The sequence below is a fragment of the Symphodus melops genome (assembly GCF_947650265.1).
Source record: "Symphodus melops genome assembly, chromosome: 16".
Classification (NCBI taxonomy): domain Eukaryota; kingdom Metazoa; phylum Chordata; class Actinopteri; order Labriformes; family Labridae; genus Symphodus; species Symphodus melops.
Window position 1 is genome coordinate 11,883,398 of NC_136706.1, and position 72,089 is coordinate 11,955,486.

At 40.7% G+C, this 72,089-nt stretch overlaps 1 protein-coding gene across 1 annotated transcript; it reads left to right on the forward strand.

Moving 5' to 3' along the window:
- Positions 1–2,016: 2,016 nt before the first annotated feature.
- LOC306837055 (transmembrane protein 132D-like) lies at positions 2,017–37,500 on the forward strand. Its single transcript, XM_079364534.1, has 10 exons — positions 2,017–2,317; positions 6,539–7,466; positions 13,971–14,117; positions 18,381–18,552; positions 22,379–22,522; positions 24,892–25,100; positions 29,625–29,805; positions 30,007–30,120; positions 30,229–30,420; positions 35,099–37,500. Exons 1-10 carry the CDS (start codon positions 2,221–2,223, stop codon positions 36,608–36,610), a joined length of 3,696 nt encoding a protein of 1,231 aa, XP_079220660.1. The 5' UTR covers positions 2,017–2,220; the 3' UTR covers positions 36,611–37,500.
- Positions 37,501–72,089: the final 34,589 nt, after the last annotated feature.

Consider the following 72,089-nt stretch of genomic DNA (forward strand, 5'->3'; position numbering starts at 1 on the left):
ACATGTTTCACTCTACTGAATGTTGAGGACAAACTGACCAAGTGACCGACATCCAATGAGTCACAACATTTTGGCAAAAAAATAAAAAAGGCTCATGGTCTAGTTCCCTAATTACCCAAAGCTCTGACCAGAAGTCACTCCTGCTATTTCTCTGATTCAACCGGAATTAGGCTTGGCTTCCTGTTTCACAGAATCAACACGTCCACAGGGATTTAGGTCTTGACCGATGTTGCTCCACATCAAATAACCTCCATAAACCTTGAGCCACCTGGCAGAAGCTTAATATCCGGCGAGTCCCACATGGAGCATGGGACGACCTCTCTGTCATCTCCAATAGCACAAGCAGTAGGTTACATGTCTCGAACAACAACTGAAAACTGGAGACGTTCCCAGACTTGATAGTCTCTGGCCTCTGCCACTGTCTGCATTAATAATCACGTGAAGCCAGAACCGTTGAAACGCTCAAATAAAAGCTCAGCAGCTTCAACATGCCATGCAGAGCCTTATTTAACCCTGCACAGTAAACACTGCAGCATCATATACAGTAAGTTCAACTCCCGAGGTGAGCCAGGGACTCAATTAGTTCTTCAAAGTTTTATTGGCATTTGGAGATCCTTAAATGTCTCCCAAAGGCACATATTTATTTTAATCAGCCCCTTCTGTCACGAGAAAAAAAAATGTTTATTTGAAAATGATGCCTGCATGCTTAATGCTGTCACCTTGGCAGTGGTGCCAACCTGCAATAAAACCTCCACTGAGGCAGCAAGTTCAGTTGGCAGACTCTGCCCATTAGTTTGTCAGGAGGAAGGTCTAGGGAGAAGTTGAAGAATGGAGAAGAAAGAACTTGGATCAAATTCATTCAACCAACTAGTTTTTTTTACACATAAATCTGATCTCAGCACTTGGCTTTAGAGCGGAATAATAGAGGTTGAAGAGTGCTTGTCAGTAACTCAAAAGATCAATTAATGTTAAGCACCATTAAAAAAAAAAGATCATAAAAAAAACAACTTATCTCAGGTCAGATTCCATAAAAAGTAGGTCAAGACCTGAGCAGCCCAGCTTGCTTAAAATCCCAAAACTGCCCAAATTATCACCATCCTGTCTACGATAAGACACAAAGCTGTTTTAGATGAGGCTCAGAGCTCACACTGTTGCTCTATGTACCTCATTTAACTGAGTCTATGGAATTTTAGGTCAAGGCAGATAAAGTGGCACACATAAGTAAGAGAAAAAAAATGTAATTACCCTGGTGTTGAGAAGTTAAATGTTGCCTGGAGGCCTTCAGCAGCACAGACAAAAAAAATATTTCTAGTCTTCTTTATTTTACTCAGAGCACTTAACCTCATACAGTCAAAAGACATTTCTGAGAGTTTGCTTATTCTTTGTACAAAATGTAGTGTACTACATCACCACAAGGCTTTGGATAAAGTGCCTTCAACCATCTGCTCCATCCTACACAGTAGTATCCCATGTGATGCTGTGGACGCAGAATACGCAGCTGACAGCTGGCAAAAACTCGTCTAAACGTTCTCTCACCCTTGGAAAAATGAAAGAAAAAGAAAACTGGCTTAAGTAATTTTGAGATTAATATGAAGGCCCTCTGAATTTTAAATGAACATCTGCGGGTTTCTTGGAGGAACTTTTTCAGAAACTCTCATATGGAAAAGTAAAACAAATATAGGCCCTATAATATTAAGAAATAAAGCTTTTTTAAAAGGTTGTTTTTCTTATTTGCAACATGTTTAATCGAATCATCATAATTGTAAGGAGTTGTTCTTGCAGATGAATTCGCCTTTTGCCCAGAATCATATTCTTAATTTGTTAATTCAACATTAAAACGTCTCGTTGAGAAGCGGCTGATCCCCCTGACCTAGTGTGCATTTAATTTCCTCGCATCTCTCTTTCCCGACCGGCGATTACCCACGTGGGTCTCTCTAATCTGACAGACGGCACATGTTTACTGATTTCTATCATGGAAAGAGCTGAGCTATAGAGCCGTGCCACTGGAGGAAAACATCCCCTCTCATCATCACTGAGCTGAACCGCGCGTTTACAGCGGTGCCACACGCATTGAGACGCACATTTAAGGAAGGAACTTCTTTTAAAATTACACTTGATCGTGTAAAGTCAGAGGAAGTAACTTTTTCGGACATCAGAGAATGGAACGATAAGTTTCCATCGCCTTCTTGGCTCCTTTCAACTGGCTGCAGACACTTCTGAATGGCCAGAAGTTGCAACTTCGCTGAAATGATGCTCCACTTTCCTCACCGTTCATTGTTCCAAGTGGTCGCAGCGGCTGTCCTGACAGCTGTTAAAGGTGAGCCATGTGATTTTAATGAGCAGAAAACCCTTTCTTATTGCATCTATTTATTGTTTCATGCGTGTTGGAGCGGACTCAATAACTGACATGAAAGTAACTGGGTTGGAAGTAGCTTGAAGGCTTCAGCTGTGTTTACAAGATGAAATGTGCAGCTTTTAATACGCCCCTTAGATGCTTTAAAGATGTAAACACTGTCCTACAAGATGGGAAGCCTATATAAGATGTGCTCTTTTCAAAGTCTGACTATGGCTTCTCCTTGTGAACAAAATGGGAGTGTTTGCAGCTTTTTCCTTTAGTCCTTCAAAAGCTTAAACTTGAAAAAGGCCTATTAAAAATATATGCCGTTTTTTTTCCCTCACAGAGTCTTTGAGAAACCATGAAAATATAGAAACAACCCACATCTTTTTCATCTTTCTAAATTCTAGGATGTGCAATAATTATTTTGTTTATCCTTTTGAAGAATTTCGCAGTCCTTCAAAAAAAAGAAAAGAATCTTTTCGTGTTCAGGCAATAGGCTGGGTAAAACCAAGGTTTGTGTTTTCATATTTTTAAGGTTTTATGGTTTTCTACTCTTTGCCTATTTCATTGTCCCTCAGTTGGAATGAAAGTGACAGCATGCTCTCCTATGTGCATCAGTAAGCCTCATCTGTGGGATTAAAGAGGCCTGCAGCTCAGGCTGCACAGCTGTTTCTCTGCTTGTTTAAAGATAACCTGCACTGGGAGCGATGAAGTCACAGTAAGCTGTCTGTCCTTTCTATGATACCGATATCATGCCAGAGACTACTTCCTGAGATTGCTCTGGGTTAAATCTGCACAAGATAACTGCATGCATTTTACAGGGAACATATATGTGGGACTTCTATGTTTCTGGTTGTGCAGGGCCCAGCTGTGCAGCTGTTCTCTTAATGCTCATCTAACTAATAGAGTTCAGCCTCTGATATTTCCTCTGCTTACGCATGGCGGTCTTATCTTTCCATGCTGTCACAGATTGCCGCTTGATGTGTCAGTAAAACTAGACGGCGCCAGTCAGGATCAACTCATTTTATAGTTGTTAAATATTTCAGAGAGTTCATTTTGCTTTTAAAGTCTGGAGTCATGATACATCAGGGAATCCAGCCACGAACCAAATAGTATCAGATCAATAAATAATATGGTCAGTGATGTGCAACAGTATGCGTCATCAGTGGACCAGTTTCAACCTTACAGAGCAGAGGACAGAAGCTCGTTAGGTTTTTTCATAACAACACAGCCTCGACACAGTGACATAGAGCCTACTGTATGCAACAGGCTCTGTAAAACAGTCAACATGTGTGCCATCACAAGAGGAAAACTAAAGTCTTCAAAATGTCATCCTTGTAGAAGTAGAGCCTGTTTCAATATTTTTCTTCAATAAAAAAAATCAGTCAACACTTTCGCTAACTAGAAACTATTCTCCCTGTTAAATAGTTTTACATGTGGATTGTTCCCAAACTGAAATGATTTTTTTAGACTTTATTTTTCACACAGATAAGTGTGATACAGGGTCATTAACTGTTTATTGCAAATACAAACTTCTGTAACAGATGTCATTAAAACAACACATATCCTTGAATTTGTTCTATGAATTTTTGGTAGAGAAATGTGAATGTTAGAGAAATATCCCGATTCTGTCGTTTAACATATTCATCACTCTATACACAAGGTGTCCCCAGAGCAAAGTTTGGTCCCTGGAACTCTGTTTGACGATAAAATGCTACTCGAGAAGCTAAGGTAGAGGGCCCCAGCAACAGTGAAACCAAAACTTTCCTGCTTTTTAGCCCCTAACAGTGTTTCACTTCCCCATCTTTTAAATTTCTCTATCAAATTTACATACTGTAGTGCACCTTTAAGTAGCACTATACTAGTGCAAACATATTCAAACACCACTTCCCACAGCATGATTCCAACAATGTGAGTAAACAGTTAATTCCAGTGTAAAAGTTAACTCACTTATAGCTATTTTAATAAGGATTATAATTGATACTGATACTGTAGGTGCACTCAGCCAAGTTTTCAGAGCAAGATTCACTTATTTCTCAAGTTTTATTTTGACTTAGTAGCCATTTCAGTATTCCACCAATCTGCTTAAATTTAGTCTGAAGCATAGACTGTAAGAGCTTAAATCCAACTGTATTCAGGCCAGTGTTAACTATTAATTCATTGTATGTACATCATCTCCCTCCCTATTTGCCTAGCAGAGTCAGTTTGAAACAAAGAAACAAACAAACATAATATTTAATAACCTTCTGTAATGGAGTCCACAGGCACTCCTTTCAAGTGATTGTTGATGTAGCAGAGTTGGGGAATCAGTGATTAGGGCTATACTAAAGCTCTGTCCCTTGGGCTAAGGTAGAAAGACTGCTTAAAAAATAGTAAAATAGTCCCAGTTTATTTACACAGAGAACCGTGCCTTCACAGTCATGCGAACAGCTGACGTATCAGATCGACCCATGGGTATATGTGCCATGCATTCATGCATTCACACCCTTTAGCCAATCGGATGAAACCCCAGCTTGCTGTTAACTGTCCTAAGATCAATGGGTGTCAATGTAATGCCCAGTTGCAGGCTATCAAGGGATGGCTGAGCAAGAGAACAGAGACAGAAATATGGTTGGCTGTAAATACTCTTAATAGTAACATGACAAACAGCAGACAGACATTTCATTATATTGCTAATATACAAACTTAAATATTTGTTTTATGTTTAATCCCACTGTGATACTAATACTGAACAATTTGATGAAAAACACAGAATTTCCCATATCGTGCAAAAGTGATGGGTCACAGCTTATTCTATTGTTTTCTAAACGTGAAACTCCCTGGCATCAGTTTCATCTCTGAAGTATACAAGACAGTTTCCGGTGCTTTCTGAACACTACATTTTTTATATCGACTCTGACACCTGTATTTTTCACAGATTTCCCTTGCCTTGAGACAGAGAATAGATTTACATATAGATGTATTCAAGAAATATGGTTTGAAAATCGGGAGAGAATAATATATCACTTCTAAGACCTTCAGGGGGAAAGGAGATGCTCGAGGAGGATATTTCACCATGTTTGCCTTTAGATTAAATGTTTTCTTGAGGTAGGAAAAGTCACATTCACACATTATTCTATAGCACTTCAACAGTGAGGATGGCAAATTATCAAGTGTCTTTGGCAGGAAGGAGTGGGAACTGTCACATGGGGACAAACAGTCTTCTCTGAAGTTATGAGAGAGGCTTTTTTTTAAACCACTCAGGCATTTCCCATTCCCTTTGTTGCCTAGACACCCGTATAAATAGATATGTGAAAGCAGAAAAATGGAAAACGGAGCATTCCACGGTAGAGAAAAAATGTATCAGTGATTTTATGCTTAATATGAAAATTACTATACAGAATGTATTGTAATTTAATTCATTTACTTAATAGAGCCATTTGGCAATCGCTGAAACATGACTGGGTGATACCATTATTGCTCCGGTGTGCTTGCATTACATTGTATTTGTTGGGTGTTTTGTCTTTTTCCACAAGTCTAATTAAAAAAGGATACATGTGGAACTTATAATACCTAGAGGTCCATAACTTTGGTTGAGTATTAGATTTCTAGTTGTTCGTGTTTTTAAAGGGTCAAATGAAGTGACATACATACAACAGTTAATAAAACACATTGATCTACATGTTTGATTTACAAATTCTGCATATTTTTTCCACATACATTTGGTCTTATGACTTGAGTGGAGGAGCCTAATTATTCAAAGCACTCTACAATCAAAGGCCTTGAACTGTTCTGACCTATGTTGAAAAACTCTCCTACCGCTTTTCTGTCTTACATTCTATTCCTGAAACAATGTGTATCACTGTCCCCCTGACCGGTGCAGGAATAACGTGTGGAAAATGAGCCAATTTGTGTATCAATAAGCTATGACTTATACGCTGTGCACCACCCTGAGGTCCTAAAGATGACCAAACTGCCCTCAACCATTTCTAGATCCATCAAGAATCTACACAAGTCTTTTTTTTGTTTCTTCAACTGTGATCTCTTTGTCAACCCTTCATCTTATTATCCTCAAAATATTGTCGAAGAAAGTAACTGGGATTTTCTAAAGGTTCATCTTAATAGCATTTTTGTAACCTTAAATGGTGAATTTTAGAAGAAATTGAAAAGAATTGATCATTTTAAAATATTAATCTCTCTTTGCAAATTTTACCCTTCCAGTTGGTGAATGCCAGAAGATTGCTAAAGACTCTGGGCTGTCTTTCAGCCAATCTCCAGTTTTTCCCGCTGTGAACTTTCAGGTCCTCAATGTAGACCATGTGTTTCTAAGGCAGGATGGTCCAGAAACATCAGGGAACTCCAGCATGAAGGCTCAGACCCAGACCTTTCTCATTACTAGTCCAGGTGCTGGGCTCCTGCAGCCAACAGTCAACGCCTCATTTGGCCCTCTTACTGTAGACGCACCAATTCCTTCTGACCAGCTCCTAAATGGGCGTAGGATTCTGCCAGTTATATTGGGCCGCCAGGTTCGTTCTTCATCCCCTGTTGTCAAGATTCTCTTCCACATGCCCACAGATAGAAACACCACTACTGGGCTAGAAAAGATGGAATCTGGAGAAGACATGGGGAGTAAAAGCATTGGAGCCATGGGAAAGGATGGAGCTTACTGTGTCACAGCTTATGCCTTCTGGGACACAAGGGAAGTTCGTGGTGCATGCCTGGTCCCTCCAGGTGGATTCTGTGTGGCACAGCTTAAGCCAGAGCCTACCTGGTTCAGCTCAGCCAGCCGATCAAGCAGTTCGAGCAGGGAATCAGGACAAAATGAAGGAAATAAGGGACTCCAGGGGAACCTTGTGGAGGTTTACTTCCAGAGTCGGAGAGATCAGACAGGTCAATGTACCCCACAGGATAGTTTGCAACGTGTAGGAGTGGGAAGAGGACGAGATTCTGGGGGATCCGGAACACCTATGAGGCGGATAGGAAGTGTCAATCTGCTCAGAACTCCACCAGGGAACCCCACCTTTCTCAGATTGAGGCTTGGAGGTGCTGTGGTGATTCAGACCTCTTCCAAGCCCCTGAAAACGACAGACGTTGCAACCTTCTATGTCTTCCTGGCTAGCACATCTGCACTGGAAAGTTTCAGTCTCAGGTGAGGGATCTTAATTTTTCCTTTTAGGGCTTTTCTATAATTGATTGTTTCTGGAAATGTTCTCTTCTTGCTTGCAAACATAAGTTAAGTTGAAGTGGCAGTTTAACAAGAGATTACATGCTGGGCTATTTTTTTGGGCTTTGGCAGTGACTAAATAATATCCTTTTGAGCCTCCAGTGACAATAAAGTTGCTTTTACAAAGAGCCCAGTATTGACTTGACTTGGAACAGAAAAAGTACACCCCCAGTTTGTCGTGTTTGTAATACTTGTTATATTTTGATACAATTTAAATATGTAAGATGTGTAATTGTATTTTACATATTTCACTTCTTGCACAATTGCCATAAAATGACTGCTCAAATAAGCAGCCCAGTGGAAGGTGGTATTTTGCAATGTGTCTCTTGTCAAGCTGTTATGCAATTAATTCCCTAATGACAAAATCATTTTGGAGCATTAAAGGTTCTGATAGGCAGACGTGTTGCCTAATGACAGACAGGTTACATGTTTTGGTATTTTCATTTTTTGGTACGGTAAGCAAGCTGCTGGCTTTAGATTCAATTTGAGGAAAAAACCATGAAATGGTTTGGATGTTTTATCCATCTTGCATTAACAGAGGTACACATTTCCCCAAATGTTGATCTTTTCCCTCCCATTGGGAAATTTCAAATACAGATTCCTGTAAAGTAACACACAAGCATGGAAGACAAAGTCATTTGATTGTTTTGGCTTAAGCACTCATGGTTAATCAAGGCTTGTATGGTACTGTTCCATTTATTTTCCCAGTTCAAAACATAAACATGCCTAAAATGACTATTGATTTACGATCAATATATATTTTATCTTCAAATATCTAGATTTGGATAACTGTTAAACTAGATTATAATACATCAACTGAAAAATCAATGAAATGTTCCGGCGTGTCATTTAGCCAACATCACAACAGCACCATAACCTGAATCACCCCCAAAGGACATTCCAGGAGGTTAGATACAAAAATAGTGTACAAACAATGGTAATAAAATTCAATATGACTGCAAATATTTAATGAATTGTCCATAGGTAAATATACCAAGAGGGTTCTGCCAAAAATATCATGCACATAACTATTCAGTTAAATGGTGTGGCTATTACTCAGTCGCAGAGTGGGTCATCTGTCAATGGGAAAGTCAGGGTTTCCATCCCTAGCTATGAAGTCACATTCTGATGTATCCAATTGGGCAATACACTGAACCAAAAATTGCTGCCAGCAATGTCAGCGCCAACATGTAAATGCGTGTGAATGGAATATAACTGATGGGCATTTGGGCACTTTATGTTTAGCAGCCTCTGCAATGAGTGTGTGGATTTTAGGGAATGTGACATGTATTGTCAAAGAACTAAAAGAACAGAAAAATGCTTTACAAGTCCAAGATCTTTTTCCATTTACCATGCGGTTGAGTTTATAGATGATAGGAGTTAAGATGGTGTCACATAAAATGTAATTGTTTCTGAAACAAGTGAGGCAGGAATGAAGACTGAAACCAAGTAGCATCAGAATGATGTATCGTATATTTGAGCATCTTTATGAAGAATAAGCTCCATGCATTTAAATGGTTACTTAAGGCATTTAAATGCTGATGGGCCTTGCGATGAAGGCCATTTAGTAAATGCTTGAGCGCCGACATGACTTGTGTTGTCTGCCAGTTTCACTGGCCTCATAAATTTCTGACACGTTATATCCTGTCTACTTCAACTTCTCCGGTTGTGGGGGAGTTATGGAGAGCACTCTTCCATAAACAGGGCAATAATTGGCAAATGATTCACCGGTTTTCATATCTCAACATCCCACGAACATTTCAACGAGGTTCTCTGGGTATTTGACTTCATAAATAATGCATCTATTTAATGGAGCAGGAAAACAAATAACCAAAATCTTCCTGACTCTGTTGGGGAGAAGTGAACTCAATAAAAAAAAGCAGCTCTGCCACATCTAAACACGCATTTCAATCTGTTTCACAGTTTCCACTAGCTGCCTCACCGGGTGAAATAAAATTGTGTTCATCAGAATACTAGAGAATATCAAAGTGATAAGTTACCTCAGTAAGGTTGAAATCTCCAGTCCTTACACAGCTTAATGGTTTTGTTTCAAATGCAAGACAATTTTTTTCTCTAATCCTATGATTTAGTGATATCATGCTGCAAACATCATACGACCGCAGGCAGTAATCTTCTGCGGGATGCATGCGAAGGGAGAGAAAGTTGTGTCTGTAATCCTCAGGGCACATACAGTAGTTAAACCTGTGGCTGTGTGTCAGTGCCCTTTCCAATACCAGACACAGCATCCACAGACACAAGCATGCAGACAGACAAACAGACCCAGTGACCTGAATGCAGCTCTGCGAGCATTGTTGAAAGTCTGTGATTAAGTTTTGATAGAGAGATGCTGACCCTTTCACCTCCCTTGTTGTTTTAAAGATTTGGAAGGATTTGCAAGCTCTCCACCGTAAATTCCCCAAAGTCTGACACACTGACTTTACTTCCCATTTTCTTCCAGTCAGTGCAGTGATTTTTCTCCGTGTAACTCTGACCTACACTGCTGGAATGCCAGAATGCGATTGGACAAGAAGTGCGGACTGAGTCAAGTGGTTAAGTCCAAGTGAAGGCTAGCTCTGAGGAGCTTGGCAAAGTGATTGATTCCTCCTGGGAGAAATCCCTGCTCCACTTCATTCTTTGGCCCAAGATTGAGTCCACTCTAGCAGGGTTAGCCTAGATAATCTGAGACCCTGATTGAAAATGAATAAAGAGGTTAACCCTTTAGGGTAAGGATGATCTGGGCGGGACTGCCAGGATTAAGTACGTACATCTGTGTGTTGGTGGTTGTGGTTCAGAGAAACACCATACCCTCCTGTTAAACTCACAGGCACTATGCAAACCTCAAAATAGTTTATGAAATTAGGCAACAAAAAGGACAGGCAAAAGGAACAGAATTACAGTGTTGAATTGTCTAAGAAATATTCAAATTCACCACCCAAATAGCTATGCCCACAGACAACACATCCACAGAGTTTGACCCTCTGTTTGTTACGCATGAATAGCTTAACAAATCAACAGGCAAAAAAAAAGGGTCAGAGTTGGCAGCTCTCCAACTTTCCCATTTAAAAAAAAAAAAAAGAGAGATTGACTGACTTTTGTAAACTGGCAATTGAGACTTGTTCAGCTTACAGGTCGATATCCATTCCAGCCCCCACCTGTGGTCATAAACTGTTGGCAGTGAGTGACAAAGACAAAGAGCGAGGGTAGAAGTGGCTGAAACGAGGTTTTGTCTGTGGGGAGGCCAGTGTCTGCCTGTGAGCGAGAAACCCAGTGATCCAGGAAGATCCTTTGCATTGAGTTTCTGCTCCTCCTCTCTCAACAGGAGCCTGTGGAAGTGTTTTTTTTACCCCTGGGAAGGGATGGTCATTGGGTCCTGCTGTCACTGTGATGCTCTGGATAGGCAGCAAGAAGCTGGGTGAATGGATGTACTTTTATGAATGAAAAACTCTAAGAAAATCTAAATAAAAATTAACTGTGATCTTAAATTGAAAGATAATATTTTAGTTTACGCTCCACTGGGATCCGATCAAAAGAACTAATTTTCTTCTCTTAAAATCAAAGAAATTAAGATGTGGACAACTGTTTTCCAAAATTAGTTGTTTTATCTGCCTTCATTTATACAATCAAATCCCTGATTGTATGTATAATCCCTCATTTATTAATTCTAATGATAATTTAACATTTGTTTTTTTGCCTTTGTCCCCAAGGTTTTATCCTTAAAGTGATCTTTGCAAAAGTATGTCTTAACCAGACATTTATTGAACTGTGGGCTGTTTACTCAAATACCAACTATGCATGTGCTGTATCTGTTTGAATACTGTGTTTTGTCCTCTGAACAACTCTGACCTTGACCCTGTCTCAGTGGTTATTGATTAGTCTAGTGATTACAAGTCGGTATTTGTAATTGTGTGAATTAGACCATGTGTGCACATGCTACATGCTCGTCTGAACAGATTATGAGGTTATTTAGTGCGTATTAGTAGTCCTGGAATATTTGAAAGTATGAGGGTAAGTGGGAGATGGATTAACCCTAACACTATCAAACTGTAATGTGAATTGGCTAGAGTCCTGCTGGATAACAGGACAATGCTAATAAATCTGAGATGCCAACGGCAGGAACAGAATAAATGACCAACAAAATGAAAGTGTAAATCTGTCCTTCATAGTATCAACATTATGTGAAAGTTGATGGCAGAGGATCAGTGATAACATTCATCACTGATATTAACAGCAGGTATGATGTCAGTTCATTCGGACATCCAATGTAAACCCAATGCCAAACATTCACAGAGGTTGAGCTCTTTCAAATGAATTTCAGCAAAGCATATCTGATGTTAAAACTAAAGAAACTAACTAAGCTTCTTGAGTAAGCATGGCTTAAATTTCCACTTGGCCATTTTTTGTTTTGTTTAATCGTCTAATTAGTTGTTTAATTTCTGCCGTGATGAGATTAGCCTGCTTTGGAAAAAGCAATGTTCCCAAGTTATGTGTGTTTATGAGTTCATTATTTAGTAGTTTCTAGGATCATCCTTTTTGTCCTCTCGCTTCATGCAACTTCCCTTTGATCATCTATGTGGCAATTTTTGATGCAGTTGTTTAGCAAAGGGACATCTGCAAAGGATTGGAGATTGTCGGACCTTGGGGACTGTCTGGTTCATTCACGTAAGCCTTCTATCCCTCCTGGCAGAGCGATGCGTGTGTCTGAATCAGATTTCTGATTAACTGATCATTTCAACTGCCAGTCCTCCTGAGGGCTAATGGGAATAAATACTCCTGCCAATTCACAGCCTCCAGCAGCCTGCAACACATCAAGCTGCCAGTTAATCAACATGTTAGGTGCAATATGAACAACTAGCACATACATTACATGCTGTGTTTACACTGAAAAACATGTTTCTGCAAACAAATGCAGCCAATTCTTTCCACCCTCTCCCACACATGTAGCCATGACATAGCACACATAAACAAATGTGTCTAAAGACAAACATCTTACATGACCATGATGCAGATATATAAGAGAACATTTTTTATAGTGGAAGCCCTTATAGTGGACATGCAGCCATATATTTCATTTTATTTGGTTGTCCTGTGATAATGGGTACATTTTTTTATCTCTTGATAATACTGCTAGTTTTTCCATGATAACCAGTTAATTATTATTATTTTCATCAACATCTTGAAAAGTTAACTGGTTATCGTGGGAAAAAACTGCGTTATCCCAAGATAATGAGATAGACTGTATAGATGAGAGAGAACAACTGGAAAGCACTTGTTATGGGGGAAAGTGGAGTAAAATAAAATTTTCCGTTTCGGACTTCCATTATTAGAGTCAAATCACAATTAAAATGGCTCATTAAAATGTACTGTACATACATATCAGGTCTAGATTAGCGCTTGACTGCTTAGTCGGCCACCCCATTGTATCTGTTGATTTATGCATATGAAGTATATATCAGTGTTGGCTAATTTTAACGCAGATATTCACTGATATTACATACACTTGCAGTTCTCTTTCTGGTTGTCACCAGCAGAGTGTGTTGTATTGAACACACATTGATTACGACAAGCATTATTAGAGCGTCAAGCAGGGATACAAGTACATGAGCAGTGACTTTCCGGTTATGTGACACTCTTGTGTTTGTTATACATCTATTCCATTTGCCAAGTGTTTGATGACTGCATTTAAGGGGTCCATGTAAAAAATACATACCGTTATCGGATTTGTTTCTCTTCCTAATATTGATATCGGCATCGGCCCCAAAAATCTCATTTCGGTTGGGCCCTGGTCTAGACCATAATTTATGCAATAATATTTCCAGAGGATCAACTTTCCGAAAGAAAAACTTTCTTTAAAATGGTTGAAACCATGAAAAACAGGAAACAAGACTTGATTTATAGCCTGCTACTGATTTGACTAAAATCTTTATCAAATGAAAGTTGAAGCCTTTTCTTAGAGTAAAGATGGTTTCTGTCTCCTTGAAAAACTCTGATAGATATTCCTTGGAAGAAGGGCCTGAAAGCTGAGTGCCTTGCCTACAATATTACTTTTGTGGAAGTTATTTACCACAAGCTGGGTAGCTAATAGATCACTAAAAGCTCTTGAAGATATGAAGGGTCCTCACCATTAGGAGCTTTCTAGTAAGATGAAGAATGCCTTAAATGCAAAACCAAATTACATTTCTCAGTAATGTCTGCTGCACATCAGTTATAGCAGAGTAAGTGTGTCATAATATAGCCTGTGATGGTAATAATAAAAAGATCGAGAAACTTTGTGCCCAAACAAAACTTTCTTTAGTCTTCATTTTAACACGTCTCAACACGCATGGGTTATATAATCCAACATCTCCCAGATTGTATATTGTTTGGTTGTGAAGGAAAATGCAAACTTTGCACTGACTGAACTATGTGTCTTTATTTCTGTATGTTCTTCAGGGCAACAGTCAAAACAGGCCTATCATTCAGCGCAGCGCGACCCAGTGACTCGACGCTGTGGGACATCGTCTTGGAGCCTGGCAGAGGAGCAGCTCCAAACACTGTGTCTGTTATCTGCCAGAGGAAGCTTGCTGTCACTGCAAAGAGGTCAGCTCAGTGCATGAACAGTTCATCTCCACTGTCAGACTTTTGTGTGTTTCAAACTGCTCCTTTCGAACTTACTTTTTCTACATCGAATGAAAACGTTATCTTTTCTCACTACATATTTTCTCTATTTACTTTTACTCAATACTCGATTTCAATAATCCCTTCTGCTACCATACGGAAAAGCAATCAACTGTCATGAAAAATGCTATCTGCAATGTTACGTTCGCTCTGCAGAGGAGGGACAAATTGAAAATGAATGGTTTCTATTTTCTGGAGAAAGAAGTAATCATATTTGGCCTTGTACTCAGTGATGCAAAGACTGTAAGCAATCAAATGCACACAGTTTGCTTTAGTCCGCTTCTTGTTAGCAGGGTTGTTTTGTCAAAAGAAGTAAGGGTGAAAAAAGAAAAATTGTCAAGGACTGACTGACCAGCCTAATATTATGTCTAAAACTCCTTTCTACAATTGTGCAGAATGATGACTGACTCACAGAATGTTAAATAATTCTGCAGCAATGACATAAGCTATGACAATAGCTATAGAGTGTATCTTCTATTCACATAAACAATACCCATGTATGTTCCCTGCGTTTCTAGAAAAGGTCCCCTTTTTTCCTATAATTCATCTTAGTCAGTTAATTGACAAATTTCACAACTTCAAATATAATTGACAGAACTTTCCGACACATTGCAGTCAATCTTTTGTTTTTTTATTATACAGAGGGAAAAGTACACTTTTAACACTTTTTGGCGAAAGTGGTTAGAAAAAAAAGTAAAAATGCAGAAAGACAAACAAACTATGAAAAGAGAGCAATAGAGATTTATGAAAGCAATGCCAAATAACGCAAGAAATATGACTTATATAAGCCACAACAATTTGAACGATACTACTTTCATGATATACATATTAACTATAATCATTTCCATTCAAACGTTGCAGATTTAACCCCCCAAATTGCTGTGCTTTATCGTAATTAGAGCCGTACAGGATGTTGAAATGCTTCTGCTTCTATTGAGTCAAAATAAAATGACTCCTAATTTCCGAGCGCTTTCGCTGCCTATAGTGACCTGAAAATCAGAGGTTCTTTATAATAGTTTCTAGCTCTGTTGTTGGCACACACACCATCAGCCACCTCTACCCAGCAACCTCCCGCCCACACAGACACACATCCGCCCTGCCTCAGCTCCGTCCGACCCACTTATCCGTAATCATCCATAATCATGGTTACGTTATCCGGGCTTAAGCGCTTGCACGTTCAGAGCGGGAGATTAAGAAGGAGAGATATTCCAAGTCGTGTGCCTTGTACTGAGCTAACATACACACACATATACACTCACATATGCACTCACACTACAGTGCTTTGAAATGATGATACGTCCAGCGGTTTAAAGTCGCCCTCTAGCAGATTTCCAGGAAAAAGGGGCATTAACCCCTTCTGTGTTTCTCTGTCCAGCTCTCACAAAACGTCTTTTCGTCTTTCCAGGGCACGTCATGGTAAAAGAGAGTCTAATAATTCTTTTGATAAGTTTTCTTTATATTTCTGTCTTTTATGACGCACATCTATTAAAACAATAAAGATAAAAAGAGTAAAAAGTACTACATTTGCTATCCTCTTGTTTCCAGTTCCTACGATACTTTAATGTCCCACAATGAATTGCAGCTCTTCAGACCATCTAATTGCGGAGCTTGTCAGTCAGCAAAGAAGTGGTGTACAAATTACAGTAACAGTACTGTCATATATTTAATAGTTGGACAAACATTATTCCAATAACTACAGAGCTGTTGAAGTAATAAACGTGTACTTTGCTGATTAGTTGTATATGCAGTCTCACAGGCGTGTTAGCCTGGTGCTTGTCAATCATCTGGAGGCCGTTTCCAAAACTGAATACTAACACACTGCTTATTACTTACTCCAACACTACATAATGCCTACAAATCTGATATTTATAATGCTGTTAGCAACATACTTCTGCAAGTCCTCTTTTGACACATGGCAAGAAGGCGTTTAATAAGCTAACACCAGGCTAGCATCCAGCTGCATATTACATGTAACAACAAAATATACATTTAGTGATTATACAGATACGTGGTTATTTGAATGTCATTCGGCTACATACATACACATTTAAAAACATACCAGGTATAGTCAGTCTGGCAGCTCTGCCATTGGATAGTCTGAAGAGCTGTAATACAGATCAGCATGATGAGAGAGCTCCAAGCCTGCATCATATCAGAAATGATGACCAGTCCAGAGTACATCTGACCAATTCATGCATAAAAAAAAATTGCATTCAAGGAATTCAAAACACATTGCATAGTAAGAGTGAGGTCATACTCGGTATGAATGTTGTAAAGGTATATCTGCGGCTTCTGACACTGCAGGATAAATACACACAGGGGAATTAGACACGGAAGACTTGGGTGAAAACAATAAGACGAGGGCACACAAATACTGAGGTTGGAGAAAATAAACGCAGTAAGAAAATAAGGGTAGTGAATGACTAAATGTGTTTTATTATTCAGATATCCTTTCCTGGTTTGTTAACGACAACACTGAAATGATACGTTGGAGTGCTTTAAAGTCAGTGGAATGAGTGAGCTTTATGTGGAGCTTTGACGTTATATTGACCCTCTGTGGGCTTTATGTTCTTTTTCTTTACAGTCTTTGATTCTACTTTGATTATACATCATAAACTTATAAAGTCCTAACTCTGCTTGAATCATGAATCCACTGCCTGGAGGCTGGAGCATCAGCTGTAAAAAACTTGATAAGGTCTTCTTCATTTACGCATATCTGTATTTTATTCTTTAAAACACCGTCCAAGGCCTGTGAACGCACACACACCACAACAGAAGATACAAAGAAGTGCGTGTTCAGTATACATCAGTGGCCTAGAGATTTAAGCAGGAACTCGTAACAACCTTGTTTTAGTTTTTTTCACTCCGCTTAGAGTTGAAAAATGAATATTTTTTATAGGTTTCTATCAAAATGTGGGAGTGTATATACACTGCCAAGGATATACACTTTTTGTGTCACACATTTATTTAAATGCGAGGTCTCACCATGTAGTGCAGAGGTTCATTGTTTTGCTCTGCGCAAAGTTTCTCTCCGCTTCAAAGTGCCACAGGTCCATACAGATTCGGCTCGACTTTCCCTTTGATCTGTTCCTGCCGGCAGGTACATGCCTACACACTCTTTCCAGCATCAAATAACATCACATGTCATTTCTCTGACAATCCTTTGACCGGAATATTCGTCTCCCCGCGCCTCTGCCAGCACACTTAATCTTCCCTCCACGCTCTCGCCTTATTCCTCCGTCTGCTGATGGAAATGAGACCTCTGGTGTATTCCCATCACTTTGACTTCAAACTCCAAAGTTTCTTTTGGGGAGTAATTTCTTTCTCTTTTGTTTTTTTCATTCAGGTACCGTCTCAATAGATATATTTAAATTTCCTCTTCAAGGAACATGACAGGGTACACAACCAATCTCAGCTCTTTCTACAGTGAAGTGATTATTTTTCTCTCTTGACATCAGATTGTGCAGTTCACCAAGGTTTAAAACAAACTAATATTCAACATGATGGAACAACATTTTGATTCTGTTGCTGAATGAATTTACATGTTGTCTTGTTTGTTTTTTTTGTCACCTCGAATTGAAAGGTGGCTTAACAAAACGATTCCTTACACAAAAAAAACTGTAGATATAATGCCAGCAATACTTCTCAATTTAACCCTCCTCATGAACACTATAATAGAAGAAATAAAGAAAATATGCATGGCTATAAGACTTGATCTGCTGTAGTGCTAGCTCATGTTTTTTTAAGCAACAAATAATTATCTCTTGAATTAAATTCCACATAGTTTAATTTCCATACTTAATCTTCCTTTAACTTGTAACGTTTAGCTCTTATCCTTCTATTCAAAGGTTTGAATTATCAGTTAATGTTATACTGTCTAAAGAACATGGCCCTTAATTACAACAATCAATCGTCAATTGTTGCACTTAACCTTTGTGGGGAAAAAAAATTGACCTGAACAACATACATGGAAAGATCTGATTTGATCTTGAAAGCAAGACTATGTCATGAATTCAATATTATTAATGAGTCACATTGTCCTGTCAAAAGAGCAGCTGTCTTATTGTATATAAACCTAGAACTAAATTAATATCAATGATTTATCTGACTGACTGAATTGTGTTTTAGCCTGCAGCAAAAAAATAAACCAGACTTGTATAAACATTCTATTTCTTCTCTGAACAGGGGTCTTTTGGAAGTTTTGCAACTGGACTTTGTTCCAAAAGATGTGTCCGAGCAGATTGAGAGTCAGATGATCTCTTGGCGTCTGGAGTTGCCAGGGAACATTAAGGATGTGGGAACAATGCGGATCTACACCACTCGGAAAGATTACGTCGGACTGGCACCGCTGGTCATGGTGAGGACGAAATCTGTTTGAATTTCTGTGCAGTCTTTCAAGCAGAATCGATAAGCACTTTATGCTTCTAAATGACATGGTACATTACAATTCCAAACAGGGCATTTGAAAATGATCTGTTCTGCTGTTTTCATAAACTGGAGGGCGGACAGGAGAAGGTCAAAATGTCTTTTTTCTCGTCTTAATACAATTGGTAATTATTATCCCAAATAAAGATAGTTTTTTAATAACCCATCTTGATGTCCATTACAAGTAAAATGTATGACATAATATCGTCAGAATTGAACACTGTTAATTGTTGTGGTAATTTCACCTGTAAGAGAAAGTGAACAGTAAAGAAATGTGACGTCACTGGCTCTTGTTCACATGTTCAAGGCTTTCTTTTGCCGTCTGTAATTATCAAAATCAGACAGTGTAGGCCTCCTTTAATAAGTGATTACCTGTTTGCATGCATTTTTTTAATGTTGGGACTTTTGGAGCCAAATATCAACATTTGAGAGAAAAAAATCGGATACCAATACAGTTAATAAACTGTAATTGTAATATAAATTCTTAAATTGATTCCTCACATGCAGTGATCAAACACTTATGGAAAAGATATACAGTATAAGGAACACAAGATGGTCACTCAAATGGAAAGTAACTGCATGTACATGCTTCTCTGCTTGACCCTCTGGAGGGTGGTAATGCTTGTTGTAATCCGTACAGCACACTCTGCTGGTGACAGAGAACTGCAGAGATTAACTCAATGAAACTCAAAATAAATTTGAGAAATTATCAGCTGGCTGATCAATTTTGTAGGCTCTACTTGTGTGTGCGTGCGTGCGTGCGTGCGTGCGTGCGTGTGTGTGTGTGTGTCATCTTATCATGGGTGGTGTTAAGGGGAAAAAAAGGTCTATATTGCTGGTCTTTTATTTTGCTATCCAACAGAGACAAATGGTAAAAGTTGAAAAAAGTATTCATGCTCTGATCTTACAGTTATGTTAATAGTATCAGAATCATTTTGACAGCATGTTACTTTTGTCAGCTTTCAATTTTTCTTCCTTTTTTAAAATCATTATTGAAAGCGTTTGTCTACATTCACAAGCTGAACATTCAACATTCAAGGCTGGTACATGAATTCCCTGGATAGTGGATTCAGTAGAATAATTCACTGTACAACAGACAACGTGAATATAGTAATTGAGAGGAGAGATGTTTGATTTAAAACTTCAGACAAGGAAGAATTTTTTTTTTTTTCTGTAAGAGTTTGTCACTTTACTTTTTTCCTTTTTCTGTCAAGCAATTGTTCAACAACTTCACTTTCATATTTTTAGCACAATTTTTTTTTTGCTTTGTTATGACCTGATGTGAACCTACTGCTGGCACAGGCCAGGATAAATACAACAATGTTTAAAAAAAGAAGAAGCAGATTTTAAAAAAGAGCTGTAACCATTTGAGCTGAACTTGATCACCGCTGTGAGATTACCACAGAGCTTCTGGACACATTGGACGTCCCCATCCCTCGGTGATGCCCCTGCCAGCATCGCAGAGTGCTGATATTGCTCTCTGATTTTGTTCTACCCCTGTGATCCTGTGGCTTATGTTTGGGTCAGTGTCGCAGTCTGAACTAGAGCGTGTCCTTTTGGAATTGCGGTCAGCAGCTGTCAAGCCGACAAGAGTTCAGAATATGAAGCTGCCGGGGAAAAACATCTGCCGGATGCTTTAGTCAACAAGCATCAGTTGGCAGAAAAAAAAAGAAGAAGAAAAACACTGATCAGCTAGAGCTCCCAACAGACTCACTACTACTACTACTTCTGTACCTAGAATAGATTAGAACGACTGAATGAGACATTTTATAAACTGAAAAGTAGCTGTAAATCCACATGCAGGAAGGAGTTAAAGTCTTAAGATAAACCTTCATCAGGCCTGATGGCAACTTGTTGGATGTATGAGGTTTAAGCTACTGCTAAGCATGGAAAAAAAGATGTACAGTATGAGGTTGGAAAATGGATTGGAGGATTAGAAATGTAATCAGGTTAAGGCGTTTGGGAGGTGGTCTACTGTATGGATAATATGATTCAGTAGTTGATTTATTTTCATCCAGGTGTGTGGGTTTGTGAGGGACAGACATGCACTGGTTTTTTTAGCACATCTGTCCAGTTTGTGTGTAATTGAGTTGAGTGATGTGTGTGTGTGTGTGTGTGTGTGTGTGTGTCTGTGTGTGTGTGTGTGTGTGTGTGTGTGTGTCAGAGAGCGAGAGCGAGAGAGTCAGTTTGATATGAGTGAATCAAGTTTGCTCCCCTGCGAGAGTTTCAATCCGTGTTAGTCGTGCTAACACCCTCTGCCTGTCATCTCTGCCCCGTTACAAATGGTGATGATTGAACTGTTAGATGATGCAGTCGAGCAGGGTATCAAACTTGTCGGTGTAAAGCGATTCGAAATGAACCCCAGAGTAAACCTGAAAACGGGCTAGTTTACATATTTCTTGATTTTATTATTTAGAATGTCAGGTAAACTTTCAACTAAATGAAGCTGAAGTTTGGTTCAGATCTATAACTGTACCACCTTAGCATGATGTATCAGCTCCTGTCAAAAGGTATGCTATACCTTGTCTCAGTTGTAGTACTTGTCTCAGCGTCAACGACACTTCACATTAAGTATTGCATTCAATACTTAATACTCTAACTTGAAACTGGTTTTCTATATGTAGTGTTTCTTTTTTCTGCTTTCCCAGGAACACATTCAGTGAATGTTTCTTCATCTTCATTCGTAAAATACAACATACTGTGGAAGTTATTTATACAGGTTGCAGGCTGGGGCTTTTTTGCGACCCTCTGTCCCTGGCTTGGATTCAAACAGACACATTAGACTTAAAGGAATACAGATACAGTATACAAATATAGACATTATAAACGCAATACAAACAAGAGTCTAAATGAGTAGAGGAGGATTTTTACTTTAGTTTATTTAAATGTTCCATACACTAAAACGTGCCAAGCTCACGTGAGCTTACGACACTGACAAACATAACAAACAAGAGTAGTTGATGAAAGTATAGAAACAGAACAGAAACACTACAGAAAAGTGACAGGGCAAATAGTCACATAAATCAGCTTCAACACTTGTTTAGTGCAGACTGTAACTTCAATAAATCAAACATAAAGTGTTCTCCTGCACCATTAAAAGGCATTAACCACAAATTGAGTAACAAGTTAAGTATAGTCTCTTCATCCAACATAAAAAATAAAAATAAAAAACACAAAAAAAATCTGGACTATCTTTAGACATTTTACAGCAAATTTGACTTTTCAGAGAATAATACAATGGACCACAGATCAAAAAAGTGCATGTAGTTTTTTTTTTTTTTGCGTCACCCAGAGAACATTTTTTGGAATTAAGTGGTTATTTCCACTGCCAGGCGAAGGGTCCCACACCTCAGCTGAGCACAGACAGACCTCTGAGAACTTGTGAGGTTAAGAGTCTGTTAGGGTTCGATTAAAAGAGGAAACAGTCAGTGCTCACAGACTTGCTTGTTTCACTTTTTGTCGAAAAAAAAAAACAAAAACAGTTGAACTCTGTCAATTCTGCTTCTGTGTCGTCAAAAAGAAGATGTGAACTATATGTTTGCAACCATATCCTTTTAAAGGATTAAAGTGTGTATGACAGAAAGAGCAGCCATGATATTCAGCAATTCACCTATGAAAGGTTAATCTGATCTATGCACCTTCAACCTACATTAAAAGAACCCCAAAGTGAGTTATTTTCTTCCCCACTGCAAGCAAAACCCTCTGTCCCTCATCGATGAGGACTAACCTGCTCTTCTTCCTCCCTGCTTTGTGCACAGAACACTGATATCCTGAACACTGCGGTGCTGACGGGTAAAATGGTGTCTGTCCCTGTGAAAACTCTGGCCGTGGAGTCTGATGGCTCCGTCACTGATGTGACCAACTACACCAGCTGCAGGTCTACAGAGGACGATGTGCTCAAGGTGAGTGAATACATTCACTACTTTCATTATGTTTGAAATGGTCCTTGCAAAAAGATGTCCTTTTTAGCATCATTGAATATATCCAAATGTATTAACCATTGTATTATTGTTAACTTTTTGGAGCCTTTGGTACTGTTTGAGTTAAACTGACCCGTGACATTGTTGGGGTTATTAAAGTCACTACAGAAATAAATAAAAAAAATACAGAAAAATCACAATAACATATATTTTTCATCTTAATTCCAAACAATACAGACATTTCATTTAGCTATGAAATTGTCTAGAAGGTAAAAAGCCTGAGAACAGGAGCACATAGCTTCTCTGTACTTGGATTGTGATGTGGTGTGTGTGTGTGTGTGTGTGTGTGTGTGTGTGTGTGTGTGTGTGTGTGTGTGTGTGTGTGTGTGTGTGTGTGTGTGTGTGTGTGTGTGTGTTTGTGTCAAAAACATTCACTCAACAATGCATTCCAGTGCATGTGTACTTCCACTACTGTGATATGTAAACATATTAATGGTAAAAAAACAAAAAAACAAACAAACAAAAACAAAAAGTTGTCAGTATATCCATTATTATTCTTGTGGTTTATTAATGTGAGGCCTGTGAAAAGACAATATATTATTACTCAAAGTAAGTGTAATTTTTTAGCCAACTTTGTAACTCCCAAGTTTGAAGATATTAAGTCCAAACTTTAAACAGAATTTCTGTTTTCTTCTGAGTGAAAGAAGTTGGCAGCTTGATTATTTCGTATTCACTCTGTATGCAAACTTTACAGTACTTGTAAAATGTATATTTTATCAAACATTTGTTTCATATTGATTGAAGCAAATCAAATATTGATGTTAAAAAAAACGAGACATGACTAGTAATCCTCAATCTTTATCTGCGTAGAAAACAAGTTTGCTGTGTGTTTCATGTGTGTGTGTGTTTCATGTGTGTGTGTGTTTCATGATCGTATGTTTCTGTGTGTTAAATTGGTGTTTTGTGTGTGAGGAAGTCTGTTTGTGATACACTCAACAGGTCCAGTCCTTTACAATGTGTGTGTGTGTGTGTGTGTGTGTGTGTGTGTGTGTGTGTGTGTATGAGAGTGAGTGTGTTTCAAAGTATAGTGGATAACAGCAGCCTCTTCCATATGGCATTCAAGACTGAGCTCATGATCCCAGCACTCAGTCCATAAGCACAGCGGTTTGACCTTTGTGTCATGGATCCATGTCAGTTGGGCAGCAGGAGCACAGAGAGGGAAAACAAGAACTAAAAAGCAAAGACGGAGGCGGACTGTTTTTCCATTAGATGACATGGCTGTGTGTGTGTGTGTGTGTGTGAAGCCTTGTATGAGCTTAAGAGAGTGCAATTAAGCATACGAGAGAGAGAGGTCTGTAATGATTTTCTGTGTCAGTTGAGAAATGAAATCCAGTTATTATTGTGTCTCTAAAAGGTCTCATACACTTCCTGAGGTTACCACTTCACCAACTAAATGATTTTCAATTGTTCTTTTTATGTTGTCAATTTTTATTTCTATTCCAGGACATTTCTGGACAGATCCAACAGGGGAAGTATCCCTAAAAGTCTTGACCACATTGAAATCATGGGAAAAAACTCTTCACAATCTGGTCCCCCTCAACAATTTCCTCAAAGTTCAACTTGACTTACCTCGGAAGTCATTCCTCCCCTTTTCATTTTCCTCTATTTTTCCACCTCGCTCCCTCCGCCGCCCCTCTTTCCAGTGCTTCACTCTATTCTCCAGTCTAGTGCCCTCCAATTACCTCTGTGGAGCCACTGGTTTCTTAAGATAAGTGAAGCGGCGGTGGAGATAGGCCTCCAATCTTAAATAAAACACAGCAACCGCTGTGTCTCACCTCATTGCTCTGACTGGTGGGGACTGCAGTGCTCCCACCTGCAGCACGGCTCCACAGGAAGAAGTCAAGCTGATTTATATTCTGCACCCGTTTCATAAAGACTGCAGCCTTGAATTTACATGACATAAACGGAAACATTGTGCAAAGCCACGGCTAGACTTTCCAAGTCGAGTAAAATGAATTTAAAGTGTATGTCTGTGTGGTTTTAGCTTATTTGAATTGATGCTTCTCTTCTCCCTACTCCTCTCTTTGTCAGGACTTACAAAACTTTCAGATTCATTTTCTATTGAGCTTTTAACGGCGACAGCTCAGAACCAACTCTCGTACAGTTATTTGAAGTGAATCTAAACTTTGAAGGTCATGAATACGTTTCTATTCCCATAACAGCTGAACAGAAGGAAAGAAAGCCATCATGCTCAGTTTTTTTTTTTGCTCCATAATCAAACCAAGGATATTTCCCATGTGCCCTTCATTCACCTTTCCTCTTTGCCGTCTCTTTGATTGTTTCTTGTCCAGGTGTCAGAGCGATGTGATTATGTCTATGTAAATGGGAAAGAGAAAAGAGGGAAGACTACGATGATGCTCAACTTCACATACGGATTCCTGAGCGCCCAGCTGGAGATGAGCGTCTGGATGCCCCGCCTGCCCCTGCAAATTAATGTCGCGGACCCCGAGCTCAGCCAGATAAAGGGCTGGAGGGTCCCTGTTACTACAGGAAACAGAAGGTAGGGCTAAACCAGTCATCCCTTCACTATTAGCTGTTGCCCCATCCATGTAGTCATCTACACAACGCCAACATTAAAACATTTAGAAGTTGATGCAATTCCTTTTGCAACTTTTGAGTCAAAGGTATTGCACGTTGCTGCCTTTTTCCAATTTACAGAATTTGAGATAATCCATGATACTGTCTGAGACTTATTTGCTGGTCTGAACCGCTAAAGGCACCGCTCCCTGTCGCATCAATTTAAAGTTGATCTGTTGTCAGAGAATGAAGTGTTGATTCCCTGCATCCAGTTTTTAATAATTTTCCTTTTTTAATCTTTAGACTGGGGGGGAACAAATCATTCAGTCAAAAAAAGTTAGTACCTACAAGTTAGGTGGAATGAGTTCACAGCTCTGGTCGAAGTATCAGTGAATATATGATTGAATCTTCAAATGACGTTTTTTTCAAGTTGTTGTTTCCTAATTAACACATTACTGGCATATTTGACCCTGGGAGCGGACATTGCAATTAGAAAGCATCAGTGGTAAAATGTGCACTGAATTAACCATAAAAGAGATCAAAGTGCATCTCTATGAGGCTCTTACAAATGTGGATTTAGTTGTACACTACTATCAGTCATACTGTAGAAACATCATATCTGGGTTTTCTGCATGAGTGGAATAGGGTCCGTAGATCCACCACAGTTGCCCTGCAGATAAAGGTTAGTAGGATTTCACTCAATACTTACAGTAAAGTCATTACTTTAAATTCAATACCAGTGATAAATGGCTGTCTGATGGACTGTTTTCAATTTTTCTTCTGTTGGGCGTCATTTACCCCAAACATTCAATACACACACACACACACACACACACACACACACACACGTTTACATAAACAGATATTAGGTCAGATGTGGTGACTGAAATGGCCAGTACCAACTCAGGAAAAAAGTACTTTATTATCTGTGCCATGTACCTCCAGTAGTTGTAATATTATACATATAGTGAACAGATTTACAGGGATTTCACAGAGGAATACAGACAGGTTTAGTTTATTATCAAAAACTTAAAAGGTCATATTATCGTCATTTTCAACCAGTTTCAGAAAGTCTCACAGCTCCTCAAAACATGTCTGGGAAGTTTTTATCATGCCCTTAAACCCCTCTATTTCAGCCCTGCATAGAACAGGCTGTTAAACGATAACAGCATGTTCGATAGCGTATAGCTGTTGTTAATAAGCAGTCTGGCAACCCCAGATAAAGCCCTTATGGGTCATCTGCGAATTTATAAAACCATTAAGTAAAAGTAATTATTGAGACTCATTATCAAATAAATGACAAACAAGCTGTTAGAAATAACCTGGAATGGGTGCAGATACAGTATTAACAACCTCCATGAGTTTGAAAAAGTGATGTCACACTCACAATATTCAAGCAGCATCTCTATCACATGCTAACTTCTCACCTTAGGCTATATAATAATGATGTTTATTTGGACTGTAGCTCTTGACAGAAGCTCTCTGCCTGCCGTGTGAAAAACATATCCAGCAGCCCTCCAGCACACCTGCAGTGCAGTGTGCGGCAGACCAGCTGGGCTTATGATAATTATATGATTATTGCCGAGGGGTTTAAGGATGGTTTATTGTGGCTTAACCACGATCACATTCAAATAAACCGGTCAACTGTGTAAACCTTGTTAATTTGGCCTCAATTAATTTAGAAGAAGAGATCACTCAGTAAATGTTTTAGGCCTCTATGTCATCAACAACAACTCTGCTGCTCTCCATTTTTTTTAAATTTGTTTTTAAATTTATCATCTTACTGTTGGCCAAAAGGGAAACAATGTCAAGCAAAGGTTAACAGCATGACTTTTTAGTACTGTTGCTCAAATTGTCAAATAAAAGTAGGGACATTTGTAAGCTCCCAGACCCAGTCCTGAGATTTGCAAGATTTTCCTCTAAACTCTCCCAAAATAGCCATTAAATGCAAGAAAAGCTAATAATTCAGTTGATAAGTCTTCCTTCAAACAGTAGGCTATTCAAGGAATAAAAAGTCTCTTTAATTCATGATTACTGCTTCTGTGTCAGGGGGAGGAATAAGGAGAAATGAATGTCTACAATTTGACAAAGGGCCATCGTCCCAAAAATTTAGACATTGCTTAAAGCTTATGCTCAGTTGTTCAGCACCCTGTTAGCTTAGTTTAGCTTTACATAAAGCCTAGCTGGAAAGGCCAAGCTGGAACTGTCCTAAAAGCAAGAAACAGCATTATCTGATGGACTATTTGGCCATTTTTTAATTTGTTTGGTTTAACAAAAAATATGTCACATTATAATTAGTAGGTTTCAGAGTTGTTGGTTGGCAGTTAATGTTACTCCACACATCTTGCCATCATGCTACACTATGCATACTGCCCACTGACTGCAGTCATATTCAGTTTGAACATGGCAGCAAACATAATCTAACTCTCTCTTAGCAGGCAAAAAAAAAAAAAAGTTTCCTGATGTTATGAGGTGAGGCCCCTGCTGAAGAAGAGCAATTTAGATTTTAATGATTTTAATAATTTTAGACCAGTATCTAACTTACCATTTTTAAGCAAAATTTTAGAAAAACTTGTTCTTATTCAGTTGAATGATTTTATTAACTCACATAATGTCCTGGAGAAATTTCAGTCTGGTTTTAGGGTAAACCACAGCGCCGAGACGGCCCTTTTAAAGATTTTAAATGATTTTAGATTAAATTATGATTCACAGAAGCTGACAGTGTTGATTCTACTGGATCTGAGCGCCGCCTTCGACACAGTAGATCACACTGTCCTTTTAACCCGTTTGCAGCACATCGGCCTGTCCGGTGCTGTTCACAAATGGTTTACCTCCTATCTCACAGACAGGACATTCATGGTAAGTCTAGATACTTGCTCCTCTAAGGTCCATAAAGTCACATGTGGTGTGCCCCAGGGTTCGATTTTAGGCCCAGTGCTTTTTAACTTGTATATGCTACCTCTAGGCAGTGTCATCAGGAGACATGGAGTCAGCTTTCACAGCTACGCAGATGATACACAGTTGTACATCTCCATGTCTCCTGATGACACAAGGCCAATGGATGCACTTTTTAACTGCATTTTAGACATCAAATCCTGGATGGCAGATAACTTTCTCCAGCTTAACCAGGACAAAACTGAAGTTTTAGTCCTCGGTCCTGAGGCTCAGAGAGAGAAACTTTTACCCAAATTACAGGCACTATCTTTTTATCCATCCACACAGGTGAAAAACCTGGGGGTGATTTTAGACTCTGAGCTGACCTTTATTCCACACATCAAGAACATCACCAAAATAGGTTTTTATCATTTAAAGAACATAGCCAGAGTCCGCCCCATTCTCTCTCGGGCCAACACGGAGACGCTAATGCATGCTTTTATCACCAGTCGTATCGACTACTGTAACGCCCTGCTCTCTGGTCTTCCTAAAAAGAATATTTCATGCCTACAACTCCTACAAAATTCAGCAGCTCGTGTCCTGACGAAGACCAGAGGGCGGGCTCACATTACTCCGGTTTTAGAATCACTGCATTGGCTCCCCGTGTCTTTCAGGATCGATTTTAAGGTTCTTTTAATGGTTTTTAAGTGTATTAATGGTCTTGGGCCTTCTTATCTGTCAGAATTGCTTTTACCATATGAGCCTTCGCGGTCCCTGCGCTCCTCCGGCAGAGGTCTTTTAGTCATCCCAAAAGTCAGGACACACACCCACGGCGAGGCATCCTTCAGTTTTTACGGCCCTCGCCTCTGGAACAGCCTGCCGGAGGACCTCAGGGCCGCAGAGAACGCTCATATTTTTAAGAGCAGGCTCAAGACCCACCTTTTTAGTCTAGCTTTTAAATAATATTTATTCATTTTATCTGTTATGATTTTAGCATTTTATGTTTACTTATATCTTACCATCATTCTATTGGTTTTAGCTTTATTCAGTTTACTGTTTGGCCTCATTTTAAAAGTTTTATGTATTTTACGTCTCTTGCCAGTGTTTCCTCCGAGGGAGCCCTCTGTGTCGGGAGCGGTGGAGGGCTGTGGCTGCCTGGGCGCCGTCCTGCGGTGTCTGGGTGGAGGTCAGGGGTCCCGGCCCCGCCTCCCCTGGGCACCCTGTGATGGTGCCCCTGATGGCCGCGGCCGATCTGCCGCTCTCGATGCAGACGGCTCCTCTTTGGCGTTTACTTACCTGGTTCATCCGTACTCAGCCTTCTGTCCATATCATTGATGCTGGTGTGTGTGCATGTGTGTGTATGGGTTTAGGTCTGCGCATGTGTGTTGGAGCGTGGGGTGACTGTGAGTATGACTGTGAGTGTGATACTGTCTGTATGCATGGGGGATGGGGGGAGGGTGGGAATGATTTTAATGTGATTTTAATGTGATGTTAACATGTAAAGCACTTTGTGCTACTTTTAAAAGTATGAAAAGCGCTTTATAAATAAAGTTTGATTTGATTTGATTTGATATTCACCAAACTGTTTGTTAAGTGTGCAATTTCTTGTCTCGGTTATTTTTTGGTGTGTCAGGTCCACATGGGACAGCGACGAAGAGGAGGAAATGAGGAAGGGCAGGGGTTGCATGCTGCAGTACCAACACTCTACACTCTGGGTGCAAACACATTTCATTGCCCAGGCCAATGCTGAGATATTGCCTGACCTACTAACTGGGGTGGAGCCTGTTGAATACTTCCTGGGACCTGATTGGAAGGTAAGTTTCTCATATAAAATGACACAGCAAGTAGGTTTAGGTTACACTGTACCAACTTTCAGTCCATGTTAACATTCCTTGACCTAAATACAGGCATTTTAATGTCAAAAAGTAACATAAGCTAACTGGACGGCAGAAATAAGCATTTGGTACGGATTGAGTATGATTATGTAAAACATTTTTGTCTTTTATGATTGACAGGTAGATGTGACCAATCTTGTTCGCAATTCTGTAAAAGTAACAGACCCTGAAGTAGCCAAAGTGCAGGATGGGATAGTGCTGCAGGGACGGGCTGTGGGCACCACTGCTATCCAGGTGAGCCATGATGCTACGTGTAGGTGTTTGTGCTTGTGTTTGGGTGGTTTTATGCAATCATCATATATCTCCATTTGCAGTTTAGATGAGATTTTTATCTTGTTTCAGGTGGTGTCCCCTCTGACGTCTGCGGTCCTGGCGGAGAGGAGCATCACAGTGGTGGATGATAAAGTGAGTGTGACGGAGTTGGGGGTACAGTTGGTTTCTGGACTCTCTTTGTCCCTGCAGCTCAGCCCGGGGAGCAACAGGGCCATCGTCGCCACGGCAACAACACGGGAGATGATCACACAGCTCAAACAGGTAAGTGACTGGAAAATTGTAACATCCAGAGCACAAAGAGTGGTACTTTGCAGTTTGTGATGGTACTTGTGTCCTTATGGCGTTTAGTCTAAAACGTAACGTTATGAGTCTCGTGACAAAAATGTGCAAAGGACCAGTCAGTCGACAGAATGTGACAATCATTTGGTTTGAACAAAAACAACAAAACAAAGCACTTTAGTTTACTTTAGTAAACCACGGAGTTCACCCTTTAAATCACCCTTAAATCAGTAAAACTAGGTTTTCGCTTTGCCATGTCATGTACATCAACACATAAAACGCTGCAGCCAGGTTGCCGACTGTGTCCAAGAAGAGGGAGCAAATCACTTCTGTCATCCCTTCACTGGTTCCCAGTACGCTGCAGAAACAATTTTAAGGTTGTGTGGTTGGTTTTTAAAATCCCTGAATTGCCTGTCTCCCCTGTACATGAGCAACCTCCTTAGCCCTTACGCCTCATCTAGGCACCTTAGGTCGTCCAGCGTGGGCCTCCTGGCTGGCCCTTTCTCATGGCTCAAGCTCAAAGGTGATCTTGCCTTTCCGGTCAAAGGCCCTCAGCTGTTGAACTGCATTTATTTTTTCATGAGGTCTGCCACCTCTTTTGACTCTAAGTGCCACCTTGTATCATATTTTTGATGATACGTTATAATTTGAGCCCTTTGGTCCTTCTTTTTTTAAAAGTGCTTTATAAATTAACGTGACTTGACATTTTGCAAAATATTTTAAATGATCAAGTAAGAATAAAAAAACTAATCGTTACCTTTAACGTACTGTCACAGTCCTTATTTCTATTGAACGACAACGACTTGGCCATTTGGCGAAAATGGCTTTATCCAAGCTGCATGACAATCACGTTTGTTTCTTAAATAAGATCTTAAGGACAGATTCAAGTAATCACTTAGGATTCATCTCTGCAGATTTGATCAACATTGAATTTGTTGTATTGGTTTCAGCTTCAATGTCTGTAAAAACAGTTTACTTGGACTTGGGCTTTCAAATGCTGATGTGTTCATAATCATCTTGCCCTCTAAACAATTTAATTTGTACAAAACTTTTCTTCCCCATCAGGCAGATTTGGTAACACAGAACAGATATACCAACAGATATTTAGGAAGAAGGTCCCTCTGCTGCAGCAGCTTAAGTGCACTGCCTTTCCTCTGGATTTAATGTTAGTGTTCTGTTCTGTGCGTGATGCAGGAAACGCTTACAGTAGAGATCCAATTTGAGGGGTCAGAGCATTTCGAGTGAGATGCATCTGTACAAATCCAATTGGAATTGCATTTAGAGACCTCCCAAAATAGCTTTGAACATGTTTTGGGGAAAAGCCTTTTTTTCTCCCCTTTCTTGCGATCCAGACTTCCTTAAAATCAGTATTTATATAATGTGGATTTTTTTCTAAAATGGTATTTTGGTTGGTAAAACAAGGTCTGTTTCCCTTTATTTCTCACACCTTTGAAACTCTGATCCATCTCCTCGAGGCCACCTGTCAGTGTCAGACTCACAGACAAGATTGAATCACAGCTTACGTAAGAGAGAAAAAAACAAATCCTTAATTCTGATTGCTATATCCTGCGATAACATATCAAGACCTCCTGTGGTGTGGTAAGCTGTATCTACTCCACTGTTTAGTGATTTGTTTTACCAAATAAACATTTCCTCTCTTCTATTGAGCTGCGTTCTATACTTCACGAAATATGCATTTTCGCATGCACTTGTGTACTATTCTCCTGGTCATTTTAAATTAACATGCAGGTATTCGATAAATACATTCACAATTATATCTATGAGGATGCAATTCAAGGGGATTTTTTAACACAATATTAAGCAGAGAATTATACAAAAACATTTATTGTGTGAAGCCAACTTAGCCCATCGGCCAGGCAGATGTCAATAAAATGTGGTCACAACTACACAGTCCTAAGAATATGTCTAAACAACAAAACAATGTCCTACAACGTGTCATCTTATTCCTTCCTTAGAAGATGTATACAGAATGTATAATACTTGAATTTCCCTCAGGATCAATAAAGTTTCTATCTATCTATCTATCTATCTATTCAATCAGCTTATATTATAGAGCACTTTTTATACATTAAAACATGTAATACAAAGTGCTGAACATTAAAAGTGTTGCAGTGAGAGACACATATTTGCACGAAAAATAAAAATACACACATACTCACACACATGGAGACAAGCTTGTAGTATGGAGCGATCTAATATATGAAATCTAAGAGACAATGGAGTGTGAGTAGTCTGCCGACATTGTTGTAGGTGTCATTTTTATCCAATTAATCCATTAGAATTACAAGCAACAGCAAGCTTTCTTAAAAGCCCTTGTGTTATTGTGAGAGAGTAAGAGTTTATTTTTTAGGAACATTGTGACATTAGGACAACTTTATTGCATGCTGTGCATACAGTAGGTATCAGCACAAACAGATCCAGTGTTTGGCAAGACGTCTGAAAAGAGCACATCGTTGGTAGAGTAATCCATTTAATGAAACCTTCAGTTTGATTTGTTAGGTTACATTTCATAAAAATGATTAAAGGGAAGGTAGGAAGTGTCTTCCAGAGATATGATGCAACTTGGAATAAAAACAGGGACATAGAGGGAAATGTCAGCAGCTCATAGTTGGAGATGGATTTAATTTGTAATGAATCTTATTTCTGATCCTTGATTAATTTGCCATGCTTTTCATCAGCATTTCTCTTGTATCTACAAGTTCCCAACACGCTCATTTCTATGCAGCCAAGTTCTGAAACTTTACTACTTCTTGTGGTAAACTCTTCTTGGGATTTTAAGATACAACAAAAAAAAATTAAATTGCTTACAAATATAATGCCGTAAGTGCACTTACATAATTATTACTTACATTACATTACAAAGTTTTAAAATGGCTTCAGTGCTGGTACAGTCTGTAATCCCCTTGAGATGTATTTCATTCTGTATATTTGAAGCAACCCAACAGCTGAGTTGTCAAATTAAAAAAAAATAAAAATCATTTGAATGCTTAACATATTGAGAATCTTTTACCACGTTGCACCACTATGTTCAATATTTTATCCAAATCCCAAGCAGGTGTGAGGCTTTTTCCCCCCCCATCACTATAGTTCCTCTGAGAAAAGAACACTTTTTCAATTAATTCCTTGTTGAGTGGGTTAAGAATTCTGTTATGTAAAAAATGTCATTTATCCTTGAGGATAATCATAGAAAAAAAAATAGTATCTCTTCTCAAGTTTTCTATCCTCCTGTACTAAGGTGATAACAAGATCTCCCTATAACCCTTTTTAAAATCGAAGAACATAATCGGGACATTTTGCATCCATCAGCATTACTTTACACGTTTTATTTTGAAATCAATTCTTTGGCAGGTATTGAATTGAGACACTCATAAGGGTTAGTGATATTGAGATTTGGTCAGGGCTATAGACTTTTAGAAAAAAAACTATCTGTGATCCCACCGTTTTCAAATACAAATCTCAACATATAAAAAGGCATAAAAAGCCCCAAAATAAACCTTAAAAAAACACAGCAACACAAGCATGTATCTAACCATTACATACTGTATTAAGGCAAATAAAAACACAGTAAAACATTTAATAACCTTTAAGTTGATAGGATACACATGTGGGGTTGCACATGAACGATCCTATAACTCGAAAAACAGAGGCTATAAGTTTTGCGTCAGCTTAGCACCTCAAAAGAGACGGAAAACTGTCTTGTGTAAGTAGATAACAAAACTTTTCCACTCTCAATTTCCGTTTTCTTCAGTGACGTTAAATTGTCCCTGCACAGGGAGCAGAGAGCTTTATGTAGATGTTTTGAATCATAGAATTGGCTATTGACGTTCCGTGAACTGAAGGGTGTAATCGTATTTGTGTTTCCTTTTTGCCTCTCTGTATGAGGACTCGTCGTGTTCACAGCCCCGACCGTCATCTGCAGCTACCGTGCTGTGTGAGAGAGTGGAAGAGGCACACAGGGTGCCCAGATTATCAGTTTGAAAGCTCACTTGCACATTTAGCCACGGCAGCTTGCTCCATTAAAACCAGCTCTCTGACACAAGCGTGGTGCAGCAATTAGACCTTCCACACAGCAGCTGGAATGGCAGCTCGTGTAACCTACGGTATACTGTCACTACTGCTGCTGCCCCTGTCAATAAAAAAAAAAAATAACTGTTAGAACCATGCCAGTGCAGATGACCTGCTAATTGTGTGGCTCATAGCCGACTGTTAATGTTCTGCTCAGAGTGATTCATAATGAGTACAAATCCAATATATGGGTTAGGGGGGTTAGGGCTATGGCCCAGGAGCTCACTTTAGCAACAGGAAGTAGGTCATTGTGCAATAATGTGATTGAAATGGCTAATACAGCAGTCCTACAATGACCTGTGATGTTTATTATACCCTCTTTATCCATTTTGGTTACATTTTATTTCACACTAATACTGAGAACTATGACACAATTGTTCATCCTACTGAGTTTAATCAGAAAGTGATTAGCGATGGCAATTTAGTGTTAATAACAATCATGGGATTGTAGCTCTTATTGCAGGCAGGGGAGATATTGATTTGCTGCATGTGTTCTGTTTTTAATGCTCAATTATCATGTGCTTTTTTTTAGCTTTGATTCTTTCTGTTCTTCTGTTTTTTGTTGTTGTTTTAGGAGGCAGTAGTCAGCTGCTGGATTCAGTTCAGCGATGGTACTGTCGCCCCTCTGGAGCTATTTGACCGTAGTATCTACACTCTGACAGTCTCTACCCCAGATGAAGCAGTAGCCACAGTCCGCCGCACTCCCCAGTCCACGTTTGTAGTTGCGCAAGGTGAAGGGGATGGCCGAGGGGCAGTGGTTCGAGTGGAGTTGAGGATCTGTGAGGAATGCCAGAAGTCCAAGAGAAAGAGCAAGTTGGCAGTGGGCAGCGGGCTCTTTGGGATCAACTTCCAGAGTGGCAGCAGAGTCGTATCACCAGGAGGTGATGGAGGAAGTAGTAACGGGGTTGGTATTGATGGAAATAAAGGTTTTAATGGCGGTGCATTAGAAATGATTGGTGAGCTCAAAACAACAGTGACATCACAGCGCGCAATCACAGGAATTGAAAAGTGGTTGTTCAGAAGCACTGCAGCACCGGCTCAACAAAGAACCGGCCTGGTGGAAATGACCACATCAACCACAGTTTCACCAAGAAATATGAAACCACATGTCGTTTGGATAGGAACTACAACCAGAGCTACAAGAAGTTCCACATTTGCTTTCAATCCCTCAACTACAACTACAACCAAACCCGCTTTAAATACACCTCTGAGCACTTTCAGACCCATTGTTCCAACTGTGGGTTTGGTCAGTAAAGGAGAAGGGCAGAAGAAAAGCTTTGGAAACATGCTTGACAACCCCAATTCACCCCCCAACAAAGACATCCCTAAAGCCGACAGAACACCCAAGAAGGAAACCCCTCCTAAACCAAGAAGTCCCAAAGTTATTGAGAGTGACTTGATTAGGACATTCAAAGCCATGTCAGACTTGGAAATCTGCTTGTACACCTTGGTTGGGGTCTCCTGTATAGCTATTTTGGCGTTCCTGCTGAACTGCCTTTCATATAGCCTCTGTTTCCGCAACCATAAAACGCCTATCCAGGCAGGTCTGACACCCCTTGGAGTCCCAAAAGATCACAAGCATGACTGGGTTTGGCTGGGGACTACCAATCAAGCCGCCCCCCACCCTCCATGCGCCCCAGCTCAAGTGTCCACACTTAAACGTGAGCCTCATCATCCTCTGGAGCCGCGTCATTCTGTTGACTCCATCGGCCACACACGAACCCTGCCTCCTGTGAGCACTACCAATGTCCCCGAACGAACTGCAACCCTCGGCCGCAGCAGGTCCAGCTCTCAGCAGCAATTCCAGAAAAAAGCAATCGACCCCATGCCGAATCGCTCGGCCACCTTATTGGCTCGACCCCATCGCTGCGAGCCGCTTCATTCCCCAACCAGTAAGCGTAACCAGGTCCAGTTCACCACCTTCACCACGCTGGACATCAAGCACTTGGCTGCACTGAAGAAGAATGGTGTGGACTTAAACTGGGCCAACCAGCAGGCCCAGCAAACTCCAGCTCCAGAGGCGCCCCTGACACCTTTGCCTGACATGCCTTGGCCTGTAGTCAAACCTCTAGGAGAACCTCAGTGAGCTCACTGGAGTATTTGAGAGAGCAATAGAGCAAATAAGTGTACATACACATCATTTAATGGCAAAGAATGTCTAAAGAATTTTTTTTTTAAAAATAAAATATGAATTACTTTTATTCATTGATTTAAAATTAATGACATTTTATATTAAATAAGTTTGTGCTTGGTTGAAGCTTGTAAATAAAAAACGTTATGCTGTACCAATCAAGGGAAACATAAAAACTACATTGCGTATGTGATGTTGTAAATAGACATATATCTATACTTTAACTTGTTTCTACATTTCTAACTCTTATAACAAACAGATTTTCTCAACCTTTTACTTTTATATTATTCTTGCACCCGTAGGAACGGCTCCATATATTTCTTGTTGTCAGGGTACATGCAGTACGTGAGGGATTATTTTGTGCAAGTAATTCTATTCTTTTCCAGCCTTTTGTACCTTTTTTTTTTTTTCTCTGATTCCTCCTAAGATTAACCTGAGGAGTCTGTGCAATTTGTCAGAGAATATGCAACATTTATTACTTGTAAGTTATTGTGGAGCTATCTGTCACTTTTGGGCTCATAGGATATGTATTCATAACAAATGCATGCTATGCAAATATAGTCTGTGCAGAGTTCAGTTGAGTGCAAGTGGACCTTGTGTCTGAGTTCTTTAACAGTGCGAGCTTGGGCGTCAGGATTTTCCTTAGGGCCCTGCTCTACGATCTGTAAAAAAAAAAAAAAAAAAAAAAAAAATGTACTCCGCATTTCTTGACAGAGAGCAATACATATTCAGCTCTGAGATTTTTTATGTGCGAATGAAACGGGATGATGCCTTTTTCCTGTAACATCCTCTCATTTTTAAACCAAAATGTGTATTTCCTTTAAAATTCCTACAATAAAGAACTAATGGATAACGTTGTTATTGTTGCAATCCAATGTAATTCAGTGATTGTTTTTAGGCCTTTGAAATCATGAAGAATCATTCACATGAAAGCAGCACAGTCAATGGGTTGGATTAAAGGCTAAAGCTCTGCGAGGTCTCAGGGGGATTTAATTATGTTTAATCACTGTTCGATGTGATTTAAGGCTGATGTCATTCACCGAAATATCATACAGGCAGCAATGAATTGTTTGCCAATGTTCGGGAGCTAAGCTGCTGCAGAAAATAACTGTTACACAGAGAAAGTGATTCTCATCTTGGGTTTTTCTGACGATGTCCCAAAAGAATTACAAGCATGTTATCAATGTTCAAGGCGAACGTACGATAACTCATGCCTTATTTGTCTGTTCTTCTTCTTCTCCATCCCCCTGCCTGGGTTCTCTAAGGCGACCTACGCTACACCTCTCAAAATTACATTCTAGGGAGCTGTGATGTATAAACAGCCTCCCCCAGCTTAAAGAAACCCAGATGATGTGATGCTTTGCACCTCAGGAATTGGCAGCTGTGGATATGAAGGCGAGCCTTGTCAATCCCGTGCTGCATAATAGCATCAGGTGGATTTAGAGGCTTGATAAAAGCGATTTTAATAACTTTCTTTCAAATGCTCTACCTGCGGGGGACCAGAGGGTTTTTTTTGTGTGTGTGTATCCTTCAGGTCGATTTATCTGTCCAGCAGCTGCAGGAAAAGTAAACAAACTCCCCTCGGAGATAAGCAGTGATTCAAAGCTGTCTCTGTGGTACATCATGGCGCAGCATCTATTGAGGCCCAGTATATCATTCAGGACCACAAATGCTCACAAACTCAAAAGTCCTGACTTTACTGATTTAAATATAAGAGGTTCAAGGTTTGACAAAATATGTAAGTAACAAAATATGTCTTTATGTGCTTTCCCACTGATATCCCAAAGCTTTTCTGAGCAAGTTTTCTTCACTCTATTTATCTCCCACAGTAAATAAAGGTTTTAGGTCAAACACAACTATGCAAGCTTTGGATGAACAAGCAGTTTGGTTTGAGTGGTTTGGAAAACAGCATATTGAGGAAGGTGAGCGGCAAAAATGATTTCTGGTAATAATCCACAGCAATACAATACATGACCACAGACAGCACAGCAAGTGATCATGTAGAGAAGTCTGTATGTTATACACAGCATGATAATGTCTTACAAACAACAAGATAGGAGTAGAGGCCGTCAGTATTATTACAGAAGATCTCTAATCTCGAGCATCAGCTTCCCTATTGACAGATTTAAGGGATTGGGGTCATTGTGTGGAAGGATTATTTTGCGCTCCTGATAAAGTAGGCCAAAAGAGACAAGGTCACTTATTTCACAAAGCTTTTTCCCCACAGGTTAACACATGGTCATAAATGGAGACAGGTGTTTGTTGAAAGGTGTTGGATAAAAAGGTGACGTGAAAATGGACTTGGTGTTACATGCGGCTTGAATGGGTTAATGAGATTTTTTTTTTTTAAAAGACACCATAAAGCAGATAAGCAGGCACAGATAGAGAAAAGACGACAGGCGCAGGGAGAAGTCGTGAGAAGAATTCAGAGATGAGACATCTCAGTCTTGGAAAGGTGCTCAGACTCTATGGCAGCTCATTAAGACAAAGCACCTCGTGCTTCACCGCAACACTCGTTGCTTTCCTTGCTTGTCAGTACAGTGTATATGCACCTGAAGCGCATCTTGAGATAATGTCAATGAATTTTGCAAAGAAGAGCACACGACAAAGAAAGGAAAATGTCTGTGTTAATGAGACAAACGGAGAGCTTTGTCTCAACAAAAGAAGAAATCCCTTTAAAAGGACCAAAGAGGCACGTCACTTCATTTGAAGTGTGTAGACAATAGACGTGCAAGTTTAGTGACATTATTTTATCTCTGTGTGTAAGGATACAAAATACATCATTATAACTGTGAATGTTTAATGGAATTGTAAAATGTAAGGGGAGGAAAGAGGTTGGGGATAAAACATTACTCAAGAGACAGACTGGGACGCAGGGTGAGTCATTGCTGCATGACTGTCCGCGCCTCAGAAATGATTTGAATTTGTAAATGATCCCTGTCTCAATTTTTTTTCTGAAGGTGAATACATTAAAGAGAAAGGAAATCTAGTTTCTTTACTAAATTCTACACTGAGCAAAATCCTTTTGTGAATTTGCTTTGTTAAATACGGGCCTTGGAGCCTGGTCATTTTAATAGTTTTAAATGTATGGGGGCAATTTTGATTTCTTAAAAAAAAAGATGCTGATTTAACATTAACAAATGGTATGAAAGAAGCCATGCTGGGCTTTCTCTGAGTCTATTTTTAGACGCAGCAGCGGCCTGAGCTCAATGCTTACGTCAGATTTCTACATGACAAGACTAACATTGATAGTAGACGTCAAGCAGTTGTTTACCATTTGGCAGGGACAAAAACATCAGGGTAATGAGAATATGCTATATATCTACAGATAGTATTGGATAAAAGGTGAAGGCTCAATGTAGTAAGTACAATTTATTCAGATGTGATGCCTATACCCACATTTCATGTTCCCTGAGATGGCTAGAAGAAGAAAGGAGTAACTAAATAAAATAAAACCCAGGGAAAAGATACGGAGGAACTAAATATGAGTGAAGTTTAAAAGGATTTATTAACAAAGTAAAGAAAAATGTACAACCCAAAACAAGCTTCTTCCACAAAACAAAAGCCAACCTAACCTAAGAAAAGTTCAAAATAACGGGCAAAATACAAAGGCAAAGTTTGATTATCCCGGGTAAGAAGGAAACCACTTTCAAAAGGACTGAAAACCCTGAAGTTACCGCTCGCTAACACCAAATCCTTTTTCATAGTACAGACCCCAGTAAGGCTTCAACAAAAAAAACACTCCTTCCACAGAAAGAGTACACTGAACAGAAGCTCTGCTTGTCAACTGGCAACGCTGACAAACTTTCAGCCACAGTAGCAGCTCAACACCTGCAACATTTGCAATGAGAGAAGGAAACCTCCCTAATGGGGCCCCACCTGACATGTATTACTCCTTTGAAAATCACTGAAGGAAGATGAACTATGTGTCTGGGAGTGAAGAAAGAAAGAAGGAGAGTGTCTGGAGTTGCCCAGAATTGAGGTTTGCCAATGAAGCCCCAACAGACTCTAGAATCATCAGTGACACTGACATTTGCACAAAGTCAAGACACAAACACACACCTGAATGGATTCACTGGTTGCCTCCTCTCCTGCTCTTTGTACCTCAAGCTCCTGATTGCCAATTTGCCACAGGTGCGTCTGGGCACTCTGAGGCTGAGGCGCATGGATTGTGAGAGGGTCACTAAGGAGGGCAAGTGTGTTCAGAGATGGGCAAAACCCTTTGGCTTTCCAGGACGACTTTTTTTTTTTTTTATCTCTTAGCAGGTACAGGTTCTTGTATTGTCTTGCGTCTCTTTGCACCTGGTCATTTATGTATGTTGTAGGTGATACAGAGAACATCCGCAAAAACACAGTTTGCAATGCCATTCATAAGGCATCCTACTGGCAGGTCAGTCAGAGAGGCAATTACACAACATTGTTGTCATATAAACAGAAGAGACTGATTTAATTTACAAGACTCTTTATTTTGCGATCATCTCTTGTTTTCACATTCCTGCAGGAAAAAAACAAACAAAACATTTAATTGTTTCACATTGCTTGGTCATAAATAAAGTTGCTGACTCACCATCTTTTCATTCTCTAATTTCTACATCTCCAGTTTACCTTTTTTGATAAGTTTTTTTTTTTTTTTGTTCGATTTCCAAAAGTTTGGCTTGAAAATCCAGCACCAAGGTCCTCTTAGGGAGCCCTCACATCGTCTGCGCCAACCTGAAAGGACACAGTTGCATTAACATTTAAACAGTGTCCCTTTGCAAGACTCACTGGACGCAGTTTAATTGATAACCTGTTTAATTAAAGTTAATTCTTTACCACTTGTGAGCCTCTTGGCCTACAGTAAAGGTTCAGGCCATAGCCTCATGGGCAGGAATATGTCCTTCCTTTTTTGAATGGAGAAGGGGAACTTGTATACATTCTTGTTTCACGTTTAGTGGAGATGCTTTGCTGTTATTTGATGTTCATTTAATACAAGAAATTGTAATAGGCCAATAAAACCTTGCTTGCTTGTGAGGCAGCTGGGATGAGGATCAGCACCTCTAAATCTGAGGCCATGGTTCTCGACCGGAAAAAGGTGGTTTGCCCCCTTCGGGTCGGTGGGGAGTCCTTGCCCCAGGTGGAGGAGTTTAAGTATCTCGGGGTCTTGTTCACGAGTGGGGGGAAGATGGAGCGTGAGATCGACAGACGGATCGGTGCGGCGTCTGCAGTCATGCGGTCGCTGTATCGGTCCGTCGTGGTGAAGAAGGAGCTAAGCCGAAAGGCGAAGCTCTCGATTTACAGGTCGATCTTCGTTCCTACCCTCACCTATGGTCATGAGCTTTGGGTCATGACCGAAAGAACGAGCTCTCGGATACAAGCGGCCGAAATGGGCTTCCTCCGTAGGGTGGCTGGGCGCACCCTTAGAGATAGGGTGAGGAGTTCGGTCACCAGGGAGGAGCTCGGAGTAGAGCCGTTACTCCTCCACATCGAGAGGAGTCAGCTGAGGTGGTTCGGGCATCTGGTCCGGATGCCCCCTGGACGCCTCCCTAGGGAGGTGTTCCGGGCATGTCCCTCCGGGAGGAGGCCCCGGGGTAGACCCAGGACACGCTGGAGAGACTATGTCTCTCGGCTGGCTTGGGAACGCCTCGGGGTCCCACCGGAAGAGCTGGAGGAGGTGTCTGGGGTGAGGGAAGTCTGGGTGTCTCTGCTTAGACTGCTGCCCCCGCGACCCGGCCCCGGATAAGCGGCAGAAAATGGATGGATGGATGGAACCTTGCTTGTAAAAAAAAAAGGAAAAGAGAGCCAAAAGAAAAAGCAAAAGTGACGCAGATCATGGAAGTTACCACTGCAATGATTAGAATAATACTAGTTGTTAGGATAATTTCACCGGTAAGAAGGCACAGGGGGAAAGATTTTTACATAAGCTTTTTGTAGTCCATTTTCTGAAAACTGTAGCTTCACCACAGCAGACCCATGTTACGTCACCGAGTGGAAATGCAGTTGGATTGTTAAAACAATGCGAGTTTCCTTCCCTAAGTCCTTTATGAATTCTCCTAACACCTTTCCTTAAGCCCACGATGTTTTCACAGGGTTAAGGTATTGTGGACAGTGAAAATAGATAGGAGAGACAGTCTGAATGTCCCCAGTGAGACGTGCATGTTTCGTTTCGCTTCATGTGGTCAGCTCCACAGGTGCATCCAATCACTAATTAAGACCCTTCACTTGATGACATAATGATCAGCAGGTGAAGGAACTGCTGCACAAGTGTGTGTGTGTGTGCGTGTGCGTGTGTGTGTGTGTGTTAAAACATCGATTAGACTTTATACTTATAAAGTATGTCTTACAAATTATCACATACCAATTTCAAAGTGTTCATAATTGCACAATGTCTGACTAGATTCTATGTTTGACCTTTTGTCCACATTTTTTTTTTGCGTATTGTGAAAAAATGTGTCATACCAAGAAGCAGGGTCAACCACGCCTCTTCACTAAGATTAAAGTTTCTGGGTGCGTTGGGATTGTTCCTCCCATCTCCTTTCACCCTCCTTTTTACATAAACCCTGAAAGCATTTAAGTGGCGGCCATGATGAGAGCCGTTCTAAATTTCTAAAAGTTACGGAAAGGTGGGTCAATGCTTTCTTTTTAACCGGTGACTCAGCATTCTGAGTGTTCACAAAACTAACGATGTGTTTGAGGACAAATGTGGAGACAATCTGCATTTGGTTTCTATATTAAATTTCACTAATAAGTAGTTTCTGCCTTTCTCTTTCATTCTTTTTATTGTGTACGTGTGTGTGAAGACGGTGAACATTGCTTTTATACATTCTTGTATTATGTTTAGTGGAGATGCATTGCTGTTATTTGATGGTTGATTTAATAAGAGAAATTGTAATGTAAAACAGTGTCAATGAAAAAAAGAAAAGGGACGCAGATCATGAAAGCTGCCACTGCAATAATATACCTTGAACAACTTCGAACAATCTTTTAACCCAGGGTTAAACTATAAAAGCTATGCTGATGTTGAAAAACCATCATAGTGATTATCCTGGTAGTTATATTCCTTATAATTCACACCTCGTGGTTATTGCTATTATTTCACCGGTAAGAAGGCACAGGGGAAAGATTTGTAGATCTGCTAGTCTATTATCTAAAAAAACCCTGCAGTTTCACAACAGCAGAACCATGTCACTAACCTCCACCAACATCCCATTATTATTACACCGCCTAGTGGAAATGTGGTCGGATCGTCAGAACAAAGCGACTGCCTTTCCTTAAGTCCTTTATGAATTCTCCTAACACCTTTCCTTCACTTCATGATCTTTTTTACCGGGTTAAGGTAAGGCAAAGTCGATAGGGGATCTGCTCAGATTTGCTCTATGCATGTTCCTAAATCACTTCTAGGCAAGGAGCTAAGTTAGAAGCTCTTTTAGATGATTCTCAGAATGTTTGTGAATACGGGCCCAGACCTATAAATCTCAACATTTGTTGAGGTTTTCTTGACAGAACAGCCATAGATACTGTGGCTGTTTTATACCTATGCATATAAGAAGAGGATCCAGTCATTGTGACTTTCCATATTGGATTTTAAACAGTAGTAACTTTGACTTTGGTTATATAGAAAACCAACATGTTTTTTAAAAAAAACCAGTAACCATATTCAAGGTTCAAGGTTCAAGGTTCAAGGTTCTTTATTTGTCAAATATGCCACATGTTAAACATACAGCACAGATGAAATTGCATTCCCCCCCCCCCCCAGTGCAAACCTGCAGTGCATAAAAGAGCACTAAAGAAAAAACTAGCAATACTGTACAACAAATAACTTAACTAAAGACATTTGGACAACAAATAACGAACAACAGACAACAAATAACTTAACTAAAGACATTTGGACAACAAATAACGAACAACAGACAATAGACAGACAAGGGCACTTGTGAGTGTTTCGCTTTGAGGTAGAATGTGGATAAATTACTATGAGGTAGATAAATTACAGTATTAACAATATAAACAGAGTGCAGATTAAAATACGAAGTTAAAAGTGAGGTAGTGTGCAATAGTGCAAATAGCAAATTTCTATGATATTTGGATGAGTCTAAAAAGTTGGACTTTGATATAAGCAGGTGGTTGGCAAACACTACCTTATCAAAGCTTCCCATGGCTTGTTCATTGGCTCACCAACCACTGAAGGAGATTCTGATTGAAAATGTAATTGACAAAAGCTAGTTTTATTACAGAAGCTATGAAGGAGACTGTCAAACTTGTATCACACATCTTAGATGGGAAGGTATTTAGCAGATAATCCAAATGAAAACAAAGAGAGCACATAATAAAGTATTCTTCAAACTACAGTTTACTGTCTTCTCTATCATTAAACACCAACAACAACCCTGACTTACACAAGATGGAAGCGCAGGAAGTGGACTAAATTGTTCTTGGCTCAAGCTACAATTACCTGTGGCCTTAATCATTGTGTAAGCAGGCTCATGTTGCTTTAGTTAGCTCGGAGTTTCACATTGCATGTAAATTGACACAGAGCAACAGAGCTCAAACAATGCTGACTTGACATGCAAATAAGCCGCGAGTGTGTTACTCTTCTTTTCTCTAGTCCCTTCCTCAAAATTTTTTATTTGGGGTGAAGCTGGCTGTGACATCCATGTCAACCTGATGTAAACATGGTTCTAAAAACAACAAAGCCAGTTGGTCTCGCACTTCTCACTCATTATAAGCAGTCATGACTGAGAGAGAAAGGAAGGCAAGGCACATTTATTTATATCCCACATTTCAACAACAAGACAATTCAATCTTCAATGCTTCACACAAGACATCAAAAGCATCATGGCAGAAGAACAAAGATGCATTCAAATAGACAGTTTAACAATGACTGAAATTATTAAAACTTAAAATATGTTAAGTAATTTAAAAAAACAATTGAATTAAGAATATACAAATAATTAGAAATGACTGTGCAGAGTGAAAGATTAAAATTGCTTAGTTAAAAGGAAGCAAGTACATGGGATATACTTGATTTCTTCTACATTTGTGTGTAAAACGTTCTTCCTTAAAAATGAAAATCACATCTACATTTCACAGCCTATCAAACATCAGAATCATTCAATTTAAATAAACGTCAACCAGAATGCAGAGTGTTACATTTATAATAAACCTACAGCCAGAGATGTCCCCAGACTGTCACACATCACAGCGGAGTTGATTTATTTCACCCCCAGCATCTTACTTCTATAATCAAAATGTATCGTCCCCTTAGACTTGTAATGTGTTGCAAAGAAGTTAAGTCCAGGTTTTAAAATCCACAATAGACTTTTTTTTATGCCTTCTTACTTGGAAAATGGATTTTATTTTGATTAATGTTTTGCCCCTTCTTTCTTCTTTTTCCGCTGCAAAGTTGCAAACACTATTAATAGTGTTTGTACCTTGAAGAAAAATGAAATGATAGCGCCGCATAGCAAGTCAGACAAGCCGTGGCGACATTAAAAGGTGTTTGTAATGGAATAGTTGTATTCATCCCTGAGATAGCTGCAGGCGTTCGTCTGGCTATGCAGTTACTTTTACAGCTCATTTCAAAATCTGAAGAGCAGGGTGTGTGTACATACACACGCACACACACCTTTAGCAAGAAACGTGTTGCAGGTGTGGGTTAAGGGAAGCAGCAGAAGTAAGGAAAACATATGACAGGTTGCACAGTTGGTACAAAAGAGACATTTAAAGCTAACACAGATGTTTGAAACATAATTTTCTTAAAACTGACAGACCTGTTTCATCTACAGTATGCCCGTTTGTTCTTATGTAGCAGGTTCTCTATATCTATTTATTCCTCGACAGCTATTTCCCCCCTTTTGCTCTTGCTGTCCGTCTCCTTCTCTCTGCTTCTCCTCAACTTGATTTGTTCACTTTGCTTCACACTTCGTACACATGCTGCATTCATCTTGCCTGGAGCCCTCAAACAAAACCTGCCTGTCTTGCTATTTTTTGCTCGCTCTCCTTCCCTTCCCCTCAAAACCTGCCACTCTCACCGTTTCCTCTTGATATTTGTTTCCCCCTCAAGTTTTTTTTCGCTGACTTTGTGTTTTGCTCTGTCGCTGGAATATCTTAGTGTCAAAAATAAGGTGAGGCTACAAACACGACAGGATTAAAGATTCATTCAAATGTACCCTCATAAAATCCATGTTTGTGTGAACTCTGTTTCCTGTACTGTACCTCAAGGTTCTGATCTAATGCCACTAAAGCTCTTTTATAATGGTTTTTATTTGCTCTTCTTTGCCGTTTATCAGATTTTTTTTTCTTTGTTTCTTTGAAAGTCATATTGAAATGTATATTCAGTGTCTGTTTTTGTCATTGTATTTTTTTCGTAAACATTTTCTGTAATTTTCTGCAGAACTAGGACAGTCATCCGACTGAATAATTGCATTGCATGAAAAATGTAAATGGAGCAATCAACCAAACAGGCTGGAAACACAGACACTTAACCATAGAGCTTGGCACAGTCCATCGTCTAATGAACAGTTAAAACTCCAGTTTAACCATAATAATAACAGCTAAACAAAACAAAATTAATAAGATGCAGAAAATAATATGTACACAGATGTGTGGAAAAATGTTTTAAATGCATACAGTAGGAGGAAGAGAGAAGCGCAGCACAGACAAGCCAAGTCGACAAAGGCTTTGGCCGGCTGAAACGTTGTCAAATAAATTTCTTTGCTCTTGGAGTTGAGTGTGCGGGGTTTCTCTCTTGCTCCTATCGTGTGCTCCATCGCACAAACAAAAGACGACTTTAAACTCTTTGAAATTGAGGTTCCTCTTGAATGACTTTCCTCTAGTGCTTTTGACAGACTAGATTGAAACGACAGGACCAGCTTCCTCTTTGATAAAATGTCTTTGCGAGCCTTTCCTCGTCATAGAAGCAAACTGGTCCTTTTGGCAAACGGTCCAACTTGGACGGAAGCGTTGCAAAATCCAGAACATGGATCATCTTCTTACTTATCCCTGTGATCAAAGGTTTTTTTATATGGTAGATGTTTTAAAATTTAGTCCATGGCAGAAGATGCACAAAGGAAATTCAAAAGTGTTCATAGTGAGTGTTTTGTTAAATAGACCCATGACGATTATTAAAGCTCCTTAAAAACAGTCTTAGTACTTCAATAGCCACAGGACAATATCAAGGATACAAAATACAGAAAATTATGTTTATATTATTTTCTGAAGCAGGCCTGACTAACTAAAACTAAGATATCATCAAATCACTTCTCAAATGTGTGCATAAGGAAGTAAACCATCACTATGAAGCCAGTGCTCATCGACACTCTTTAAGTCTCTTACAAACTGAGGTACCTCTGTTTGCCCCATCGGACTCCACCAACTTCATGTGCAAAAATACTTGGCCCACTGAGCATAAAACCTGGGCATAACTTTTCAATTAACCTTTAAATTCGACAAACTCAGTTGTTCAAGGCTGCTTCTTCCATCTACAAACCATAAAAAATGATAAAAAACATTTTCATCATTTCAGGAGACAGAAAAAAAACTCAGCCATGCTTTCATTTCATCCCGCCTGGACTACTGAAACTCCCTCTACATGGGAGTCAGCCAGTCGTTCCTGTCTTGCCTGCAGTATGTTCAAAACGCTGCTGCAAGATTTTTGCCAACTGACCCAGGTGGGTCAGTTAGCTGTAATTCATGCAAAGACAGTGCAGTGTGATAAGGGGCACCTGTAGGTAGACTGCTGAGACAACATTATATCATGAACCACTCGGTATGTTCACCCAGCCCCGATGTTTGCACAGCGTCTGGCGACTGGAGGAGAAAAAGAGAACTCTAAATAGCCCCCTGAGGTGCTTTCAGCTTGGCAAGTGGCATGGCCTGACAGTTGTGCTACATAATGCATTAAGACCACTCAACCTGCATACATTTGCAAGTTGAATGGTCTGGAATGATTCTAATAACCTATTTACTGCATGCAGGATTTAAAAAAAAACTCTGACCCTTGCACTTCTACTGTTGTGCTGTAATATGTATTAAGTTTAATCCACTTATTGGACACACCTTAACTTGGGAAAGGTATTCTTATATTCCTTTGGAGCCCACGTGGGATATGAACTGTTTATTATTGGAACTCTTCTGGCTACACCAGGAGTCCAGAAATATGACTTGTGAGACTGAAAATTGTATTATAGTGTAATGTGATGAAATAAAAAAAAATGACTGCTCCCTTGTTGTGAAAAGACACTCTAATGGACGAAAAGTGTCCTTATATTGCATATGCTACATGAAAATCCCAACATTGTAGTGAGCAGTCACATTGAGTTTCCTCCCGCTTTGGAAGATGGCTGCTTATCATACTGTATTTTTTTTGTCTGTTGTACTTTTTAGAAGTAAACTCCAGTTGAACTTTATTATTTATTTTTAGAGGAGAAGGCTGAGTGTTCTGTTTTTTTATCTGCTTGTAAGAGGCACTTAGGTCCAAGCCTGGATGTCATTCCCATACATTATACTTACTGTTCTATCTTCAATTATTGCTACATGTGACTTTGCTAAATATGAAAACAGGAATACATTTTATTTGTATTCCAGCTTTTTATATATGAACTTGCTTTAAACTAACCAGGGGGCATGAATACAAAAAAAAAAGAAAGTTGATTTTGCTTAATGCAGCTCTCTCTCTCTCTCTCTCGCATGCTTTATCTCTGTCTCGTATTTTTCCCACATTCAGCTATGGGCCGCTATGTTAATTGTTCCACAGTGCTAAACTTGTCTTATCGAGGCCAAGAAGAAAAAGGCGATTCTATTTAGATAATGTTAATTCAGCAGTAGTTTGTTTACTGCAGCAGTTGTTCTTGATTCATCGTTGGCAGTAAAGCTCTGTGGGCCACAGGCAGCAAGTGACAGACTACACCTGTAGTGCAGAGCTCCATCATCATGACTTCATGCTAATTACAGGCAGTAGGGAGAGGAAAGACTTTGAAGTGACGCTGACATCTTATTTTGCATCATTTTGATTGCAGATACATTGCTAATCCTACACTTGACACGTCACATGAAATTCTCATCCAAATGATGCCTTCACAAACATAAAAGAACACGACACACATACAGCACATCTACAGACAAACTTTACCTGCATAGTAGATGATAAAGGAAAGCTGTCTCTCAGACTCAGACACATGTGACAGCTTGTTTACTTGCTAAATAATCCTTCCTCGGTTTGAAGCCTTATGGGTATTTTAGGGATTCAGTGCTGGGAGAGACTAAAACCCTGATTGCAGTCTGTGTTTGACTTTGATTTCCCAACAGAGGGCTGTTCTCTTTGGGTCTTTTTCAGTGACCCAGACTTTCTTTTTGTCAAACCGTTTCCACAAGATGTGGTCAGGAGCTGATAGTGAGGCAGTGCAGCATGTTGTAGTCAGGTCTGTGGTCATACAGCCAGTTTAGTCGTCATGATTTCATGTATCGACCCGAAGTAAAAGTGATTAGTTTTTTCACGGTATGAGGATGGTTCTGGCCTGATGATGATAGACGCCCTCTGAAATCTCTGACCTTAATACAAAAACAAAAATCCATGCCCTCCACGGGACAACTTGATTTCCTGCTCACAACTTTGGTCAATTCTTTGCCTCTTCTCTCTGCCATCATTCAGTCCTCTCTCACCACTGGAATTGTTCTCTTACTGCTCAAAACTGCAGCTGTCACTACTATACTGAAACAACCTGGTTGTTTCATCTCCAAAATTCTGGAAAAACCAGCTTCACTGTCACTTAACTCAAAATGAGCCCTTCAAGTCCAGTTTTCGTAATGGTCACATAAACTACTGTATTAAAAAATACAAATGATCTCATTTCTTCTGACTCGCTTTCCATCCTTATCCTCCTTGACATCATCTCCCACCCCATCCTCGTCAGTACACTCTCCTCCATTGGCATTACTCACATCTCCTTGACTGGTTCCATATCTCTCATATCTTTAAACAGCTAAAGTCCTTAAAATCCAAGCCCTCCCCAGCAAACCGAACTCAACACTTCGACCTTCCTCACTCACCTGTTTATCTGAAAGAAAATCCTGGTTCAACCCAAACTTCCTTAGATTACACGGTGATAAAGTAGACTTCTCATTGGAGCTAAATCCATATCATCCAAAGTTGGAAGTTTCTCCCCTCACCTCAGTTTCGCCCTCACCTAAGGTTAAGAGTCTGGGTGTCAGCCTCGGCAGCACACTATCATTCCAATCTCGTCTCAATAACACGGCCCGGTCTGCATACTTCCAACCATGAAAAATCAGCCCACATCCACCACCGATTCACTTTAACAATATCGCTGTAAATTACAGTCATAAATTTTATTTATTTTATAGTAGCCTATGCTGATTTTATCCCATCTTGTTTTTTGATTGTAGTACATGTCCTTGTGTCAATAAAAGGTGCTTATAAATAAAAATGTATTATTATGTTTGGAATAAAAGGAAACTACTGACTCAATGTGTTCATGCAGCAATTAAGGATATTATTTAAATTAGCACGAAAACAGAACATTTGTTACCTGAAAGTGTTTCATGAAGTAACCAAATCTAAATTGTATCTGATGTTGAAAATCTTTAGCTGCGTTATATTCATTTGTTGTCTCCCATCATCAATTTCAAAATATTGTATATTTTGAACTGAAGTTTAACTCTTAATAGCCATATTTACACTGTAAATACTTGCTTTGGGGATTTAGTCAAGCATACATTAGATGCGTCATGATTGGAATACTTTAAGTTGCAAATAGATTTTGTCTTTACATCAAAATGTAGAGTCCGACTCCCAACACGTCACATACAGCAGATTAGTCTGTGGATGTCAGGATAGGAGGGGACGTGGGACACAAATGCAGAACCAGTGGTTTGTTCAAGTTATCCAAGAAGGATAGCCACAAAAAAAATAAAAATAAAATCACAGCCGACAGAGAAGGGAACAAACAAAAGCATAAAGCCAAAACACTTCCAAATTAAACAGCCCACCGAAAATGATTAACTGAACCACTGCTGCCAAGCAGCTGATTCAAAACTATATTGTCCAGGAGGCCTGAACACTCACAGAACCACACTATGGATCCAAATCCACAGAAAGTTAGTCGTTTGTGTTTATGAACAAACATAAGCGAGAACACAGGGAGAACCTCTCAGTGAGAGGCTCTCACTACCTCTGAAGGTGAGATAATGAGTCAGCACGGAGCACTGGAGACCCAGACCGTATAGAAGCTCCCCACACCTGGTTTTAATCAAGGCCAATCAACCAATCACACCTGACTCTGCTGTGAGGTGATTCAATCACCAGCCTCAGTGAGAAGAGAGAGAGTGTGTGTCCTCACAGTGGCCTTACGCATCAAAATGTGCCGATACAGGCCAATCTTATTGTCTCACAAAGTCAGAAAACAATGAGCATTAAACAGACAAGTAAAGTCTTAAAGTCTTTTCAAACATGCGGAAGAAAACATCTCTACTTAGAATTTGATAAAGCCAAAGTACAGATGTTTTAAATGTGATGACAGTTGCACATGCAACATGCTCCTGATGTCTTGTCTTGAACCGTTATCTGACATTGGTCAAAGTTTTTACAGGCTTACAGCTGCTAAAGATGATGGATTTTCTTTATTCCTTTTTCAGTGCACATAAGATTTTAATTACTTTCAGGACATAAAGACAATTTTAACCAAAAACTTAGGAAGTGTATCTGGAGGAAATGACCTACCCTACCTTTAATGCACTGTTTGATAAAGTCTTACCCTAACCCGAAAAAAAATATTTTGTCTCCATGATGTACATTCATATTTAATATAGCGGAGTAATGCATTGTACCGGGGACACGAAAGGATTATTTGCAGGTTGTATTTTCTATAATGGACGGAGAGAGACAATGGCTGCTACAGCTCATGAGTTACGTAAATGCATCTTGTTGTCACTCCCTCTATCTCCTTTTTTTCTCTGTTCATTTTCATGCAGATGTCTGGTATCTCCTGGTCCCCTGTAGCCAGTGCAAAAATACATTTTGATAAAAAGAAACTACTTTTGGGGCGTTCACCCACAAATGATGGGAACTCTCCACATAAGAAATATTCTTTAAAAATCATTTTCTCTAACCTAAACCTACCCTAACCTATAATACATTTTTGGTCAAGCGAACAAATAAAATAAGGTTACATTTGCAAAGATATTGTGAGCTTTGATCAAATTCACTCTGCTGTGAGAGAGAACGTGAGAGAGAGAGAGAGATTCATGCCAAGCACTGAAATGTTCATAACACAGTTGTAAAGTTCAATGGTGCTGGTGGAACAAAAGTTAAATTAGAAGAAGAGTTTATTCTGAAGCCCACATGAGGTTTCCATCTGGCAGTACCTGCATCAGCGCACTTGTCAACAGAACTGACGGCTGTGCTGTACACGCCAGTTTTTAGATGCAAGGAAGATGGCATCAGTTTGAGACATGGGGACCCTGATTGTCAGGAGTACTAGATGTCTGGTACAGGGTTGGTTTTACCCATCAAGCACCCAGCAGGTGGTTACCTTCCGCAGCCGTCTGATGTCTCGACACCCACCCATGTGTCAGTATCAAACGTTGCTACCCTGTGTTCAGTGACAGAGAGAAGTAATTACAACGTGCTGCATGAAAAATGAAACGAAGAGATAGAGAAGGGAGGAAGAGAGAGATAGAAAGTTATTACCTTTGCAGTGACAGTCTTTGATGGTGGGCCCAGTGTGTATCTTTGTGATGTCAAATTGGGGATCTGAGGATCATTTATTCATGAATACATCTCCAACGCTCACTGTCTGGCTAAGTTGTTTGTATTGCTCGCCTCAGGCCTCAGCAGTTGCTTTTGAATCGTTTTCTATTTGCCATTGTTTCAGCTTCATTTGTATGCTTAAGAGGGTCAATGCATGCATTTTTAGCTCTTCTCTTTTTACTGTCGTCTGTCTTGTTGCTGCTTGACCAAAAGGTACAAACACTGACATTGCACTCACTTACACCAGTCAAAAAACATTGTTTGCTCAGGATAAAAGTCTGTGTCTGATCTCTTAACATCCCTTATTTCAGAGCTAGTTAGTGACAGCATACATATAGGACCACCAGGAAGTTGCTGCATTCAACTAGTATTCTGTATTCTATTTCTAAGGAGCAGAAGCGTTGACTTTGTAACTGTAGACCTTGTTCGACACGTATTTAAAAGAAATAAATGATATTCAAACTACACAGATCTTCACCTAAGAAACAGTCTGGGGGTTAACAGGCTTACATGGATGTGTCAGTGTGTTGCTTTAATCTTCTGGGATTCATAATGAAACATGACAACTCGGAGCCGCTACTCTTTGTGATATATGTCAGAAATCATACTGACTTTAGTCATGTAGTTGTCTGCTGGTTCAGTGAGCATGCATGTCTTTTTCTTGGTGAAAAAGGGAGGAACACATGTCAAGATCAAACAGCGGGGAAGGAGCAAATTCTTCTCTTTAATTGCCGTCTTTGCAGCATTTCTCCGCAGCACAGATTCTCTCTTTTCGCCATAGCGTCGTGATAATTGAGCTGAGCTTTAACGTACATTGGATGCAGATTTTCAAAGGATGAGGTGGGCTTCATGTCACACCGGCAGTGGTCTTGATTTCACACCCTTTAAACTGCCACCGGCCTGACGTCTACGCGTTATTCACCATGGTTCAACATGTCAGCCTGGTGCCTAAAATGCAAATGTGTGCCTCCAGATTGTGAAATTTCTGTTACACACTATGTCCACTATTTTCTAAATGTGACATCAGAGTGGGCGAGAGGTGTCCGCCTGCAGGGCTGCACGATGGAGGGGGCTTTCAGTTCAAGCCCTGCTATCAAGTCAGCTCCTCTATGACGACTGAAAACGTCAAATTGATTATCGTTACATCCCCCAAGGAAGGTTACTTTAGGTAGTCTGAGTTTCTTTTTTCTTTTGCTACACTCTGAACCATGACATTGGTTGTTGACTGACTTACATTATTAGAAATAATGAAACTGTCTGAATACACTGGTCTAGCAATGTGCATGAAACTAAATAAACCAATACATTCCTGTATATATTTTGCAGGATCTTGTTATGAAAGCAGTAAACAGTTGCTAGTTTTATTCTTATTTGGGAGCTACTTCTAGCTTGGGGTATTTGTCTGAGGACATAATTGTTTTTCAGTTAAAAACCAAGAGCTGTTCTTATGAAGTACAGCATAAGTTCAAGCAGGAAGAGGGTTGCACTCATTCATTTATTCAGGCTTATTTATTGACATTGCTTCTCTTTTCCATCTCTTTCCCACTCTCTGCCTGCTCTATTAATTAGCTGTTTATGGGTGTTTATTCCTTTAAGTACTCAACCAACCAGATGTCACATCCTATATTGGCCTATCATTTTGTGGCTGTCTGCTGCTGACAGTTACAACCTCCTCCAACCCAATCATCTCATCAGTACGCTTTCCATGTCCAGCTCCACCAGTGTCTGGGCCATTGGGAGTATCCTATGCGGCTCTTGACCTCACCAGCCCTTCTGTCTAAGACGTGGGAAAAAAAAGGAGCTAGACCCACTTGCAGATAAAAATAAAAACATATTTGTTAAAACGAAAAGGCAAACAAAAGAAACTCATTATTCAGAAAGTCCAACCAAAAAAATCCAAAAGGAGGAAACACTAGTGATGTGACGTTCCGTACCGAGGCTTCGAAGCGTGTGTCGAGTAGTGGAGGTCGCGTTTCCGCGATGCGCGTATCGAGGCTTGTTTCATTTAGAGGAGGAGCCCAAAATGATGACGTCCGAAGCCTCGCTGCCCGGTTGTACCACGTGACTGATTCAGGAAGTGGTTCGGATTTTGACACGAGTTATGACAGCGATATAAACCCCTGAGGCTGGAGGACCTCCTTCAATACTGGGAGAGACCCATCTATATAAATTAGCACTGGCATTCTTGTGTATGTCTGCCTCTCCGTAACTGATCATTTCCATCATTATATATATATATATATATACACTCAACAAAAATATAAACGCAACACTTTTGTTTTTGCTCCCATTTGTCATGAGATGGACTCAAAGATCTAAAATTCATTCCAGATACACAATATTACCATTTCTCTCAAACATTGTTCATAAATCTGTCTAAATGTGTGATAGTGAGCACTTTTGCTTTGCTGAGACAATCCATCCCACCTCACAGGTGTGCCACATCAAGATGCTCATCAGACACCATGATTAGTGCACAGGTGTACCTTATACTGCCCACAATAAAAGGCCACTCTGAAATGTGCAGTTTTGTCTCACAGCAAAATGCCACAGATGGCGCAAGCATTGAGGGAGCGTGCAATTGGCATGCTGACAGCAGGAATGTCAACCAGATCTGTTGCTCGGGCATTGAATGTTCATTTCTCCACCATAAGCCGTCTCCAAAGGCGTTTCAGAGAATATGGCAGTACATCCAACCGGCCTCACAACCGCAGACCACGTGTAACCACACCAGCCCAGGACCTCCACATCCAGCAGGTTCACCTCCAAGATCGTCTGAGACCAGCTACTCAGACAGCTGCTGAAACAATTGGTTTGCATAACCAAAGAATTTCTGCACAAACTGTCAGAAACCGTCTCAGGGAAGCTCAACTGCATGCTCGTCGTCCTCATCGGGGTCTTAACCTGACTCCAGATCGTCGCCGTAACAGACTTGAGTGGGCAAATGCTCACATTCGATGGCGTCTGGCACGTTGGAGAGGTGTTCTCTTCACGGATGAATCTCGGTTTACATTGTTCAGGGCAGATGGCAGACAGCGTGTGTGGCGTCGTGTGGGTGAGCGCTTTGCTGATGTCAATGTTGTGGATCGAGTGGCCCATGGTGGTGGTGGGGTTATGGTATGGGCAGGCATCTGTTATGGACGAAGAACACAGGTGCATTTTATTGATGGCATTTTGAATGCACAGAGATACCGTGATGAGATCCTGAGGCCCATTGTTGTGCCATACATCCATGAACATCACCTCATGTTTCAGCAAGATAATGCACGGCCCCATGTTGCAAGGATCTGTACACAATTCTTGGAAGCTGAAAATGTCCCAGTTCTTGCATGGCCAGCATACTCACCGGACATGTCACCCATTGAGCATGTTTGGGATGTGCTTGACCGGCGTATACGACAGCGCGTACCAGTTCCCACTAATATCCAGCAACTTCGCACAGCCATTGAAGAGGAGTGGACCAACATTCCACAGGCCACAATTGACAATCTGATAAACTCTATGCGAAGAAGATGTGTTGCACTGCATGAGGCAAATGGTGGTCACACCAGATACTGACTGGTTCTGAGTCCCCAGACCCTCAATAAAGCAAAAACTGCACATTTCAGGGTGGCCTTTTATTGTGGACAGTCTAAGGTACACCTATGCACTAATCATGGTGTCTGATGAGCATCTTGATGTGGCACACCTGTGAGGTGGGATGGATTGTCTCAGCAAAGCAAAAGTGCTCACTATCACACATTTAGACAGATTTATGAACAATGTTTGAGAGAAATGGTAATATTGTGTATCTGGAATGAATTTTAGATCTTTGAGTCCATCTCATGACAAATGGGAGCAAAAACAAAAGTGTTGCGTTTATATTTTTGTTGAGTATATATATATATATATATATATATATATATACTGCCTTCACTACAATATACATGTTTTGCATACTTCGTTATTTTATTCACAGGCTTTCCACACACTTTAAATTCTTGCCAACTGATATTTTTGCACCCATAGATGTCCTACTAGAGCAAATGAAGCTTCAAGAAGCTTTGCGCTGGACCAAACCAATTGGATGAAAGGCTTCAATGCTTCATGAAGCTTCATCTGCCCATCACTATGAAATGCATTAAAGACGAATGGAAAACATAAAGAGACATTCAACACCAACAAATGACAATGAAAAGAGACACAGGGGAAGAAACAGAGACTAAATAGACACGGGGGTAATCAACACAGGTGAGACTAGGTACACAGGTGCAGACAATCAGGGCAATCAAGACAGGAGGGAAACATACTGAGGGTGCATTGGGATTGTCCCTCTACTTTCACTGCCCACTTTTCCTCAAGGTGTTAGGCGTTAGGAGAATTCACAAAGGATTTAGGGAAAGCTGATTGCGTTGTTCTGACAATCCGACTGCATTTCCACTCAAATATTCAATAACCATGTGGTTGGAAGTAAAATGTAAGGCGGGCTATATAAAGTACCAGGATACTTCACTTTGATAATTTTACAACATCAGAATCACCTCTCGGTTTAAGGCAATTTATAGCGCTAACTTCTATGATCTGCCTCCCTTTTCCTTTTCTTTTTTTAATTATCAAGGTTTTATAGTTCTTTAGGCTACAATTTCTCATGTTAAGGAAGTAGTAGATTCATGCTATTTATTATGTGACTGTTGAAAGCAGCAACAAAGCAGAGCCAGCATTTTTTGTAAAGCTAGAAAGAGCTAGTAACGTGTTCGCAATTTGAAATATTTGACTTGACAATATCACAAGAAATAAGTAGTAGTATAGTAAACTGACTTTAAACTATCAAACATGACACAAATATTTCCTTTTTTTACATTTTAAGCATATATTGTACTTTAATTGAAGGATTAGGACATTCTCTGTTGTTGTGCAGAATAACATGCCTCATAGGATGGCACAGGGTGAGCTGATCTGTTGCGGGTTCAGGTTGTTTGCTTACCTCAGAATAGTTGAAGGACGTGTTATTTCTCTCCTACCATAACACTGTTTGCCATGCATGTGTGTTGCCTTAGCAACCAACGTTAATTTGCAAATGAATTTGCATCTTATCATCCACTGCATCCTGTTGTTCTGACTTCTTTAAGAGAAGTGAGAAAAACACATTATGTCTTATCACCATTTTTCCACCTAAATACAGTTAAGGAGGTAAATGTTACAGCTTTTTATCAACAGCTTTTTTGATAACATGTATTAAAATACATGATTTTGTAACCATATGTATTTTCTTTTATTTAAGAAATCAGCTTTCTGTTAATGTTTTTATCATAGAGTTCAAAACCATACAGCTCTGATTGAATTCCCTGCACACTACTGCAACAGTCACACAAGTATTATTTTGTCTGATTAAACCTTTTGTCCGAAGTGTGAAAAGTGTATGCACGGACTCTGCTTGATTGACAACTCTTTCACCTATAATGCAATTTCCAAAGTACTGTAATTTGAGTTCCATGTCATTCTCAGTAACGTCAAACCCATTTTCCCCTGGAAAATTATACACATTTGTGTCCAAGTGCTGGTCCTTCAATGACCATATGTTTTAAAAAAAGGGGACTTAAAATGGTTAGCAGTGTTTTTAAGTGTAACCACTTGTTTTTTTTATTTAAAGATATGTTTTTGGCATTTTGCCTTCATTAGAGATAGAGACAGTGGATAGGGTTGGAAATCAGGGAGAGAGAGAAAGGACGCGTGCACGGCTACTGCACTACCGAAGTCTGCCTAGCGTAACCACTTTAGTAGGCAAAATATTCTGCCTAAATGCCTTTAAATTCATAAGGAAGTCTACTCTAAAACACAGACAAGGAAAGGTTCATTATTATTCCCTATAGTAGACCTAGGAAATTAGGAGGCCAACTTCTTTCTTGCAATGGTGAAATGCTGTTTATGTAACCAGCTAGTTTTACTTCTTTAACTCAACTTCTTTCAATAAAGATAAACTACCTTCAAAGTAATAATTTCAGCAGTTTTCCAGCAGATGGAATGCAGTCATTTTGAGCTCCCCTTAAGGTATTTTAGTTTGTTTTTCCAGTGATTGTCCACAGAGAAAAATGTCATTGTGGTAAAAACAAATAATTTACTCCTGTGGGCACAGCCATGTATTTATCTGTCAGTTCATAATAAAACATTTTTATTTCAAACTCCTTAGGGTATTCAAGGCAAAGTTGCACAAATAAAACTGAAGTGGAAGAAATACTTTGGAGAAATACAGTTTATAGTGTTTTTTTTTTTTTTTAAATAAATAGAGGAAAGTGGCCATCAGGGGGCATTATCAACAAATTGGATCTGTCAGCTGCAGGAGTTTTTGTGGTTACCAACTGAGCCAAGTTTAAAACTGTCTATTGAACAATGTTGACAATATAGCAGCACTTTATTTAAGTGCATTAACAATTGTGTGGTGTCATAAATCAAGAGAACGAAGGGTAGGATTTTGTCAAAAATATCTTTAACCGCAGATGGATGGATGGTTTGTTGACGGATGATTCGTGGATGTATGGATGAATAGATAGATGTATGAATTATATGGAAATTATGGTAGGATTTTGTCAAATATCTTTTACCAATGATGGAAGGAAGGATGGATGGATGATTATTGGATAAATGGAAGGATGAATGATAAATAAAGGTAGAATTTTGTCAAATGTCAAACAACCAATGATGGATCCAATCCAACTTTATTTCAATAAGCACTTTAAAAGCTGACCAAAGTGCTGTACGTTCAAATAAAAAAAAAAAATACATTGATGGATGGATGATTAGCTGATACTTGGATCGATGATGGTGATGATGATGAATCTGTCTTAAACTGCAGACGTGACCCAAACTTTTAAATTCAGTATTGTTTGTTTGTAAAAGATAACATGGCAGCTACTGTAATATAGAACAGAGGTTATATTCATCATTTGAACCGTAGTATCATCTTTGAACAAACCCTCTCCAAAGACAAACTCATCAGCAAAACAGCCTTTATCCTTCCTCGAAACATCGCCCGCCTCCGCCCATCCCTCTCGTTTTCAGCTGCCAAGACACTCACCCACGCATTCATCACCTCTGCACTAGACTGTTGCAACAGTCTCCTCTACAGTTCACCACCAAACACACTCAAGAAACTTCAATACATCGAGAACTCCACTGCTCGTCCCCTCACACACTCCTGCACCACATCACCCTCGTCCTTCATTACCTCCACTGGCTCCCCATCCCCCAGCGTATCAACTTCAAACTCCTCATCCTCAGCTACAAAGCCCGAGACAACCACACAGAGAAAGGCGAGGACAGGAGAGGTGAAGGAGGTTTAGCGAAACAAAACAACAAACCTCAGAAGTTGGATAATTAGAATAATCAGTTGAAAAGCATGGATTTTAGAAATAGATCTTAATTTACAACAAACCACACTGTGATGTGCTGTGAGACAGAGCAGCTTCAATAAGGGAAGGGAACTGAATATTGGGAGGTAAATCATGGAACAAATAATTATAACAATAACTTTTTTAAAATGTATATATCACATATAGCATGTCAAAACCAACATTACAAAAAATCTTTAAGTTACTGAGTTACTGTACTTAAAACAATGGTTGTCTCAAAGCAACTATACATAAATTAAACACCATGGATAAAATAAAAAATAGCAAATACATATAAACATAAATATATATACAAAAATAAATATATTTATATAATACATATAATAATATAAATTAAAACAATGTGGTTATCATGTTGTTCCACAGCATGGACATCAAAAACAGAGAGAATATTAGGCGACAATAAACAAGATTGTATAAAAGCCATGTTCACCTTGTTTAGACACCAACATAAAAATAAAATCAATACAAAGGCCATAACAATGTCATTCAATGGTTCACTTTTAGCCCTTGTATGTAAGCCCCTCTTCCCTAACATCACATGGTTGTCAATGTCTCCTCCGCTTCACCAGGATGCTTTACACGAGAGGATTTTGAACAATATGATAAAATGGTCTTTGAAGAATCATTTGCAATGGTTTCATTACTCTGTTTCCCATAATATTTGTATAAAAACGTCATGACAAACATTTTAAGTCCTGCTTTTTAGGGATTCGGTTAGATGTCATATTATCACAGTTATACTTTCAGGGTATTCATTTTCTAAATCTGTGACTCCTGCTCATCACTGACTCACCTTGATAGTTCTTCAGGAAGGTTGCTATTCTACAGCAGCTGTACATCCACTGCGTCATAACTCAAGGACAAAGTCATAGTCTGGCGATGTCCTTGCCAATTCATACGATAGATGTAGCAACGTCTCATATGACCTTTTGTGGGTTGACTCTGTCCACAGCACTCCTGTTCTTTGGTTGTACAATGACGGCTTTGACAGTTCTCTTTAGACTGAATTGTTTGTGTGGATTCTGCAAAACATAGGAGGCCACTCACCAAGACTATATCACTTATTCACTCGTGCATTGTTTTCTTTTATCAGATGGAGTGGAGCAGTAGAAATAGAGGTGACCTCTGAAGAGATGCACGCAGTCACTCTGCTGGGTACTCCTGTGGAGCCTTAGGAGTGTTGCAACTTTAATCAGAAAAGCAGAGCCTTCTCTAACAAATAAAGTTGAAACAAACACACCTGCGTATACCCTGTCTATGTGTGGAGTCTATATTCATACATTCAGACCCCCGTGGCCTGAAATGCGCAGCCTCCAAATGTCCTGTTGAGATCTTGGACCGACTCAGCTAGGCTCTGAATTCCTCAAGATAAGCAGAGGTACCGACACAGAAATGTACTGCTGAATAATACAGGATTGATCCCACACACTTTTGAACATAAACAACACACACACACACACACACACACATTAGAAATATTGCAAAGAAGATCCAGACCAAGATAAACTCCTGTCCCATACTTGGCTTTTTTCACAGACTCATTGGAGTAAAAATGTCAACTTTAGTAATTTCCCGGCAGCATGGCATAAGCTATCCCTGTGCACCTCTTAAGGTTAGTTTATTAATAGGCCAACAGCTGGTTCTCTTTATCCGACTTGTTCTGACAGCATTGCACTGTTGGAGCTCAGGCGCCTGGATGGATGAGGGGAGAAGGTGAAGGAGAGGAAGAGGGGGAAGGAAGATAAATTGCTCCTGTAATGGTCCTTCCTTCTCGTTGCTGGTTGAGGCATGTGTTGTGCTGCGAATCAGATGGTTTGATGTGGATTTTTTTTGCAGAAGCCAGGAGGGAGACAGAAGGAGATAGCAGGGAATGAATAAAACAAGTGGGAGATAGGGAGAAGTGCCTGAATCCTTAGCCCACCCTGATTTCCTTGAATACTTACACTAAAATTAGAGACATAACACGTGTATGCCCTCCATGTTTTCACCCATAATGTTTCACACCCTCCAACCTTCCCTTTTAGAAACTTTAATTATAGTTTTCAGGCTGCGGCTCTTAAGCTTTATTCGCTACCATTATTTATTCTACTTGATATTTTCTCAGCTCTCCCAGCTTAATCTCTTCCACCATTTGCCATCTGACAAGTTTCATTCCTCTGTAACATGGTGCAACACACTGTAAAAGAACTTGTTAACCCTTTAAATCTCAGTTGTCATTCTTCATGGACTAATTTGTATCCTCTTTTATTTCCTCCGGAAACGCCTCGGACACAACGACCAGAATTCTAGTCACCACAGAGTTATCTCACTGACTTTTTTTTTTTTTTTGTTGCTCAGAGGCACTCATCACATTTAACTAAAATATGTATAAGGAGGAAGTTAAACTTGTTATATCCTGCACACTCACAGATTCTTAAAAAAAATGGTTATGCATGTGCTTGACGCTGGCAGATGCATCCTACCTCTCTCTGAATGTGTGCGAGGAATTCATACAGCAGATGGGACAGAAGGTGCTGGATGAAATCATCAGCATAGAGAAAGTGGGAAAGTATTTCTCTGACCAGCTGGTATATATCACCAAAGGGTTGTATAGAGGAGAATTTTTTAAATGCCTCCCTGTGGCCATCGCTGTTCAATTAAGTTATTATTCATGTTTCTTAAAAAATGGGCACTTGAAAATGTAGAGGACAATGTTATGACAGTAAATTGTCAGGCATGTGCAAAGTTGTGCAGGCCATCATCAAACAGATAAAGCCTTGATAAACAGATAAACTCTTGTGAGGGTTTAGAACACTGAACTGCTGTGAGACTGAACAGTTTTTTTAGTTTTGTGCAAGCCTTATTTAAAATTTGTTGAAACGAAACAAACTTGCATTACCAATCATCTCACTTTTGCTCGAAAATCTTAAACGTACTTATTACATAGATATGTACAAAGTATTTGATAATGGAACCCCCGTGCTTCAAGGCGGGAGGTGGAACAACTGGCCCTCTGGTGCAGTCAGAAGCATCTGGAGCTAAACCCGCTCAAGACTGTGGAGACAGTTGACTTCAGTGGACTTCTGCTTCTGAGAAGATGTGAAAGTGATACATTGATAAGAGGACACAACAAAATAAACAATTCAGTTTCTCATCGACTTGAGCACTCAGAAAAGATGGAAATAAAATCAGTTTAGTTTTCTCAGACCTTGACGTGAATTGAAGATGTTTTGGCAGATTAGGTAAGCTTGTCTTTATGTGAGAAAACTTTGCCTCTCCTGAGGACTACAGTCAGAGTTAATATGTTGGCCTCAAAATGGGTAATCTTTTTTTTTTGTTATTGATTGTGATGTGATACAGTACAGAATATAAGTCAGAAAAAAGACTTAATATGAAGTTAAGATATGTCATATGTAAACACATTGAAAGTTGAGTAATGGATACTGAACATGCATGTGGCATGGTAGTAACATTATTTTAAGATGGTATGATCCAATATATGGGCCTTGGGTATTGATTGACCTTTGACATGTGCGTTCATTTGTGTCATTTGTTTTAATAATGTTACATGAATTAACGTATGTGATCTGATGCAAGTTGCTCTGAGCCAGTTTCATGGATACAAAGTTGCTCTCAGATAAAACATGTTGGAAACCCCTGGTCTATAGTGTAAACACAGTCACCTGTCATTAGAGAGAAACAATACTTCTGAATGAATGTTGCCCTCAAGTCTAAGGCAATGATGCTGTAAAGTTAGGCAGTGATATACTGCAGTGCATTGATAGAAATGTTGTATGCATTCCTCTGTACACGTTATCAAAGATTGCAGTCTACCAGAAGGGGAAAAGGACACAGAGCTCTGGTCTGTAGCTAATAGTAGGTCACTTGTTGCATTGATTAGACCTGTCTCATTCCTGTTCTGAGGTCAACTACTTTTCAGCATAACGTTGCTCTTTAGGGTGGCTGTGGCTCAGATGGTTGAGTTGGTCTTCTCCTAACTGGAAGGTCGGTGGGATGGACCCACAGCTCGTCATGTCTGATGTGTCCTTGGGCAACACACAGCTCCCGCTGCTTCGTCGGTGGTGTGTTAATGTGTATGATTTAGGATTAGTTACTTCTGATGGTCACTCTACATGGCAGCCTCTGCCCTCAGTGTGTGAATGGGTAGGTGTGACATGCAGTGTAAAAGTGCTTTGAGTCGTCTGAAGACTAAAAAAAGCGCTACACAAGCTCAAGTCCTTATACCATTTACTTTACACTGGGAAAGCAAAGAAAATGTATTATATAAAATGGAAGTTTAAAACTTTAAAAAGTGCCTTGAAAACTGCCTGTGATTATTGTACCTGTATAAGGTTGACAACTAGACATCAGATTGCAAATAAAATGTTAAAGGCCTGCAGGAGAAAAACATCCAGTGAGATAAGATAATATACAGTACTTTATTGTACTTTCACACTGACATGTGTTTTGCAGTACAAGCTCAGAAATCCTCACATCACAATCAAAAAATGAGTTGGGGTGTTACCTGCCTCCACTGTTTCTGTTTACTCTTTCTTTAACAGTGACATGGAGTGAGGAATGAAAGAGTGTAGGAGGTGGTGTACGTTTCACAGCCAGGATGCAGATAATCAAACACAAAGACTTTTGATATTTTCATGGTTCCAAACCTGTGATATCTATATAATCCTGAATTTCCCCATTGGGGATCAATAAAGTAATATCCTAATATCCTATTTGTATGTGCACCTGAAAAGTCCAATAAAACTCTCAACACATTTCTTTGTTGTAAAAAAACTATTGGGCAAACAAAGTTATTATTATTATTTAGGTTTGTACTCTATCAATTGACTATAAAAAAAACGTATAATAATGTTCGCAATGAATCATGTTCGGATTCCTCAATAAAAACACAAAGTTAAAAAAAAAACTCTAAACATAATCCTCTCAGTGTGTATCAGATGCTCATGTTGTTTTTGGCTTTCTGAATTCAGCTGTATCTTTTAATGTTAAAAGGAATTCAACTCAAACACAAGTTTAGCCTCAGGCAATGCTTTTCTCAGATAAAACCTCGTCCAGGTGGACCAGTACTTGCTGATTTAAGTGCTACTCAAAGTAAACGGCTTTATCATTTATGAAAACCTATCAAAGCTAAAATAGACCACCAAGGTTATGCACATGGGGTCTGAATAGACACGCAGTACTTTTTATGTATTCTCAACTAAATACAGATATTTCAATATGTACGAGTCAAATGAAATACAAGTACGAACACTATACCTGAGGGTGAAAATGTTAATTCCTGGAATGACACAAACCGGCAGCTATTTCTACATCAATAAAAACATTGGGTCCTGTAGGCTGCTTTGAAAGCAGAATTTTGTAAGTTACTAAAAAGAGAACACCAGTTATATTACTTATAAATGAGATGAAAATTCGGGGTGTGTGTGTGTGTGTGTGATACAGTAGCCAACAGAAGAGTGTCACACCAAATAAACTTAATTTATTGAAAAAAATAAGCCCTTTAGATCAGAACAAATAAATAACAAAAATACTCTATGATGCATATCCTGGGTAAATTACAGTAGAGGATAAAACATAAATTTCCTTTCATGCCCGCTAACAGTGAGTAGTTTACGTAGTTGACTACATAAAAAAGGCTAAAATAGTTACTATGCTGATTAAATCACCATGGAAAGTTGCTGAACTACCAACTAGCAACTGCTAAGATATTTGTAGGTTACAAATATATCCCAAGTAGTCAGAGAACATTGTCTTTTTTTCCCCATCTGAACTACTTCCTGTACCATTAGTTAGGACATTCTAAGAATTAGTTGTACCTTTTTGTCCCTTGATTTATTTTAATTTAAAATGGAACATCCTATGTTCTTCTTTACATAAGAATCAAAGTTAATGAATGCATTCTTCATGCATATTTGTGTGATATTTGCTTATAGACTCAATTACTCAGCCATCACACACTCGTAGATTTATACATCCAAGCAATTCGAGATTTGTCTTTGACGCTTGTGAGTGTTTGGTTTTGAAGTGAGAACTTTTGATGACCTTCTCAGAGCTTAAAAAATTATCTCTGCCTCACTCATTGGGGTGGCTGTGGTTCAGTTGGAAGAGTCGGTCGTTTCTCGACTCGATGTCCCTGGGCAAGACACTTAGCCCTAAATTGCTCCCGCTGCTTTGCCGCTGAAGTACTGAATGGGATTAGTTGCTTTTGATGGTGACTTTATATAGAAACCTCTGCCATCAGTGTGACGTGGTATAAAGGCACTTTGATTCATCAGAAGACTAGAAAAGTGCTATACAAGCTCCAATCCAATTTACTATTTAGTCAGTTTTCTTAAAGAGGAAGTTCTAAATAATAACTTTTTTTTAACAATGATTATATATTTTATCATTTGATTAAAACTGTATTGACAGCTTTAAGTGGATTGTACTCAAGATAAAGTAAGGCATCAAAAAGTTTAAGGCAGTCATGGAATGTTTCAGCATCGTGGAGACACACTCGTTAAGAAAGATATTAGCTTTAACTGAAACGCAACATATTTACTCAATCGCTTAAATGAATCATACAGGTTCCATGTTGCACAACAGTAATCCAAACTTTTCTCAAAAGAAAATCAGCCAAATGGGATTTTATTTTTTAAATTAGGAAAATGCCAAGTAATACTGAATGTGGTAGCTTTTAACATGTGGCAGTGTGACTCATATTTAAACTCCTACATCTTGTATGGCTTTAATATGGATGGGGGTAAGATAACAACTGGTAACCTTTTGTTAATTAACATGTTCTAATACCTTCAGACAGTTTAGTCATTTAGTTAATTCTCTATCCAGAAAAAAGGTAGCAAAACATGTGAAGAATAAGAACATCACTTTTTCTGGACTGAATCATTTCTGATCATCTGAGGAGCTGCGACAGCAACAACACATTGTTCTATTTCGTATAGGCTTCGCCCTCTAAGGCTATCGCTATTGGGTTTATCCCTCGCGCGCATGCGCAGCACTGAAGAGTTGTAGTCCACGCCCACCCACGATGTGGGCCCCTCCCACGGTCAACCTGCCGGTATATAACCGGAAGGGACCATGTGTTCTGTTCCCTCTTTTCTTCAGCGAGTAAGTATGCAACAAGCACCTGTAAGAGGAACATAAATTAACCATGTCTACCTCTTCCATCCGTGTGTGTCCAGAGTGTCAGACCGGGTACATCATGCCGGCTGATTCCCACCGTCTCTGTGAGGCCTGCCTTGGGCCAGAGCATGCCAGCCTGGCTTTAACTTCACGGGCAATGGGTAGCAGCTGCCTACGCCTTCCCCGTGATGACCTGCAGCGGAGAGCGGAAGCCTTCGCTGTAGCTGCAGAGCCGGTGTGGCAGGTGGGGGAATGCACAACGGAACGGGAGATGGACATGTTGGACCATGGAGAGGAGTCTGCGGATTCACCGTACTCCATCCGTGGGTCAGTGTCAGGGTTCCCATCCCTCCCCTCTCCCTGTCGCTAGGGCTGGAGGATGCACCTGACACCGTCGCCGAGTCAGATTGCCCAGGCTTCCCTGGGAATCGGGCTGCGAGCGGCTCCCGGCCCCCGCCGTCGGTGGGGACCGGGAGCCGCTCGGATCGTTCAGAGAGCCGAGTTAGATTGCCCAGGCTTCCCTGGGAATCAGGCTGCGGGCGGCTCTCGGCCCCCGCCGGTGGTGGGGGCTGGGAGCCGCTCTCGGCCCCCGCCGGTGGTGGGGGGTCTGCTTCAGGAGCTGCCGGGAATCATTAGAACGGCTGCAGCCCGACGGGGCCTCACTGTGCCGGTGGCACGTGAGGTGGAGCCGATCGATGAGATGGCGGGGGATTTTCCGCTTCTCCGGCCGGTCCGGCGAGACCCGGTGTGGCCGCGGTTCCCGGTTTTGATCCCCTATCAGGAGGGGGCAGCGGCGGATCCGAGGCTCTTGAGGGCTCCGGTCTCCACCTACACTTCCATCACAAAAGTGGGGGGGTGGCGGACCGTGGGTTCCCTCCGGTGCCGCCTTTGGAGGCTAACCTGACGGCCGTTTCGGGGTCCGGGCCGGGGGTTCGGGACGGCGTCCTGTCCCTCCTTCGAGCCGGGATCTGTTAACAGAGCGCCTGACTGACAGGTCGCACCAGTGTGCCTACCAGGCCTCTGCTGCGGCTAATAAAATTGTCCCTGTTGGCTCATTCCATGTCGAGACTGGCGGTCCAGTCCCACAATGAGCGTACAGCCAGCTCGTTTTTTTGTGCTAAGGAAACCCAGCGGGGCTGTATGAGCCAACTGCGACGTCGGCCGCGAGACACCTGCTATCTCCTCAGTCCTCTTTTCACCGGAGTGTTCCTCACTCAGTGAGTTCTCCGGCGGACAGGTGGGGGGGGGGTGCCATCATGAGCCCACGAGCGCTGGCTCAGCGCGTCGTGTGGACTTTTCTCTCCCGTCTCCATCCTGTGTGTGAGCCTCTGCGGGCTGCACGGGAGCTCGCTCCTCATGCAGTGGTCGGGGCGCTGACGTGGCTGATGGACAGGGGGTGGAGCCTCCTCTACATGTACGCCCGCTCTCGGAGCATTACTCCGTGTGGCGGCACGTATGTTCCCTGGACAGCTGGCTGGACAGACTGCTTCAACGGGGTTACACCCTGCAGTTTGCGTCTCCCCCTCCACGATTCAATGGGGTAGTGGAGACGATCATGCCATCCGGGGAGGGACGCCTGGCTCTTCGGTCAGAGCTGCAGGAGCTCTTGACGAAGGGTGCCATCTCCAGAGGGGAGCGAGAGGAGGAGAGCCGGGGTTATTACCCCGCTACTTCTCTCGTGCGGAAGAAGACAGGCGGGATAAGGCCCATCCTCGACCTGTCTTTTTCTAATAAATCGATTGTGGTCAGACCATTTCATATGTTGACAATCAACATATGGAGTGTGTTCACCAGGACGACTGGTTCACGTCCATCGACCTAAAGGCCGCCTACTTCCATGTCCCCATCCTCCCGAAACACAGGCAGCTCCTGCGCTTCGGGTCCGGTTATTTCCTGGCCCCACGCACTTTCTCCAAGTGCATAGAAGCAGCTCTGGCTCCGCTTCACCGGGCAGGGATGAGAGTGTTATCTTGTCTGGACGACCTGTTGTTACAGGCTCGCTCCAGAGAAGAAGTAGCTCTCCAGACGAGGGCGCTCGTGTCTCATCTGTCGAGCTTGGGGTTCATCGTGAACTGGGCGAAAAGCTCCTCCATCCCATCCCGGTCCATAATGTACCTGGGGGTGATGTTGGACTCGGCCGACATGTCAGCGCGGCTCTCCCAGCAGAGGATGGAGGCGCTGAGAGGATTATTAAGCCGAGTGAAGCCATGCAGCACGGTGACAGCTCTCACTGTCATGCGGCTGCTGGGCATGATGGCGGCGGCCCATGTCGTTATTCCTCTGGGCCTGCCCCACATGAGACGTCTGCAGCGGTGTTTCTTTGTTAACGCATCGATCCCCGGCTGCAGCGGAAAAACGTCTGCTCCGCGTTCCTTTATCCGCTGGATTGGATTGGCCCACTGGGGGAGTCCCTGCGTGACGTCAGCGGGGATTCCCTTGGGAAGGGCTACGACATAGAAATAGACCAAAAGGACGCATACATCCATGTCTTCATTCTCCCGAAACACAGGCAGTACCTGTGCTTCGCGTTCGAGGGGACATCGTACCAATACAACCGTCTGCCGTTCGGTTATTCCCTGGCTCCGCGCACTTTCTCCAAGTGCGTAGAAGCAGCTCTGGCTCCGCTTCACCGGGCAGGGATGAGAGTGTTATTTTATCTGGACGACCTGTTGTTACTGGCTCGCTCCAGAGAGGAAGCAGCCCTCCAGATGAGGGCGCTCGTGTCTCATCTATCGAGCTTAGGGTTCATAGTGAACTGGGCGAAAAGCTCCCCCATCCCATCCCGGTCCATAATGTACCTGGGGGTGATGTTGGACTCGGCCGACATGTCAGCGCGGCTCCCTCAGCAGAGGGTTGGAGGCGCTGAGAGGACTATTAAGCCGAGTGAAGCCACACAGCACGGTGACAGATCTCACTGTCATGCGGCTGCTGGGCATGATGGCGGCGGCCCATGTCGTTATTCCTCTGGGCCTGCCCCACATGAGACGTCTGCAGCGGTGTTTCTTTGTTAACGCATCGATCCCCGGCTGCAGCGGAGACGTCTGCTCCGCGTTCCTTTATCCATTGTATTGGACTTGGCCCTGGGAAGGGCTACGTCACGCATCACAAAAGAAAAGAAAAATACAGAGAAAAAGTTTTTTCACAGACGCATCCCTCTGCTAAAAAAATCATCATGTGCTGATCAGCACAGACAACAGGGCGTCAGCCCAGCTTCTCGGCATTGCCAGAAAGCTGCTGGTCTGGGCGAGCACACGGTTACTTTCTCTCCGTGCTCTGTATGTCCCCGGCGAACTAAACCGGGGAGCGGACATCATGTCAAGGAAGGGTCCTCGTCCGGGATCTTGGACCCTTCATGCAGACCTGGTTTCCCAGTTATGGGAAAGGTTCGGCAGAGCAGAGGTGGACATGTTCGCAGCACGCGAAAATGCACAGTACCCCCTTTGGTTCTCCCTGAGCGCAAAGGACGACCCTCCTCTCGGGGTGGACGCCTTTTCGCACCGGCTATGGCCGAGGACGTTCATTTATGCATTTCCCCCTGTCCCGTTGATTTCGAGCTTCCTGGACAGAGTGAGGAAGGAGAAGCTGTGCGCCATCCTGATCGCCCCGCTGCGCGAGCATGCGATGTGGTTCCCGTGTTACGTCAGATGACGTCAGGCGAGCCCTGGGAAATCCCTTGGAGGGGGGATGCCCTCTCGCAGGCAGGGGGCGTGCTCACGAGCCACCCGATCATCGGCCAGCGTCTCTGGGCTTGGCCGCTGAACGGACACATCTGGTAAGTATGGGGCTGGCTCAGGATGTGGTGCGCACTATTCAAGGCGCTCGGGCTGCCTCCACAACGGCATCTTACGCTGCAAAGTGGGCTGCGTTTCAACGCTGGTGCGGAGAGAGAGAACTCTCCGCTACTGCGTGTCCTCTGCCTCAAGTGCTTTCTTTCCTCCAGTTCTTAGTGGACCGAAATCTGGCATTTAGCACTATCAAAACATACACGGCTGCAGTTTCATCATGCCACGAAGGTTTTGGTGACCGTTCGGTGTTGGCCACCCGCTGGTGAAGCGATGTTTAAAAGGGGTACAGAGGCTTCGGCCGGTGGTGCGCAGCCTGGCCCCGCAATGGGATTGGCACTGGTGCTGCGCGCACTGATTGTGGCGACGTTTGAGCCTTTGGATCAGATTCCCCTACGTTTTCT

Coding starts and splice junctions, on each gene's coding strand:
- LOC306837055 (XM_079364534.1), top strand. CDS start 2,221: ATGGCCAGAAGTTGCAACTTCGCTGAAATGATGCTCCACTTTCCTCAC. Junction 2,318..6,538: donor TGTCCTGACAGCTGTTAAAG/GTGAGCCATGTG, acceptor TTACCCTTCCAG/TTGGTGAATGCCAGAAGATT. Junction 29,806..30,006: donor TCCTGGGACCTGATTGGAAG/GTAAGTTTCTCA, acceptor TATGATTGACAG/GTAGATGTGACCAATCTTGT.